This window comes from Oncorhynchus kisutch, linkage group LG10 (assembly GCF_002021735.2).
Source record: "Oncorhynchus kisutch isolate 150728-3 linkage group LG10, Okis_V2, whole genome shotgun sequence".
In the NCBI taxonomy this organism is placed as follows: domain Eukaryota; kingdom Metazoa; phylum Chordata; class Actinopteri; order Salmoniformes; family Salmonidae; genus Oncorhynchus; species Oncorhynchus kisutch.
Window position 1 is genome coordinate 13,632,922 of NC_034183.2, and position 72,089 is coordinate 13,705,010.

Sequence of the window (72,089 nt, forward strand, 5' to 3'; positions counted from 1 at the left end):
TGGGGTTGAGAACACCCAGACTCATTCAGATTCAGTGGGGTTGAGAACACCCAGACCCATCCAGATTCCGTGGTGTTGAGAACACCCAGACTCATCCAGATTCAGTGCGGTTGAGAACACCCAGACCCATCCAGTTTCCGTGGGGTTGAGAACACCCAGACTCATCCGGATTCAGTAGGGTTGAGAACACCCATACTCATCCAGATTCAGTGGGGTTGAGAACACCCATACTCATCCATATTCAGTGGGGTTAAGAACACCCAGACCCATAAAAATGTGGTGGGGTTGAGAACACCAAGACCCATCCAGATTCAGTGGGGTTGAGAACACCCAGACCCATCCAGATTCAGTGGGGTTGAGAACACCCAGACCCATCCAGATTCAAGAAGACATTTATCATCAATGCTGGATGAGGACCAATACCACAGAGGTTTGGTCAAATAAAAGACCAGAAGTAATCCACGTTTTCTCTTTTCTTTTTTTCACACCTGTTGTGAACATCTAATGATTATTTTAACAGCCTTTGTAAACGCATTAAGGTTATTGATACATTCTTAATGCTTTACAAACATGTGTTTTGTAGAAAGAGTTACCAAGACTCCTCTCTGACTGAAGGGAGAAACATGAGTTTCCTGGCCAACACAGCTTTTACAGTAAAGGATTGCAAAGTGTCACCTAAACCTGTTTTCTGTATGAATCAGTGAATTAGCAGTGTACTGATCAGTGATAGTAGCCTATTAAACACAAACCTATATTTCAAGTGAGAATTGGGCAGGTTATTTACTGTGCCTTTAGAACTTATTCATACCCCTTGACGTATTCCACGTTTTGTTGTGTGTGTTACAGCCTGAATTCAAAATGGATTAAGTATTTTTTTTGTCTCACCTATTCTACAAACAATATGACAAAGTAAAAACATGCTTTTAGAAATGTTAGCAAATTTATTGAAAATTATTTACATAACTATGTACACCCCTGAGTCAATACTTTGTAGAATTGGCAGAAATTAAAGCTGTGAGTCTTTCTGGGTAAGTCTTTCCACACCTGGATTGTACAACATTTGCACATTATTATTTTCAGAATTCTTCAAGCTCTGTCAAATTGGTTGTTGACCATTGGTAGAAAACCATTTTTAGGTCTTGCCATACATTTTCAAGTAGATTTAAATAAGTCAAAACTGTAACTCGGCCACTGTCTTCTTGGTAAGCAACTCCAGTGTAGATTTTGACTTGTAGTTTATTGTCCTGCTGGAAGGTGAATTCATTTCCCAGAGTCTGATGGAAGGCAGACAACCAGGTTTACCTCTGGGATTTTGCCTGTGCTTAGCTCCATTCGGTAGATTTTTTATCCCGAAAAACTCCCCAGTCCTTAACGATTACAAGCGTACCCATAACATGATGCAGCCACCACTATGCTTGAAAATATGGAGAGAGGTACTCAGTTATGTGTTGTTTTGGATTTGGCCCAAAATAATACTTTGTATTCAGGACAAAAAGTGAATTGCTTTGCCAGATTTTTTTGCAGTATTACTTTAGTGCCTTGTCGCAAATATTTGTATTATTCTGTACACCCTTCCTTCTTTTCAGTCTGTCATTTAGGTTAGTATTGTGGAGTAACTACAATGTTGTTGATCCATCCTCAGTTTTTTTCATATCACAGCGATTAAATTCTGCAACTGTTTTAAAGTCACCATTGGCCTTATGGTGAAATCCCTGAGCGGTTTCCTTCCTCTCCGGCAACTGAGTTATGAAGGATGCCTGTATCTTTGTTGTGACTGGGTGTATTGATACACCATCCAAAGTGTCATTAATAACTTCACCATGCTTAAAGGCATATTCAATGTCTGCCTTTTTATTTTTTGCCCATCTACTGTACCAATAGGTGCCCTTCTTTGTGAGGAATTGGGAAACCGCCCTGGTCTTTGTGGTTCAATCTTTGTTTGAAATTCACTGCTCGTCTGAGGGACCTTACAGATAATTGTATGTGTGGGGTACAGAGATGAGGTAGTCATTCAAAAATCATGTTAAACACTATTATTACACACAGACTTGAATCCATGCAACTTATTATGTGACTTGTCGAGCACATTTTTACTCCTGAACTTATTTTGACTTGCAATAGCAAAGGGGTTGAATACTTACTGACTCAAGACATTTCAGCATTTCATTTTTTATGAATTTGGAAAAATATAGAAAAACATAATTCCACTTTGACATTATAGGGTATTGTGTGTAGGTCAGTGACCAACAAATCTAAATGTAATCCATTTTAAATTTAGGTTGTAACAACAAACATTTTAAAAAGTCAAGGGGTGGGAACACTTTCTAAAGGCACTGTAACTTACTAGTTGAACTACATGTACTGTAAGTAGCCTAGTTGTTAAGAGTGTTCGGCTAGGAACTGAAAGGTTGCTGGTTTAAATCCCCGAGCCGACTATGTAAAAAAATCTGTTGATGTACCCTTATCCAGAGCAATTAGGGTTAAGTGCCTTGCTTAAGAGTGTCTGCTAAATGACAGAAATGTAAGATGTACTCCACAACACTGGTAATGAGGATGTGTCAGTCTTTAGCACTAAATGCTGGTCTTTAAGGGAGATAGTAAATTATAAAGTCTCTACCTGCTAAAGTCAACTATAGATCTGAGTAGGTGACAATTAGCAATGACGGATGTGTGGTGTGAGATGTGCCTCTTGTTTTTCTGAGAGAGTGCAAACATTTCCAGCGTGGCATAAGCCTATGTTACAGTTATGCTGTGTTGTGAATCTACAGTCAATGTATGCTGCAAGAGCTTGACATCCATTGAGTTTTGAAAAGTTTTATGTGAAACGATTAGTCATGAAACATTCCAACGGTCACTTGCGGACGAGTTGCAAACTGTTCTTATTGTGCCGAGTGGTGTCAGTTTTCCCCTTGTTATATTATTGTTGGTAGAGTCACTTGAATTTATATTTGTAAGTTACTCTGCAATTGCCCAAAACTGTCCTGTCCATCTCTTGTTTCTGAAAACCACCTAGGTTCAAATAAAATAAATAGAATTGGGTCGGGGAGGGGGTGCTGCGCTTTATTGAGCTTGCCTGGCACGATGGAACCAAAACATAGTCCCAAAGCGCAAACAAAGCCCATCTACCATTACAGGCAAGCTCAGTCAAAAACAAATTATATTTTAACCCCCATTACATGTGTAATGTTACTATGACTTTCTCATTGTGCTCTTGGACTGTGTTTGGGTGGGAAATGGGCATTGTTTACCTCTTCAATTACTTGAAATACTGCAGCATGGGTCCAGTGATTACAATAATACTCCATTTCCTTTGTTTCTGGCACACTATTATTCAACTCCAATACTTTACCGCCTCTGTTTTTCTTTTCTGAGCTATTTTTACCAACAAGTGTGAATGTAAGAGGCTATAATGGAAAATAAATGTTTCTCTTTCTATATGTTTAGAATTGAATTCTAAATGATTTTTTGCGCAACAGAGACTTATAGCATAACATCTGAACTGCTACTATTTGATCAGATTAAATACTTTGTTAATCCTCAACAATTAAATAGTGTATCTTTTACAATCAATTAATGTTAAGTAGTTAATTTATTACCTTACTGAGAGTCAAGTTGCGTGCTTTGTTTACGTCTGGACTTAAGTTAATGACGTGTTTTTCGGGAAAGGGGTCTTCAGACGTACAGGAAGAAAAAAGTCATTGCCTTTTCTCTGGCTCCAGGGGTTTAGGGAGCAGGAGCGACATCAGCTGCATGGAGACATCATGTTGCATCTGAAGTTGTTGGTGTTTAGGCCTTGTAAAGTCTTTGTGTAAGAAGGGGCCTAAGATGTTTACCTCTGCAGTCTCCTTCTCTCCTCTAATCATCTCAGATGAGCCTGATAGTCAGACCACAGAAATGAGAGACCAACAGATAAACAGACAGCTTACAGTAGAAAGTCCATGTCAGAAATGTCCATTTCCTCAACTAGTGCTGTGCAAGCGCACACACACACACACACAATAAATTGTCACCCAGTTTGCTTAGTCTTGAGACACCCTCCTCTTTAATAAAACAGGGTTTATGTGTTTTGTTGATCAATGAAAATATCAGGACTCATGTTGGCAATATTATGACCTTAAGTTAGTTCCCTAAGCTGCCAATAACCATAATCCTTTAACAGTGCTGAACACAAACACATGTCAAACTCATTCACAAACTCTTCTTATGGACATGGGACAATCATTTTGTATTTAAACCATGAACAATAACCAATATATTGCTAAAATTATTTGACAGACACAAGCTCAATTAAATTGAAATATTACCCTTTATGTTTTTGTAATTTCTCCTCATGGTGCATCACAAGTTTCAGGTTCTGGCGGTGGCGCAGGCGCAGGCAACGCAGATAGATGTTTTGATTGAATATTGCCCTGGATCTGTACAGTCCACTTCACCTTGATGTTTACGGGCAACAGCAAAACAATATCTGAGTAAAAACCAGTGTATGACATTTGACCCAGTCAGCTGGCTGAGACCTAGTGTTAATGGTGAATGGTAGTTTTGGAAAGGAGAGGTGGAGAGAAAAAATAGTTAGAGAGATCGCTTCATGCTTAGTTTGTTATAAGCAGACTATTACAGTGGCTAGGCTTCAGTTGTATCCCTCCGAATCCAGTTTGGTATGAGTATAGTGGTGAGGATGATGATGGTGATGATCAAAAGATACCCAAAAGTTATGGAAATGAATCACAAACTCATTGTATGACATGTTCCTGTAAAAACAAACTCACGCATGCACACACACACACACACACACACACACACATTATTCCTCTAAAGTATCCCAAATGTGTATGGGGTTATGGTCCTCATGCCCTTCATGTTGGGCGTTTCTTTCCTGTCTTTCCCCCTGTGGGCCTGTCTGCTTGTATTGGACATGATCATCACACTCCACCAAAAGTCAAGGAGGAAATCTATAGTCTACAGATGCTGTAGCCCATCCCTGTTACTGGATCTGTCTGCAGTCAAAAGCACAACTGCTGCTCTTGATAGTGGGTGTTCAGAATGCTCAGTACTGTTTTATGATTGTTTCAAGACTTATAAATCAACAGAGACTTAAAGGGGAATGGAAACACTTCAGGAAGTAAAGCTGAGCAAAGTGATGCACTCAATCCACCAATAGAGGCTGCTGAGGGGAGGACGGGTCAAAATAATGGCTGGAATGGAGTAAATGGAATGGCATCAGACACATGGTGTTCATGTGTTTGATAACATTCCATTCACTCCATTCCAGCCATTACACTCCATTCCAGACAAAATTATGAGCCGTTTTCAACTCAGCAGCCTCCACTGCAATCCACTAATACTTAACATGTGCTGGTAACTAAGGACAATCTGTACATATACAGTTGAAGTCAGAAGTTTACATACACTTAGGTTGGAGTCATTAAAACTCCTTTTAGAACCACGCCACACATTTCTTGTTAACAAACTATAGTTTTGGCAAGTTGGTTAGGACACCTACTTTGTGCATGACACAAGTATATTTTCCAACAATTGTTTACAAACAGATTATTTCACTGATAATTCACTGTGTCACAATTACAGTTAGTCAGAAGTTTACATACACTAAGTTGACTGTGCCTTTAAACAGCTTGGAATATTTCAGAAAATTATGTAATGTCTTTACAAGCTTCTGATAGGCTAATTGGCATAATTTGAGTCAATTGGAGGTGTACCTGTGGATGTATTTCAAGGCCTACCTTCAAACTCAGTGCCTCTTTGCTTGACATTATTGGAAAATCTAAAGAAACTTTCCTAGACCTCAGAAAAAAATTTGTATACCTCAACAAGTCTGGTTCATCTTTGGGAGCAATTTCCAAACACCTGAAGGTACCACGATCATCTGTACAAACAATAGTACGCAAGTATAAACAACACGGAACCACACAGCCGTCATACCGCTCAGGAAGAAGACGCGTTCTGTCTCCTAGAGATGAACGTACTTTGGTGGGAAAAGTGCAAATCAATCCCAGAACAACAGCAAAGGATCTTGTGAAGATGCTGGAGGAAACAGGTATAAAAGTATCTATATCCACAGTAAAACAAGTCCTATATCGACATAACCTGAAAGGCCGCTCAGCAAGGAAAAAGCCACTGCTCCAAAACCTCCATAAAAAAAGCCAGACTACGATTTGCAACTACACATGGGAACAAAGATCGGACTTTTTGGAGAAATGTCCTCTGGTCTGATGAATCAAAAATAGAACTGTTTGGCCATAATGATCATCGTTATGTTTGGAGGAAAAAGGGGGATCCTTGCAAGCCAAAGAACACCATCCCAACCGTGAAGCACGGAGGTCTGGTGCTGGTGCACTTCACAAAATAGATGGCATCATGAAGAGGGAAACATCTCAAGACATTAGTCAGGAAGTTAAAGCTTGGTCTCAAAAGCTTGGTCGCAAAAAAGTTGTGGCAAAATGGCTTAAGGACAACAAAGTCAATATATTGGAGTGGCCATCACAAAGCCCTGACCTCAACCCTATGGATAATGTGTGGGCAGAACTGAAAAAGCGTGTGTGAGCAAGGTTACATACAAACCTGAATCAGTTACACCAGCTCTGTGTCACGCCTTGACCTTAGTTCCTTTTTTGTGAGTTGGGGTGGGCATTCTATGTGGTTTTCTATGTTTACTTTTCTATGTGTTTGGCCTGGCATGGTTCCCAATCAGAGGCAGCTGTCTATCGTTGTCTCTGATTGACTACCATACTTAGGTAGCCTTTTCCCACCTGGTGTTTGTGGGTAGTTGTTTCCTGTTTTGTGTTTTCACCTTTCAGGACTTTTTCGAATTTCCTTTCTTACTTTCACTTTGTGAATAAGTATTTTTGTGTTCCGTTATAATAAATAATTATGGACACTTACGACGCTGCGTTTTGGTCCGATCCTTCCTACTCTTCATCCGATGACGACGAAGACCGTTACACTCTGTCAGGAGGAACGGGCCAAAATTCACCCAACTTATCGTGGGAAGCTTGTGGAAGGCTACCCGAAACGTTTGACCCAAGTTCAACAATTTAAAGGCAATGCTACCAAAAACTAATTGAGTGTATGTTAACTTCTGACCCATTGGGAATGTGATGAAAGAAATAACAGCTGAAATAGATCATTCTCTACTATTATTCTGACATTTCACATTCTTAAAATGAAGTGGTGATCCTAACTGACCTAAGACAGGGAATTGTTCCTAGGATTGAATGTCAGTAATTGTGAAAAGCTGAGTTTAAATGTATTTCGCTAAGGTGTATGTTAACTTCCGACTTCAACTGTATGTATTTTTGGTATGGGTAGCGCCATCTTAAAATGCCATAGTAATGACTGACAAGTATTCTTTCCTAACAACAGTAGTCAAGCACCCAAGCTAACTGGCTAACATTGGCTAGCTTGCTAGCTATTTCCAGACACTTTATCTCGCCCGAGCAGAACTGGTTGGCTGTTTTTATGTTATCCAGACCGTTAAGGACTGCAACTTTGTAGCTGGCAAAATGTATCCTTTTTTTGACAATGTTTACTGACACCGGCCATGTTCAGTGGGTGTTTAACATGAACATTTGTCAGTTATTCTGCACTCAAGCACACTCAGATGAGAGTGCTCTTAAATCGGAGTAGATAGCCAGAGTAAATTTACCAGCTACGTCTATCAACCGTTGTCGCAGCGACATTTTATTGAAAGGGTGAATTGCATAGTGTAGTCTTTTGTTAAGACATGTAGCTAGCTAGCTAAGTAAACAACAAACCATAATCCCAACTCATGACGTTACTAGCCTGAATGAATCTGCAGGTAGCTAACCAACCAGGTTCAATGTTACCTATCTGACATTAGGCTATAACTAGCAAAGCAAATTGCTCTGAGAACAGAATAATATGATTATATACGTCATGTTAGCGAGCTAGCCAGTTAACTTTGAAATGAAAACAACTTTTTCAAAATTAGAAACGTGCAATATCTGAAAATGTAGCTAGCTAGACTATTTTACCCCATATACATCATGGATGGACGCTTCTCGCGGTCACGGATGCCATCGTTGCCCTTAGTTTGAAGATGTAGTCCAGAGACAGGTGTTTTCTCCATCTCCTTAGCTATCATACTCTAATTCCACTGATTTAAAAACTCGGTCCTCCAGAAGCAACACTTATGCAGTTCTACTACGCAATATATTTGAAAGAAAGCCGCGTTCGACAGGATTACCTACTGACCAGGTCAAATAGACAGAAGCATGCTATTTGGCAGACCAATCTGAACTCATCTCTCGACATGCCCACTCATTATCTCAGCCAATAATGGCTAGTGAGAAGTTTGAGAAATCTTTGTATTTTGTAAGTCAATTTCCTGCAATTCTGCAAATTTCTCCATGGAGCTGAGATAAATATTTGGAGTTTTAAAGGCCCTTTCCTGCAATTCTATTTATTTTGCCATGCAGCATCAAGAAAATGTTGAAATGTTTAAGCACATTTCCTGTGATTCTACATATTCTGCTATGGCTATGTTCTATCTATACTGCTAAATTCATTGTTTTTAGATTTTTCTAATCCCCCTGACTGATTAGCTTTTATTTTGGTGATTGTTAGTTCTCAAATATTATATTATTTAAACATATATAGGGTGTCACGACTCCTACCGAAGGTGGCTCCCCTTCCTGTTCGGGTGGCGCTCGGCGGTCGTCGTCACCGGCCTACTAGCTGATCCTCCCCCCGCCCCCCCTTGCCTGTTTATTAGTTACACCTGTGTTTAGTTAGGTTAATTAGTTGGGCTTTATTATCCAGCCGGCCCGCCTGCTGGGTGTGCGGGATTGTTTTATGTGTACTCTTGTGCACGTCTGTAAGTCCCGGTTTTACGTGTACGTGTGTTGTTCGGGACTGTTTAGTTCCCCTGTGTTTTGGGGCATTTGTTTGAGTGGCGTCGTTTTCACCTGTGTAAAAGACTATCTACCAGCTCCCAGGAAGAACGCCTACATGGTGCCGCAGCGAATCACAAAATGAGACCAGTACTTGCCACACACAACAGCTTTGAATGATGACCCTGTTGCCATGTCCCACACATGTAGTCCACAAAATGTTACAGGAAACGAAGACCCAGAGTTACCTGCTGCAGAGGATAAGTTATTTTGAGTTACCAGCCCAAATGAATAAATAATTAATTGCAGCCCAAATAAATGCTTCACAGAGTTCAAGTAACAGACACATCTCAACATCAACTGTTCAGAGGAGACTGCGTGAATCAGGCCTTCATGGTCGAATGGCTGCAAAGAAACTACTACAAAAGGACACCAATAATAATAAGAGATGTCCTTGGGCCAAGAAATGGACATTAGACCAGTGGAAATCTGTCCTTTGGTCTGATGAGTCCAAATTTGAGATTTTTGCATCCAATCGCTGTGTCTTTGTGAGACGCAGAGTAGGTGAACGAATGATCTCCACATGTGTGGTTCCCACCGTGAAGCATGGAGGAGGAGGTGTGATGGTCTTGGGGTGCTTTGCTGGTGACACTCTGTGATTTATTTAGAATTCAAGACACACTTAACCAGCATGGCTACCCCAGCATTCTGCAGCGATACGCCATCTCATCTGGTTTGCGCTTAGTGGGACTATCAATTGTTTTTAACCAGGACAATGACCCAAAACACACTTCCAGGTTGTTTAAGGGCTATTTGACCATGGAGAGTGATGGAGTGCTGCATCAGATGACCTGGCCTCCACATCATCCGACCTCAACCCAATTGAGATGGTTTGGGATGAGTTGGACCGCAGAGTGAAGGAAAAGCAGCTAACAAGCGCTCAGCATATGCAGTGGAGATTTGAGCATGTACATTCAACAGAAACAACACTAAACAATACATTAATTGCACTATAATGGTGACAAACGGTGCCCACAAACTGTTAGGGCCTACATAAAGCTGTCCCAGCAGCAGAGTCCCAACACCTTACCACTGCTACACCTGGCTATCAGCAGAGCCTTGTCTGGCAGTGAAACAGTTTATTCAGGCTCATTTACTGCCTTTAAAAAAACATAGCTGATATGGCTGACGTGCTTAAACAAATGTGGTTTCTACGGACAATTGAGATGTGCAAACTATGGCATAAGGGGACGACAAGCAGATAAGAGGCAATCCATAATTTTGATTATGACCTTAATGAGCGAGCTAGGACAGACGTACTCAAAATAAACTGCTGCTACTCTCTGTTATTATCTATGCATATTCACTTTAATAACTCTACCTACATATTACCAGTGGTGTGGACTCGAGTAACATGACTTGGAAATATGATGACTTGCAACTCGACTTTGACACCAATGACTCATGGCTTAACTTGGACTTGAGCCTTTTGACTCGACCTGCCTTGATACCCTCTCCAAGCCCAAATATTAGTGGGCTTGGAGAGGTGTGCAGCGCATCAACTCTTCATTTAACAGATTACAGTTTGAATCGGACAGCAGCCAATTGTGCCAGCTGAGAAAAAGTTGCACGTGGCAGTGCAGAGGAACGTCGGCGAGTGAATTCAGATGGAGCCCTTGGAAAGATGATAACCCAAATTATTATTTTCGGATATAAAGACTACGCTGTATCAACAAAAAATGGATTGCATCTTGCAAAACATGCGGGAAGAAAATGACAGACAACTTCCAACTTTGTACTACATTTGAAGCTGCACAAAGAACGGTAAGTCGTGGCGAATATAGCTGACACCTCTATCATTCATAACTTTGCTAGTGTAGCATGTTGGCTAACATAACGTTAAATCAATGAGTCTCCACACAGTCAGTCAGTGCGGCAATGTGATCATTGCACCCAAGACTGAGCTACAACTGGCTAGGCAGTTGGTAGCCTAAATCCTGCCTGATGTTACTGCTGTTCCTAAAACATTGACATATGTTAATGTGTGTGTGTGTGTGTGTGTGTGTGTGTGTGTGTGTGTGTGTGTGTGTGTGTGTGTGTGTGTGTGTGTGTGTGTGTGTGTGTGTGTGTGTAAGGTTGGGCGATTGTGTACAAGCCTACATCGCCCGATTGTGCCCCATAGTTATCCTCGATAGTTGATCACTATTGGGGGGGGGATCTTTCTTATGGCTACCCATGTATTTCCATGGAAATATAAAGTTTATTTGGAAAGTAATAAATATATTTTTTAAAGCGTTCATGATTTGCGTAATTGTAATATACTAACTATTACTCTTGTTAAAAATATGAAATGGTATTACATTTGGTGAAGAGCACATTTTGAATTGTTTAGGACTCGAAACTCAAAGTTTAGGACTTGAGACTTGAGACTTGACTTGACACTCGTTGGTCTTGACTTGGGATTTGACTTGGGACTTGAGTGCTAAGACTTGAAACTTACTTGTGACTTGTAAAACAATGACTTGGTCCCACCTCTGCATATTTCCTCAATTACCTTGACTAACCGGTGCCCCCGCACAGTGACTCTGTACCGGTACCCCTGTAGCCTTGCTGTTGTTATTTTACTGCTTTAATTATTTTTTACTTTTATTTCTTATTCTTATTTATTTTCTTTTTTTTTTACTGCATTTTTGAGGAGGGCTTGTAAGTAAGCATTTTACTGTAAGGTGTGTAACCTGTTGTACTCGGCGCATGTGACAAATAAATTGTGATTTGATTTGATTTAATTATTTGTTCAGCACTTTTGTAATGTACAGCGACAGATTTCAGAACATGGGCCGTTCTTACAGTGTTCTCCCTGTACACAAAGTCAGAACCGTAGCATAAATAAAGGGGCATATGAGCAGACAATGAAAGCTCTTACAATATTAGATGATTACATTTCTCAAAAACAGGTTATAGACCACATGTGCACCACCATGTCAGAACAGTAGGTGAAACTAATACATGAAAATAGACCATTTTAGGACTCACCTTGTTGTGCTGCGTTCAGTTGAACAGGAAGGTGGAGCGGCAGTCCTTTGTGGGCAAATTTTGTCATTAAACTTTGTCATCAAAGTCTGGCATTTTCTGGATTCATGGTGCTTTCAAGACAACTGAGAACTCGAGAAAAAAAAAGTTGAATCATGATGACGTCAGTGATCTTCAGGTCGTAGCTCTAGAAAGAGGCCTGAGTTCCCGATTTACAATTCCGAGTTGGATGAAAGTTCAAAACGTATTTTCCCAGTCGTAGCTCATTTTTTCCTGAGTTTCCAGTTGTCTTGAACACACTAAAGTCAAATTTTCCAGTTCCGAGTTAGCAGTTGTTTTGAGTGCAGCGCAAATCATGCTTCTTTGACAACATGGCCAATAGGAAAAGAGACCATTAACCTTAGACTTGGGACCACACAGCCACTCCACTGAATAGCAGGCGAATGATTGTTTTGCAATTGTTGCAGTTAGCCAATGATTCCTTGTCCAATGGCCAATGAGAACTGATACGTTTCTTCATATGACAATGATTAAAAAGGATTTGCCAGTAGATTGTCGACTTTTTTCATGATGATGACTGCTAGTTAATATTTTGAAAGTATGATGTTGATGATATTGATCAGTCCAATCAATGCTACTGTAGATATAACATGATTTTACTTTTTTAAAAATCTGTGGCCAATGACCTTGAGCCTTCTTGGATGGGCACTTCTAATGTAACTCAATGGCAGCTCCCAAGGGGTTTGAATTTTTCGAGCTCTACCCTTAGACTTGGCAGTGATGTAGTGTCCCCATGAGTGACAGAACACTGAGCCAATCACAGCACAACAATCCGTGTTTTCTGCTGGCTTGCCCCACTACCACAGAAAGCACTGAGCTAGGCTGAAAAACGTGTATTTTGGAGCTCTCTTACTCAAGAAAACAAAAAAGAGAATATGTTTGTCAGCGGCTTTATTAACTCAATGATATATATATATATATATATTTTTTTTTTAACATTGTTTGCAAATTGATATGTGACACGTATTAATGCCAAAATAGCATGCAAATCAGGTGGGGCACTGCCCTGAACGATGGGTTGCCACTGAGCATATGTGGGAACTCCTTCAAGGCTGTTGGAAAAGCATTCTTCATGAAGTTGGTTAAGAGAATGCCAAGAGTGTGCAAAGCTGTCATCAAGGCAAAGGGTGGCTACTTTGAAGAATCTAAAATCTAAAATATATTTTTTAACACTTTTTTGGTTAGTACATGATTCCATATGTGTTATTCCATAGTTTTGATGTCTTCACTATTATTCTACAATGTAGAAAATAGTAAAAAATAAAGAAATACCCTTGAATGAGTAGGTGTGTCCAAACTTTTGACTGGTACTTTACATAGGATGTGGTGTTGTGTTGTAATCAGTGTAACATGTGTCATGCTAATGTACCCATCCTATTACTTGATGGCCCATAGTCCATCAATATGTCATGCAGATGAGCCATTGTCTACTTGACAGATTTAACTGGATATTCATTCAGTCGTCCTGATAGAAATCAATGCTATATATAGGCAGCCAATGTGCTGAATTGGTAAAAAGTAGCTAACTATTTTGGTCGATTACCAACAGTCATTGTTGAATCACAAAGCGTTACAAAAAATATCTTATCTCTCTCAATATTGGGGTCACAATCACAACTTGTGATTTCAGGTTCCCTTGAAATCAGACTGTCTCCACCAGTATCTCCCTGAGTAATACATGTTTTTGTTATGTTACTGCACCGAATTCTATAGCTAGATGCATTTTCTGGGGTGCAGTCAACCACTTAGTCAGCTAACATAATCATCTACAAACCAAACACACTAATGTCAACAATCTGCATATCAAGCTTCAACTAGCTATTTAACATTAGCTAGTTGAATTAATGGCATTGGGCATCTTGTGGGGTTTGTGCAATGTAGCTACATCAGGGATTGGGCATCTTGTGGGGTTTGTGCAGTGTAGCTACATCAGGGATTGGGCAATTTGTGGGGTTTGTGCAGTGTAGCTACATCAGGGATTGGGCAACTGACATCACCCTTTTTGAAGGCCCACGGATCACCTTCCCACTTTTTATTTACTCAGTTGGGATAGAATTAGAATAGTAGAATACACAAAGTGCAATTTTGAAATGTGGTTGTGTATGAGCCGTTTTTCTCTTGTAATGTCAGTCGCTGCAACCGCAAAAACATTTGCTAATTATGTGTACGTACATGACAAATAACATTTGATTTTATTTGAATTAGCCCAGCAGCTAACGCACCTAGCAGGCCCAAAACACAACCCTACACCTACCTACCAGTCCAGTAGAACGGTGGCCATTTTGGCATCACTCTTCCACCATTCAAAATTAATTCCAATGTTTATCCGGTTTCTGTATTGGCCATGAGCAGTCTTTTTCTCACGTATTTTTCTATTTTGCGGTCGAGATGATTCAGATTCAAGAACAGAAAATGATGCTTGTTTCTGTTGTCCCTGCTACAAGGACGATTTATCTGCAAACAAGTTGGTTAGATTATTGGCTTAGTCTGCACTGTGTTTGATTCTGGCGGATGTAATGTTAACCTGTGACTTTCACTTCCTCTCTAGCTCTGGGGCAGCAGGGTCATATGAGTAGGCGGGATTTAACGCAAAGACACTCCTTGCCCAGGCCAGCCCACGGAGGCTCTGGGTTCAACCTCCTTGTTTTTGTTCAAATCATAGAGAATAATAGAGGACACTAGTGGCCAAAAGGCCATTTTAGCAAAGGCAGCCATTGAGGGTTTCCACTATTTTAATATATTCAACTGGCTGGGTGCTCCAATTCCATCGAATGATCCCTCCTGGTGGCCCTGTTGGAGTCATATCATGAGCCAATCATAAGAAACTTGAGTACATTAACATTTCTGTAAAAATATGTAACTTCAATGGGCTGACATCAGAGTTGGGATGTCCCAAGAATCCTGTTTAGACTTTTCCCTGCATTTTGTTCAAAGCCTGTGTGATTCACTTGAGTTACAGTGCATTCGGAAAGTATTCAGACCCGTGACTTTTTCCACATTTTGTTACGTTACAGCCTAATTCTAAAATTGATTCAATTGTTTTTTTCCCTCATCAATCTACAGACAAAGCAAAAACTTTTTTGTTGTTGTGTGCAAACATATTAAAAATAAAAACAGAAATATCACATTTACATAAGTATTCAGACCCTTTACTCAGTACTTTGTTGAAACAAGCGCCTTTGGCAGCGATTACAAGTCTTCTTGGGTATGACGCTAAAAGCTTGGCACACCTGTATTTGGAGAGTTTCTTCCATTCTTCTCTGCAGATCCTCTCAAGCTCTGTCAGGTTGGATGGGGAGTGTCACTGCACAGCTATTTTCAGGTCTCTCCAGAGATGTGTCTTGGCTGTCTTGGCTGTGTGCTTAGTGTCGTTGTCTTGTTGGAAGGTGAACCTTCGCCCCTGTCTGAGGTCCTGAGTGCTCTAGAGCAGGTTTTTGGTCTGACATGCACTGTCAACTGTGGGACCTTATATAGACAAGTGTGTGCCTTTCCAAATCATGTCCAATCAATTGAATTTACGACAGGTCTACTCCAATCAAGTTGTAGAAACATCTCAAGGATGATCAATGGAAACAGGATGCACCTGAGCTCAATTATAAATCTCACAGCAAGGGTCTGAATACTTATGTAAATAAGCTATTTATTTTTTTATTTTCAATACATTTGCAAAAATTCTGAAAACCTGTTTTGGCTTTGTCATTATGGTGTATTGTGCGTAGATTGATGAGGAAAAAAGAGGGTTTGTCACCGGTTAGGCACCGGTTAAGTTGATTAACAAGGAGGAACCTATCTTCTCAAAGGGTCATCTCCACTTCTTTACTGTCATCCTAAAAATGACGTTGTCACGAGTTTGATGTCTAATTTAAACATCTCCATGTATCTGAACTAAAAATTGTATCAAATCAAATCAAATTGTATTAGTCACATGCGCCGAATACCACAGGTTTAGACCTTAAAGTGAAATGCTTAATTACGAGCCCCTAATGAACAATGCAGTTGTTAAAAAATAAAGAGCAGCAGTAAAATAACAATAGCGAGACTATATACAGGGGCATACCGATACAGAGTACATGTGCAGGAGCACCGATTAGTTGAGGTAGTATGTACATGTAGGTAGAGTTATTAAAGTGACTATGCATAGATGACAACAGAGAGCAGCAGTGGCGTAAAGAGGAGGGGGGACAATGTAAAAAGTCTGAGTAGCCATTTGACTAGATGTTCAGCAGTCTTATCGCTTGGGGGTAGAAGCTGTTTAGAAGCCTCTTGGACATATACTTGGCGCTCTGATACCACTTGCCGTGCTGTAGCAGAGAGAACAGTCTATGACTAGGGTGTCCTATAGGAATGAGGTCAGAGACCTGGCCGTGTGGTGCCAGGACAACAACCTCTCCCTCAACTTGATCAAGACAAAGGAGATAATTGTGGACAACAGGAAAAGGAGGACCGAGCATGTCCCCATTCTCATCGTCGGGGCTGCAGTGGAGCAGGTTGAGAGCGTCAAGTTCCTTGGTGTCTACATCACCAACAAACTAACATGGTCCAAGCACACCAAGACAGTTGTGAAGAGGGCTTGACAAAACCTATTCTCCCTCAGGAGACTGAAAAGATTTGGCATGGGTCCTCAGATCCTCAAAAGGTTCTAAAGCTACACCATCGAGAGCATCCTGACAGTTTGCATCACTGCCTGGTATGGCAACTGCTCTGCCTCCGACCGCAAGGCACTACAGAGGGTAGTGCAAATGGCCCAGTACATCACATGGGCCAAGCTTCCTGCCATCCAGGACCTCTATAACAGGCAGTGTCAGAGGAAGGCGTCCAGACACCCAAGTCATAGACTTTTCTCTCTGCTACAGCATGGCAAGTGGTACCAATGCACCAACTCTGGAACCAACAGGACCATGAACAGCTTCTACCCCCAAGCCATAAGACTGCTAAATATTTAGTTTAATATTTAACCAAATAGCTGAATCTGAATTTACACATAAGCTGCTGCTACTGTTTATTATATATCACTTTATTCCTAGTTATATGCACATACGGTATCTACAATCTTAGAATAAAGGGTTCCAAAAGGTTTATTGGCTGTCCCCATAGGAGAAACTTTTTTGGTTCCAGGAAGAACCCTTTTTGGTTCCAGGTAGAACCCTTTTGGAAAAGGGTTCTATATGAAACTGAAAAGGGTTTCCACCTGGAACCAAAAATTGATATTCAAAGGGTTATGCTATGGGAACAACCGAAGAACCCTTTTAGGATCTAGATAGCATATTTTTTTCTAAGAGTGTACCTCAATTACCTCATACCCCTGCACATCAACTCGGTACTGGTACCCTGTGTATATAGCCAAGTTATCTTTACTCTTTTATTATTGCTTGTTTTACTTTGATTTGATTTAATTTTATTTGCGGCGAAGTGAAGTGACAGGATGACCAGTATGTCCCCTAGCAGACAACAGTCCCTGGTCCAGGGTGACCAGTATGTCCCCTAGCAAGGGTGTCATCTGGGGCATCTCACAGTAGACCCCCGTCCAGCCCTGGTAGCATTGGCAGGTGAACTTGTGCTTCATGGCCAGGATGTTGTGGTTGTTAAGTTGGCCACTCACGTGGAAGCTGCGGGCCCGGGTTTCTGCTAATGTAGAAGAAGCGGGATCGGAGGTAGGCCCCCGAGTCGAAGCTCTTCCTCACACACTTGCCATTCTTCTTGTACAGGTCTTGGCTGCACAGCTTGGCTGCTGATGTGACTTTGATGTCATTGTAGCCTAAAGGGCAGTCAATGTACTTCTTCACGGCCAGGCAGTTTTCTGGAGGTACACGTAGACAGGCAGATACACAAACATATAATGCTTCACAGCATAAGTATAGGTGTCACTGTAAGCATAGCTAAAAATAGGTCTGCAGTTAAATGGAAATAGTAGTTATGTTGAATGAACCTTCCTTCTGTCACCCACAGTATGTTCATTACTTCATGTACAGATCTAGGATCTTAATTTGATCCAGTTTGCTACAGCAGAAAAATAATCCTGCATCTACAAGAAATGTCGAATGTTATGTGGATTATAATTCATTTACATTTTTGTAGGGGTTGATATATTTTTAGTTAGGGCAAATCAAGTCTGACATTTAAAGTAGACATTATAAACTTTAGAAGCCTTTTTAAACCTTGAATACACTACAAGTTTGGAATTCCTCTGGGCAGGAAAATTCTCGGCAACAAAAAAGTAATCAAATTAAGATCCTACATCTGTACTAACTATCCTTTGATGCGCTTCTCTTTTCTTCTCTAATTCATTGCCTCTTAAAATGGTAATAGAGGGAATCCAGGCTTAATTATGAAATGTCCCATCTGATACACAGAATGAGTTCGGTAAAAACATATCATCATTTGAATATCATGATTTGAATATTAAATAAATATTAAATAAAATTCCTCCCTTAAGTCCTTCACCCTGTACAGGTGTGGGATCTTAAATGGATCACTCTTTCGTTTCTGAAAATTTGCAGATGAGCTTCATGATTTACATAAATTCACTGATAACTTGCACTAACACACAGTTCTAATAACAGTATTTCACTTTTTATGTAGCCTAATTTTGGCTAGCTAATAGCTTAACCACCGACTAAATGTTCAAATCCTGTTGCTGCAGGATAATTTTTCTGCCACAATACTGGTCAAATTAAGATTCAACATCTGTATATAATGCAAATGAATCCACATCCACACTTCATGTATTACTGATGCGCCTCTTGTAAACAGAATGCAAAAGGACCCACAAAATCCTTTTCGAAAAGAACACCACAGCACTGTCTGTCTGATATAAATCAGGCCATTTCCAAGGCTCCTAATCTCATAAACCACAATGACTGTGCTGAAACATACTATTTTAAGAGACACTGAGAACTGGCTAGGAAGGGAATCCCACGTTGAAAGTGCTTGATGTCCTGTCATGGAACCCTGTAGACACAGGCTGCTCTTGCTTACTGCAGGCAACAAGACATTATTATGTAATTGTAATGATATTTTCTATACTTTAACGTTGAAGCATGGGTCACATGTTTCATGACTCTCAATTTCATGGTTTCTCCCTGGAGTACAGAAAGAGGCACACTTTTTTCTTAACCAGCACTTTCACATCTGGGTTTGATGATTAGTTGAAATCACGTGTTGCCAGAAAGTAACAAAACTGTGCCCCGCTGTGGATCCAAGGGATTCGGGATTAAGAAACCCTACTCTATGGAACATTTTGAGTTCGAGCATCTTCGGAGGAGCCCCAAATACCATTCCCAACGCCCCAAGAGCTGCACTCTCTCCAATAGTGTGGACCAGGTCACTCTAGGAGAGATATAAGAGAAGATGTAACACTCCAAACACATAGAATAGAATAGAAATCCGAAATGGATAATGTTGAGAGGCAGATGGGAGTTGTTGAATGGAGCTGAAGGGTGGGACTAATAACAAGATAAACAATGTAAAACATTGTATATAGGTTCAGAACTTCTGTGAAATAGCACAGTTACAAATAGAAATCAAACTGGATGGACATCAGAAATAGAGGAAGGACTAAGAACAAACAAGAGAGAACTATTGTAAAGTAGACTGTGTCTGTAAAATGTGTATAAGATGTATAAATTGAAGGTAAAAGCAGAAGTGTTTATTAGTTTACTCCAATTGGGGGATCGGCGGAAGGGTTTGCGGGGAATAATAATAAAGGTATATTCTTTAAAAAAGTATGTATGTCTATATAGGTATGTGTATGTATATTTGTGTATATGTATGTCTATATAGGTATGTGTATGTATATATGTATGTCTATATAGGTATGTGTATGTATATATGTATGTCTATATAGGTATGTGTATGTATATATGTATGTCTATATAGGTATGTGTATGTACATATGTATGTCTATATAGGTATGTGTATGTATATATGTATGTCTATATAGGTATGTGTATGTATATATGTATGTCTATATAGGTATGTGTATGTATATATGTATGTCTATATAGGTATGTGTATGTATATATGTATGTCTATATAGGTATGTGTATGTATATATGTATATATGTATTTCTTCTTTTTTTTCACCTTTATTTAACCAGGTAGGCTAGTTGAGAACACCTTTATTTAACCAGGTAGGCTAGTTGAGAACAAGTTCTCATTTGCAACTGCGACCTGGCCAAGATAAAGCATAGCAGTGTGAACAGACAACAACACAGAGTTGCACATGGAGTAAACAATAAACAATGAACAAGTCAATAACATCGTAGAAAAAAATTATCTATATACATTGTGTGCAAAAGGCATGAGGAGGTAGGCAATAAATAGGCCATAGGAGTGAATAATTACAATTTAGTAGATTAACACTGGAGTGATAACTGATCAGATGAACATGTGCAGGTAGAGATACTGGTGTGCAAAAGAGCAGAAAAGTAAATAAAATAAAAACAGTATGGCGATGAGGTAGGAAAATTGGGTGGGCTATATACCGATGGACTATGTACAGCTGCAGCAATCGGTTAGCTGCTCAGATAGCAGATGTTTAAAGTTGGTGAGGGAGATAAACGTCTCCAACTTCAGAGATTTTTGCAATTCGTTCCAGTCGCAGGCAGTAGAGAACTGGAAGGAAAGGCGGCCAAATGAGGTGTTGGCTTTAGGGATGATCAGTGAGATACACCTGCTGGAGCGCGTGCTACGGGTGGGTGTTGCCATCGTGACCAGTGAACTGAGATAAAGCGGAGCTTTACCTAGCATAGACTTGTAGATGACCTGGAGCCAGTGGGTCTGGCGACGAATATGTAGCGAGGGCCAGCCGTCTAGACCTTACAGGTCGCAGTGGTGGGTGGTATAAGGTGCTTTAGTAACAAAACAGATGGCACTGTGATAAACTGCATCCAGTTTGCTGAGTAGAGTATTGGAAGCTATTTTGTAGATGACATCGCCGAAGTCGAGGATCGGTAGGATAGTCAGTTTTACTAGGGTAAGTTTTGCGGCGTGAGTGAAGGAGGCTTTGTTGCGAAATAGAAAGCCAACTCTAGATTTGATTTTGGATTGGAGATGTTTGATATGAGTCTGGAAGGAGAGTTTGCAGTCTAGCCAGACAACTAGGTACTTATAGATGTCCACATATTCTAGGTCGGAACCATCCAGGGTGGTGATGCTAGTCGGGAATGCGGGTGCAGGCAGCGAACGGTTGAAAAGCATGCATTTGGTTTTACTAGCGTTTAAGAGCAGTTGGAGGCCACGGAAGGAGTGTTGTATGGCATTGAAGCTTGTTTGGAGGTTAGATAGCACAGTGTCCAAGGAAGGGCCAGAAGTATACAGAATGGTGTCGTCTGCGTAGAGGTGGATCAGGGAATCGCCCACAGCAAGAGCAACATCATTGATATATACAGAGAAAAGAGTCGGCCCGAGAATTGAACCCTGTGGTACCCCCATAGAGACTGCCAGAGGACCGGACAACATACCCTCTGATTTGACACACTGAACTCTGTCTGCAAAGTAGTTGGTGAACCAGGCAAGGCAGTCATTAGAAAAACCGAGGCTACTGGGTCTGCCGATAAGAATATGGTGATTGACAGAGTCGAAAGCCTTGACCAGGTCGATGAAGACGGCTGCACAGTACTGTATTTTATCGATGGCGGTTATGATATCGTTTAGTACCTTGAGCGTGGCTGAGGTGCACCCGTGACCTGCTCGGAAACCGGATTGCACAGCGGAGAAGGTACGGTGGGATTTGAGATGGTCAGTGATCTGTTTGTTGACTTGGCTTTCGTAGAGATCTTAGAAAGGCAGGGCAGGATGGATATAGGTCTGTAACAGTTTGGGTCCAGGGTGTCTCCCCCTTTGAAGAGGGGGATGACAGCGGCAGCTTTCCAATCCTTGGGGATCTCAGATGATACGAAGGAGAGGTTGAATAGGCTGGTAATAGGGGTTGCGACAATGGTGGCGGACAGTTTCAGAAATAGAGGGTCCAGATTGTCAAGCCCAGCTGATTTGCATTGGTCCAGGTTTTGCAGCTCTTTCAGAACATCTGCTATCTGGATTTGGGTAAAGGAGAAGCTGGGGAGGCGTGGGCGAGTAGCTGCGCTGTATGCATGCGTGTATGGATATATATATTTACCCAAAAAATATGGGGGATTGGAAATTATGCAGACAATTACATTGGAAGCAACATTCTTTCCGCAATATTAAGCTGATCCTCCCTCTAAAATTTATTTTACAAATAAAATTAAAATTAAAATTAAAAACACTCCAAACCCAGTCTTCCCCTCAAGTCAGAGTATGTTGAGGTCAATGCTTGCTCCCGCTCCAGTGTCCAGTATTCGTTGATATAACATTTTTATGTTTTACCTCTTGACCCCTGAATGTCAGAATAGACATCATGGCCCAGTCTAGAACCAGCCCCTAGCAGCTACTCTCAATAGGCACTTTTATACACCTTAAAGGTTTAGATAGGTAAGCAATATCCCACCCAGGCAATCAGAGGGAAAGGTGAAATGTTATATTGCTTATAAGTAACTATCCAGTACTTTCAGATTTACTTAAGTACTTAGGGGTTAGGGACTAGGTTTTTTCCCTGGACAACACCCAGGTGTTGTAAATCAATTAAAGGTCATCTGAGGTCTCGTAGCTGAGACTGTGCATTCCATTCATAGACCTGTGACAGTTCTAGAAGCTTCAGTTGATTAATAGCTTTTTATCCACCACACTGACTAGGGGGCAAAACATGGGGGGAGACGAGACAAGTTTCTTGACAGAGAAATGCAGAGGTTAGGTAGTTTATCACAATGACTGACAGGCAATAAAACACTTGCCACAATGAGAAAAATAGCTAACTTAAGAAAATGTGTTGGAATATTTATCCTTGTCCTAACCACTATTTTTGCTCTTGAACCAACAGCAACCGAAGATATGTTTCCCAATATCACCAGTGTTTAGTAATCCTTCTCACCTCTGAGAGGACTGTGAAGGTGTAAGCATAGAAGAGTCTGTAGTAGACAAACACAGGCAGAGTGAAGTCAGCGTGTGTGATGGACGCCTCTGACTGGGTAGTGAACGAACTTGATGGTGTTGGCCGTGGACTTGAGTTCGTAGTAGGGACACGGAAGGGTAGAGGGCTGTGCTCTCACTTCAAAGCCACACCAGGTGGTCATTATGGATGTGCTCCACGTTAGACATTCACTCTTGCAGCGATGCAAGTGTGTCTTGACGCCTTAGTTTTTGAGGTAAGGGAACAGTTTGAAGCCCCAGAGGCCGTCAGGTCGTCAGCTTTCATCTAACAGTAGAGTGTTGTTCATCAAATAAAATCAAACCAAATCTAATTTTATTGGTCACATACACATGGTTAGCAGATGTTATTGCAAGTGTAGTGAAATGCTTGTGCTTCTAGTTCCGACAGTGCAGCAATATCTAACAAGTAATCTAACAATTCCACTACAACTAGCTAATACACACAAATCTAAGTAAAGGAATGGAATGAAGGCCTGTCCAGCCTCCTTGACCTCCTTTACCACCTTGATCCACACCATGATGAAGGGCCAGGGGGCGTTCCACACACTATGAAGGGACGGTGAGGCCAGAGGAGCCTGGGCATGCGTCATCTGCTCACCACCGGCTCTTTCCCTGACCCCAACCCACAACCCCACCACCAGCTGACAGCAGCCAATCAGCGGCATCGCCCACATGGATCAATATGTCATCCTATCCCACATCAAAAGGGAAAAGGACAGGAGAGAAATCACATCTTTTTGCGGGGAAAAGTAAACACATATTGGGCTTAAGTGGGGTTGGTGAATGGACATGTGAGTGAGGGTCACTGAGCTGCACTGCTCAAGATTCCATACACTGTTCTTCTCAGAGAAAGGTGTCATTTCACTTGTCAAGCTCTGTGAAGTCTGCCGGGCTTGGTTTGTCATGTACATGTATGCCTACATTTCCCTAACACAGACATATTGAGTTGGCCTTCATTAATCAAATAAAATAAAATAAAATTGTATTTGTCACATTCACGTGTTTAGATGTTATTGCGGGTGTAGCAAAATGCTTGTGTTCCTAGCTACAACAGTGCAGTAATATCTAACAAGTAATATCTAACAATACACACAATCTAAAGTAAAGAAATGGAATTAGAATATCTAAATATTTGGACGAGCAAAGTCATAGCGGCATAGACTAAGCTACAGTTGAATAGGATAGAATATAGTATATACATGTGAGATGAGTAATGCAAAATATCTGAGCATTATTAAAGTGACTAGTGTTCCATTATTAAAGTGGCCAGTGATTTCAGGTCTTTGTATATAGTTATGGCTATTTAACAGTCTGATGATCTTTTTGGCCTTCCTGTGACATCGGGTGCTGTAGGTGTCCTAGAGGACAGGTAGTTTGCCCCCGGTGATGTGTTGGGCAGACCGTACAACCCTCTGGAGAGCCCTGCGGTTGCGGGCGGTGCAGTTGCTGTGCCAGGCGGTGATACAGCACGACAGGATGCTTTCAATTGTGCATCTGTAAAAGTTTGTGAGGGTTTTAGGTGCCAAGCCAAATTTCTTCAGCCTCCTGAGGTTGAAGAGGTGCTGTTATTGTGACCACAGTAAAGATATTTACATATCAAAGTGGGCCTTAATAAGAACTATTGTGTCTGTTGTATTTTGACAATGATTCCGCACACATGCATACCAACACACACACACTCCCTATCTCACACACACACACTCATTCTCACTCTCACACACACACACGTTGGTTTTACTATCCAATTTATTCCCATTCAAAATTATATTTTCCCTAACCCTAAACATAACCCTTAACCAAACCCTTAAGCCTAACATTAACCCTAAGCCCAAATCTCTAACCCTAAAACTAAACCTAACCCTAATCCCAACCCCTAACCTTAATTCTAACCCTAACCCTAAACCTAACCCCTAAGCCTAAAATAGCATTTTTTTGTCTTGGGGACCTGCGAAATGTCCACACCTGTCAAATTGTCCATGTTTTACTATCCTTCTGAGGACTTTTGGAACCCAAAAAGATAGTAAAGTGGACCACACACACACATGGGCACGCACATTATTTTCTAGAAAACTCTTTCCAGTTTCTTATGTAAGATCCCCCCACATCTAATTGCAATTGGCGCCCTCTCCCTTTGCAGTTCCCTTTTTCCGAGTGCAGAGAGAAAAACCATGACCCCACTCTCGGGATACATGGCTACTGAGGTTGTCTCCAAGAGAGACATGGAAAGTCAGCAGTCATTTTCGCCCACCGCTAACACGGAGCAGGAGAAAGGGAAACCACTGATGGGAATGTGATTGCTCCATTAATTTAAGAATTCACTCACTCCTAGGAAAGCAGCTTTGTATGTACAGGCAACGGGCTCATTGTATGTTGTCAAATCAAATCAAATCCTATTGGTCACATACACATATCTAGCAGATGTTTTTGCGGGTGTAGCGAAATGCTTGTGTTCCTAGCTCCAACAGTGCAGTAGTATCTAACAGTGCAGTAGTCTAAAAAAGAATTCACAACAATACACACAAATCTAAAAGTAAAAGAATGGAATTAAGAAATATATAAATATGAGATAGACAATAATCAAGATAGATTTCGGTATAATTTTGACCAGTAACTGATTCTGGGGGATTTTCAAACTTATTTTGTTATTCATAAATGTTTCAAACCAGAAAGAACCATATGGTTGTTGATGTTTTGGGTAATTAACTACTGTGCCACTCCACAGAATTCCTGAAAATGAATATGTAGTTATAACTGAAGAGGAAAAGGCTTTAGGCAGGGCGTCCTGTACCATGCTTTGACGGTCAAACTGTATAGTAATCACTGCCCAAGACAAACAGTCTGTGGTGAAGTCTCTCAGGCCGTCCTCAAACCACAAAGAGTCATAGTGCCTCCAGAAACACCACTCGTCCTGGCCACTAAAAAGACCCCCCCCCCCCCAAAAAAAAAACGGACAAAAACGGTCAAAACGGACAAAAGACTCCACATTTGATGTCATGTCTTTCCTCAAAGAGACACAATTGCACTCAAATGGGAGCCAAGTTTCCTGACTGTGCTGATTGATTCCAGATGAATGTAGCAGTGGTGAACTTTGAGAATGGAAGCTAACCTTTCTCTTAAAACTTCAATGAGCAGACGAAGCAACTATCCTAAACACTTGCTATAGGATAGCATGATCTGTCCGTGTACATAGGGACTATGTTCAATCAGTCATTATAAAAATGTTATACATTATTCTCTATTAGTGTCATTACTTAGCAATACTGACAGTTATGTATTGTATCATCACAAGCTTTCAGTTCATATATCTTTCATACTTTGACATATGAACTGCAATTTTGCACGGAAAATAATCAGCAAACTATTTGAATTTGTTCCCATAAAATACTGGGAGCAGCTAAAATGAAATGAGTACCTCATCAATAGTTTGTGGTAAGAAAAGAATATATATACTGTGTGTGTATATATGTGGCATATCGTCACCATGTGTGTTCAATTGTCATATACAGTGCCTTGCGAAAGTATTCGGCCCCCTTGAACTTTGCGACCTTTTGCCACATTTCAGGCTTCAAACATAAAGATATACAACTGTATTTTTTTGTGAAGAATCAACAACAAGTGGGACACAATCATGAAGTGGAACGACATTTATTGGATATTTCAAACTTTTTTAACAAATCAAAAACTGAAAAATTGGGCGTGCAAAATTATTCAGCCCCTTTACTTTCAGTGCAGCAAACTCTCTCCAGAAGTTCAGTGAGGATCTCTGAATGATCCAATGTTGACCTAAATGACTAATGATGATAAATACAATCCACCTGTGTGTAATCAAGTCTCCGTATAAATGCACCTGCACTGTGATAGTCTCAGAGGTCCGTTAAAAGCGCAGAGAGCATCATGAAGAACAAGGAATACATCAGGCAGGTCCGAGATATTGTTGTGAAGAAGTTTAAAGCCGGATTTGGATACAAAAAGATTTCCCAAGCTTTAAACATCCCAAGGAGCACTGTGCAAGCGATAATATTGAAATGGAAGGAGTATCAGACCACTGCAAATCTACCAAGACCTGGCTGTCCCTCTAAACTTTCAGCTCATACAAGGAGAAGACTGATCAGAGATGCAGCCAAGAGGCCCACACCATCCCCACTGTCAAACATGGTGGTGGCAGCATCATGGTTTGGGCCTGCTTTTCTTCAGCAGGGACAGGGAAGAGTTATTATAGTTATAGTTATTATATCGCAATTACATTAATTGTACAGTGTTTACAGTAACATTTGTGCAACAAAACTGTGTATCCTAAAGTGTGTGTGTGTGTTTGTGTGTCCGGATGTGTGCATGTTTGGGAGGGTGCGCAGGTGTGAGTGCATGCATGTGTCCTGGCCAGCACTGCACTGTCTGTGGATCTTTAGTCAATGTGTTAATGTACTTCTGGGGGAGCTGGGATGGCGTGAGGTTGAATGTTGAAAAGAACGAGTGTGGAAATAAAAGTAAACATGTGGAGACACTAATCTGCACCACAGTGCTGGGCAGAACAGATGAGTCAGACTCTCTCTCTGCTTATTTTGGATCCAACGCTAGTCTAGTCAGCATCCAGGGAGATGTTTATTGATGCTATCCCTGTGATCTGCATATCATGTGTAAGGTCTTTCCACCGTGTGTGTCTGTGTTCCTATCTGTGTAATCATGGCTCTGAAACCGGTTGGCCTTGATGAAAGCAGGCTATTGTCGGCCTGTCATGAACTTGATGCACTTGTCACTATTCCAGTTCTCATTAACATTATAACAAACTGTGCTCTAATAACACCCTCCCTACATAATTCACACATGAAATTGTGCACGCACGGTATGCATGTACACCACCACCCATGAACTCATTTGTGGGCTGTTCAAAAGCTTTGATCCAGTCTTCAAATCTTGTGGTCTTTCTACCCCCCTCTTCAGTTTGGTGAATATAATTCCCATATGTGATGGTGGTTGTATTCATATTCCCTACCAGTTCATCTACTGTGGCACCATACTTTTGTCTCAATACGTCATCTCTGAGTTTCAATCTTAATGATCCTGCAAGTCTTAAATATTATCATTATCAGATGCTGCAAATTTGACCCCCTGAATGATATGTACTGTAAGGCCTGTGAAACGAAAAGCTGTAGAAGTGAATATGTCTTATGATAGAAATAAGCTTGATCTGAGCTGTGCTTACTACTTCGTTATTTTTTTAATTATTATTTTGATCTTTATTTAACCAGGAAGGGCTCTTTGAAATTTGAAATCTCTTTTTGAAGAGCGTCCTGGCCAAGATAGGCAGCACCAAGTCATTACACAATTATAGACAGACAACATGAAAAACAACAAGTAATCTATTAAAAAAAGCATAGAAATCAAAGGACTATAAGGAAATCATAAAACAACAAATTAAAACATTGACAGGTCTATCATGACACAAGGCGAGACCCAGATGCAGACACAGGAGGCAGATGGTTGGAGTCATACAATGTTTATTAATCCAAAAGGTGTAGGCAAGAGAATGGTCATGGACAGGCAAAAGGTCAAAACCAGATCAGAGTCCCGGAGGTACAGAGTGGCAGACAGGCTCGTGGTCAGGCAGGCAGGAACAGAGTCCAGAAACAGGCAAGAGTCAAAACCGGGAGGACTAGAAAAAGGAGAATATCAAAAAGCAGGAGAACGGGAAAACCGCTGGTTGACTAAGAAACATACAAGACGAACTGGCACAGAGAGACAGGAAACACAGGGATAAATACACCAGGGAAAATGAGCGACACCTGGAGGGGGTGGAGACAATCACAAGGACAGGTGAAACTGATCAGGGTGTGACAAGGTCAAGGAATCAGCTTCAAAATCCTTCATCAATTATTTAAAAACACCAATCGGGATATAATACCACGAGTAAGACTTAGCTATGATCTAAAGCAGGGGTACTCAACTCTTATCCTATGAAGTCCAGAGCCTGGTGGTTTTCCGTTCTACCTGATAATTAAATCAGTCCCTGATTCGACGGGAACAATGAAAACAAGCACTGGAACTGGCTTCGAGGTCCAGAGTTGAGTTTGAGGGATCTAAAGTCTCACATACCTCTTTCCAAGCTTCTACTGATCTAGTCTTGTCCTGTGGATCCTGAGGCACATGTCCAGGTCCTCTTGAAACGATAAGTGTCAAACGATGATCTCCTCTCTCCTAGATGCCTCTTTATATGTGTTTTTGGGGTGCAGCAGTGCCCTTCACTTTGGAGCCCCCCTGGGTCCCTTGGTATCTATGTGGCCAGAGATGCCCCTGTTTTGTTGGCTTGGCACCTCCTCATTGACCTGGCTAAGTCAGGCAGTGGAGATGGCACAAAGGCCAGGCACAGGGGTGCCGAGTGCAGAGAGAAAAATAGAGGGGACCCATCTCTAGCAGTCGCTCTCACTCTGCTAACTATCTCTTCTCAACTGGAGGATTTTAACCAAAGAGTGTTATGTTTCAAACATGAAAACAGATGGCATGTATCATAATGAACTTCATCAAATGGTCAATGGCTTCAGTTCAAAAGAGACCTGTTACAATGTAACAAAGCTTTTTAATATTTTTTTACACAGAATTTGTGTACTGTTAAAACCCACGACTACATCTACAAGGTAGACTCCGCACACAGGTACAGTAGATGCTTTCAGTTTTCAGGAAAGGAAATGTGTGGCTAAGGTGCATATGGATAAGGTGCAACGTGGGTAAGGTGTAGAATATTACCATGGACGACCATTGTAATAAGGTGTAGAATATTACCATGGACGACCATTGTAATAAGGTGTAAAATATTACCATGGACGACCATTGTAATAAAGTGTAGAATATTACCATGGACGACCATTGTAATAAGGTGTGGAATATTACCATGGACGACCATTGTAATAAAGTGTAGAATATTACCATGGACGACCATTGTAATAAAGTGTAGAATATTACCATGGACGACCATTGTAATAAGGTGCAGAATATTACCATGGACGACCATTGTAATAAAGTGTAGAATATTACCATGGACGACCATTGTAATAAGGTGCAGAATATTACCATGGACGACCATTGTAATAAAGTGTAGAATATTCTAACAGACCATATGGCAGAAATCATGGTACAGTCAGAGTTCATCTTTATTTCAACAGTTCTGAAAATAGCTCTCACAGCAGTTGCATGTGCTTTTCATAATGTAAAGCACCCAAGAAGTCTACTAAATCTACAATCTATTTACAAAAGTTATGGGCATGTCACACAAACATATGGACTACATGAGAAAGTAGGAATAACATTCTTTGGTAGTTACGGAATACTAACTAAAACTAACTGTATGCTGTTTGGTGCATATACATGTGCCATCAAAGCACATTCCTCCAACCTAAATATTTCCTGTGGAAACAGCAGAAACACCCGCTAACAGGGGGAACATTTTATTGCATTCCAAGACAACATAAAAATGGCTGACTGGGCATTCCTGTCCTCCCTCTATCTGATTGTGATGGGGAGTTATGAGGTGGTGAGCAAGGTCCTTCCCCTCAGCTGCAGAAACACTGAAAAGGCTTACAACTTTTGACTATGGCTGCATCTATGAATGATTACACTCAGCTTTCTGTTCAAGCAGTCATTCTGAATTGTGAATTATTGACCTGCACTGATAAGGGAAGGAAGGGGCTCCTACCCTCAATAGTTCTCATGTACTTATTTCCTAAAACATTTCATTAACAAACTAAGGAAAATTGTGCTCAAGGTATCTAGAGATCAAATAAATATTGGTGTCTGCCCAACTTCTTTGTCACACAGGGGACATACAAGGAACAGATTGTGCCTATAGACCTTTTCATGATGGTGGTTCATTCAGAATTAGGGTAAAACAAATTAAACAGACATCATATTTAGGACCTCTTTAACTTGTAGTTGTCTGGGTCTAGACACCAATTCTATAATAGGAAACATCATAGGCAAGGTAATTACATCAAGACCTTCTGTGGCAGACAACATTAAATGCAATGTTGTTGTGTGAGTCCTTCTCTTCATAACCCAGGGGTGGAGTCAATTCATTATTTCATGAAATGGAAATGGCCTGCTATTGATACATTTCTTCCCATCTTCATTAATGAAAATTCAAGCCAAATCCTCCATTGACTGTTTGAATAAATAAACCCCAGTGTAACGGCGTTCTTCGTTTGTTGAAAGAGAGTCGGACCGAAATGCAGCGTGGTGGTTACTCATGTTCTTTAATGAAGAAAAAGTGACGATACATGAAATAACTTAATAAATACAAAACAACAAACGGAACGTGAAACCTAATACAGCCTATCTGGTGAAACTACACAGAGACAGGAACAATCACCCACGAAAGACAAAGCGAAACTCAAGCTACCTAAATACGGTTCCCAATCAGAGGCAACGAGAAACACCTGACTGCTGATTGAGAACCGCCTCAGGCAGCCAAGCCTATACAACACCCCTAATCAGCCGCGATCCCAAATACTACAAACCCCAATACGAAACACAACACACAAACCCATGTCACACCCTGGCCTGAACAAATAATTAAAGAAAACACAAAATACTAAGACCAAGGCGTGACACCCAGACATTGAATAAACCCCAGCCATTGAATAAACCCCATTCCTTGAATAGACCCCAGCCATTGAATAAACCCCATTCCTTGAATAGACCCCAGCCCTTGAAAAGACCCCATGCCTTCAATAAATCCCAGCCATTGAATAGACCCCAGCCCTTGAATAGACCCCAGCCCTTGAATAGACCCCAGCCATTGAATAGACCCCAGCCATTGAATAGACCCCAGCCATTGAATAAACCCCAGCCATTGAATAGACCCCATTCCTTGAATAAATCCCAGCCATTGAATAGACCCCAGCCATTGAATAGACCCCAGCCATTGAATAGACCCCCAGCCATTGAATAAACCCCAGCCATTGAATAGACCCCATTCCTTGAATAAACCCCAGCCATTGAATAGACCCCAGCCATTGAATAGACCCCAGCCATTGAATAGACCCCATTCCTTGAATAAACCCCAGCCATTGAATAGACCCCATTCCTTGAATAAACCCCAGCCATTGAATAGACCCCAGCCATTGAATAGACCCCAGCCCTTGAATAGATCCCAGCCCTAACACAGTGTCTACCTCCATCTAGTGGTGAATAATGAGTTGTCCTACCGTAAGTGAGAGAAAGGTTCAATATTAGAAGACATACAAGTAATTGAAAAATTGACCATACCATCTGAAACAGAATACCTCATTATAATCAGCCTATGGTTTGTCTATATGTTGACATGTGGCAGGTCTATGGTTGTTAATGTCAGTGATTTAACAGAGTAGGAGTCAAGATATAGACTCTTAATATAAAAGGCGTAACTCCTACTCCGAGAAGATGTATAAACACTGGCCCTGACCGTATAGGTCCAAATAAGATACAGTTCAATCTTTTTGCGCTGACAGTCCCTTAACCAAATGTTGCAGTTGTAACTATTGATCATAGAATGGTCCCGCTGGAAACAGATCCAGCCATCTTTCCACACAAAAAGGGTCAACTGCTGATCTCCCACGCTTTTCTACAACTACATTCCTCACAGGAAGTGAAAATATGGACTATTTTGGGGGTATTACGATCAAGTAATTACGTAAAGGAAACCCCTGCAATTGTATTGTTCAGAACAATAAATGTTGTCTATTTGCATTGAAATACAAATGCTAAATTGTATATTGTTCTGACAAGAAACAAAACAAATGTCTGTTGTTCAGTTCTTCTTCATAAAACCTTTATAAGGTATGCATGAATGCAGCATACATACAGTGCCTTGCGAAAGTATTCGGCCCCCTTGAACTTTGCGACCTTTTTGCCACATTTCAGGCTTCAAACATAAAGATATAAAACTGTATTTTTTTGTGAAGAATCAACAACAAGTGGGACACAATCATGAAGTGGAACGACATTTATTGGATATTTCAAACTTTTTTAACAAATCAAAAACTCAAAAATTGGGCGTGCCAAATTATTCAGCCCCCTTAAGTTAATACTTTGTAGCGCCACCTTTTGCTGCGATTACAGCTGTAAGTCGCTTGGGGTATGTCTCTATCAGTTTTGCACATCGAGAGACTGAATTTTTCCCCCATTCCTCCTTGCAAAACAGCTCGAGCTCAGTGAGGTTGAATGGAGAGCATTTGTGAACAGCAGTTTTCAGTTCTTTCCACAGATTCTCGATTGGATTCAGGTCTGGACTTTGACTTGGCCATTCTAACACCTGGATATGTTTATTTTTGAACCATTCCATTGTAGATTTTGCTTTATGTTTTGGATCATTGTCTTGTTGGAAGACAAATCTCCGTCCTAGTCTCAGGTCTTTTGCAGACTCCATCAGGTTTTCTTCCAGAATGGTCCTGTATTTGGCTCCATCCATCTTCCCATCAATTTTAACCATCTTCCCTGTCCCTGCTGAAGAAAGGCAGGCCCAAACCATGATGCTGCCACCACCATGTTTGACAGTGGGGATAGTGTGTTCAGGCTGATGAGCTGTGTTGCTTTTACGCCAAACATAACGTTTTGCATTGTTGCCAAAAAGTTCAATTTTGGTTTCATCTGACCAGAGCACCTTCTTCCACATGTTTGGTGTGTCTCCCAGGTGGCTTGTGGCAAACTTTAAACAACACTTTTTATGGATATCTTTAAGAAATGGCTTTCTTCATGCCACTCTTCCATAAAGGCCAGATTTGTGCAATATACGACTGATTGTTGTCCTATGGACAGAGTCTCCCACCTCAGCTGTAGATCTCTGCAGTTCATCCAGAGTGATCATGGGCCTCTTGGCTGCATCTCTGATCAGTCTTCTCCTTGTATGAGCTGAAAGTTTAGAGGGACGGCCAGGTCTTGGTAGATTTGCAGTGGTCTGATACTCCTTCCATTTCAATATTATCGCTTGCACAGTGCTCCTTGGGATGTTTAAAGCTTGGGAAATCTTTTTGTATCCAAATCCGGCTTAAAACTTCTTCACAACAGTATCTCGGACCTGCCTGGTGTGTTCCTTGTTCTTCATGATGCTCTCTGCGCTTTTAACGGACCTCTGAGACTATCACAGTGCAGGTGCATTTATACGGAGGCTTGATTACACACAGGTGGATTGTATTTATCATCATTTGTCATTTAGGTCAACATTGGATCATTCAGAGATCCTCACTGAACTTCTGGAGAGAGTTTTCTGCACTGAAAGTAAAGGGGCTGAATAATTTTGCACGACCAATTTTTCAGTTTTTGATTTGTTAAAAAAGTTTGAAATATCCAATAAATGTTGTTCCACTTCATGATTGTGTCCCACTTGTTGTTGATTCTTCACAAAAAAAATACAGTTTTATATCTTTATGTTTGAAGCCTGAAATGTGGCAAAAGGTCGCAAAGTTCAAGGGGGCCGAATACTTTCGCAAGGCACTGTAATGTATACTCGTAAGCAAATGTGATGCAATAAAATTGGTGACAATATAAAAAAAAGGTTTGTAAAGAGTTCGAGGCTTTATTAAACCTTTGAATGTAATGTTACATATACATTGTTATGTCCAAAGTCTACTCTAGATGTTGATGATTTGGCTAAAACCACTGATTGAAGTGGTTCAGGCTTTGTCTAGCCTAGGAACACCGGCCTATGATGAGCCCATGACACAGAAAGGCCTAATTGTGCCCACCATATTGATCTGACGTCTGCTTCATGAATGTAGCACAGAATCTACTTGGGATGTGAATGGATGAATATTCACCAGCCCACATGTTACCGTCACCACCTGAAATGACGTGACCCATCTGAAGGAGAAAAACATACAGTGAATAATTGATTTTGGTACTTCGTTTAGTTTATTAATTCAACCATTTAAAAAAACAAGTACACATACATTTTGAAAAACCATGCATGCACATTAGTAAAACCATTGAGGATAACACACAATAAAGTCTAGGAATGCACAGAAGAGGCCTAGGGAAAGGGAGGGGGGAGTGGTAGATGTCTCAACTGGGTTTTTTTCCTTTCTTCATTTCCTCTGTTCAGCCCATTCTCTTGTCTTAATGACATTCTCTGTCTCTCTTTGTTGCACAATCCACTGGCAGTAGTCTGTGAGTGTCGAACCACAGACAAAACAGCACTAGTGGAAATTGTGTGCCCTACGCCGCTATTTCTGTCACCTTTGTGTGTGTGTGGAGATCATGAAATGTGTAAGTGTATGAGAGATGACGAGAGGTGGCGAAGAGGTCAAAAGGTGTGTGTGTGTGTGTGTGTGTGTGTGCGTGTGCGTGTGTTTGTGTGTGTCTGTGTGTGTGTGTCTGTGTGTGTCTGTGTGTGTGTGTGTGTGTGTGTGTGTGTGTGTGTGTGTGTGTGTGTGTGTGTGTGTGTGTGTGTGTGTGTGTGTGTGTGTGTGTGTGTGTGTGTGTGTGTGTGTGTGTGTGTGTCTGTGTTTGCGTGTGCGTGTGCGTGTGTGCGTGTGTGTCTGTGTTTGCGTGTGCGTGTGTGCGTGTGTGTGTGTGTGTGTGTGTGTGTGTGTGTGTGTGTGTGTAATGTAATGGGATTACTTTCCCCTTAAGAGGCATTAGAAGAAGACAAAAAGGATCCATCAAACGCATTTGGTGTGTCATCATAGTGGTCTCTGATCTGTGGTCAGACTTGCTCAGGTGGAATAATCTTAAACGTGCACCTTTTTTCAATGCTGATTTTAATGTTATTGAGAAAATAGAAAGGTGTCAAAATGAATTTTTGTTTCGCAAACATCCTTTATGAATGTAAAAGTAATCCAAGAAGTTATCATCTACAGTAGTTTATAAAACCTATCTGTAATCTGATGGTAACATAACTGAATACGTTTTTTGCATGCATTCGTACGTGTGTGAGTGAGAAAAAGAAAGAGAGAGAATCTTGTGGCCACCACATAAAATCAATGTTTATTGGTCGTGTAAACAGATTTGCTGATGTTAGTGCAGGCACAGTGAAAAGCTTTCAATTCAAAACAATACACACATCATCCATAAAGTGATTTTTGTTTATTAAGAAGTATCAGAAAGAGCAATATCAGAACGAGCAATGTCAGAGTCAAATGGTAAGACTTATGATGCAGCATGCAGCTCTCCCTGCTAATGTTAGCCTGGTGTCGAATCCAATAACCTTTTAACATCATACACCCAAACACACAAGAAGTGTTGCTAGCCTAATAGATTAGCGCTCTGCTAATACCTCTCTGACAGGGTTTAAGGGAGGACCAGGTGGCACCTGGTAGGACACCCCCCTCAGATAAAGTCTGTCCATCTGTCTACCTCTCTTCCTCCATTCTTTGTATGTTAGATGAAAGACATAGAGGAGCACTTAGAGGCAAATCTCCACCCCAGGGAGTATTGATTAAAGCTCAGTGTTTGGGGTGAGATAATGAAGCACAGGGCAGTGTGGTAGCATAATACCTGAGGACATTAAACCTGAAAACACCAAGTGCAGTTGGAAAGGTTTCCTAAAAGCACTTTCATGCTCCGTTTTACACCTAGAGCCAACCCCAAGGCCCCATGGCCCCAAGGCCCCATGGCCCAACATATTTAATTTATATCAGCCATAGTTGTTCATGTTGAAATTCCAGTGTCACTAAATGCTTTTTGCACTACAGATGAAAACTCATAGTCTTGTTTGGAGCAATTTTACTGAATGAATGATTATATAATCAAATCCTGAATAAGATGAACATTCGAGTTTTAAAAACACAGATGCCAGCTTGAGGCTATCAAGTAAAAAAGTGGTCGACTATTTTACATTATTTTATTAAACAAGAGAATCTGAGAAATTACAGTCATATAGTATTCAATGTTAGTCATACTCAACTAATCATGTTCAAATTATGATATAGGTTTTGGACTTGTTTTAAAACTACAACGACATATCCATATCGATAGCCATTGAACTCACTGAACTTTGTGTTTGAGAGAGAGAACTAGAGAAGAAGAGAGAGAAGCAAAATATTACTTATTTTGTTTTTATATAGCAGGTTCATGTGCTCAAAATGCTTCTAGATGTAATAAGTAGGTTATATGCTGTACATATGTAACATTGTATCGCTCTCATTGAAAATATGACAACAGCAGTAGCTCCACCCTAATAAATAGCAAACATGTTCAGTTGCCAATCGTTCTACAACGTTGCAGATAGAAACCATGAATAGAGCCGATGTGATTCCTTATTCTACATGTCAGAGAAGCATGTTTGCGCTACATATGATTTCTATCTGAACGTTCCAAAACGTTGCGTCCTGCTGAACGCGCCCCAGTCACGGTCCAGCTCTGCACGCACCCCCTTACAACGTAACGCATTCCTTTTGCAAAATCCACTGGGAAATAGGGCTAGACCATTCCATCTTTCGTGATATTTTTGGCATCCTCATTATATTGTAACACCAGAACATTTACAGACGACATTAAAAATATATATTTTTTAATGCAAATGAATTTATTTCGGAAGAGGGGGCCTTACTCTTACATTTTTATATGATGTTTTGGTTTCTCCTCCCCCTCTCTCCATTGGAATGGTTGTTCCTTCACACTACCTACTGTGCCATGTTGGATGGATGTAACGTTATCGATGTTGCAGCTGGAGTTACGAATGAAAGTTTAGATTTTGCCCTCTGCAGAGATTGGGGTTCCCACGGATTCTTCGAGGACCCTGGGGCATGGTGACGTTATTCAACAACCGGGATCCAAAAATATTTCATTTTGCAGGCCTCTAGCTACCTTAGAAACAACGTAATAAGACGATGCAGTTGCAGGCCATGGCGACCAAAGGCTGCATGAATTGTTTGTAATATTCAAGAGTAAAACAGTTAACTTTGTTTATCTGGAAATTATTTGGGAACATGAATAGCCATCCTCCGCAACGCCGGGTTGGAAATATTGGCTCCATACTCCTCACCCCGCAAGAGAACGAATGCCTCTTCAACTACCTGGGAAGGAAATGCATTGTAAGTTGTCTTGTTTACGACCACACTAAGCTCTCAAGTGCAATTTATCTACCTGTAACTTTGCGAAAATAATGTGTTAGGCTATTTGCAAAATGTTAGTGTACTGTTATGTAGGCTAATGTTAGGCAATAGCCTGGCTGCAGGCGGATAAGACGCATAACAGCTCAGCAGCTTTTTCCATGGCTTTGCTGGAACGATGCAGGGAAGAGTATGGGAAAGCAGAGATGTTTGCCTGTCAAGTGAATTTGTTGTCAAGAAATTGGCTTGGAAATGTGAACATTTGCCCATGGTGTATTAGTTTACCTCGGCCTGTAAACAAATGCAAACGCCACTATTATAATTCAGTGCATACCCCATTATTAATAAACAGATCAACATTGTATCGGCTAATGTTGCACGCGACTGTGTGTTTATAAATTGACTGCACTGCTGCTAATGTATTAAGTGCTGCCTACTGACGCACTGCAGTCTGGCATTTTTGCACTTCAATATTTTGTTTTAGTTTGACAGCCATTGCAACTTCCCGAGGGAAGACATTAGCCTGTGTGTTTGCACAATAGGGAATATGGTCAGAACTATCCCAATAATGGACTAAAAGAGCCTAACGTTAATCCTTATAGTCCACGGACCCTGTTCCGTTTAGAGGTGAATTGGCTCTGGCAGCCAAAACAACCAACTCCATCTAAACGAATCTATTCTCAATTGCGGTACAGTTCTAGAAAAAAAATATATACTCTGTTTTAACAGTTGCAGCTGACAGTATTTTTCAGTGAAAACACGTTTGTGTGTAAACGAGAAATAACAGCTCTGTAACATGGAAATATGTCCGGCTGGGAAACCCTAACCTTATAACGTTGTGTAGTCATTTGACATTTAAAAAAATATTCAAACATTTAAAAAATATATACTGAACAAAAATATAAACGCAACCATTTCAGATATTTTACTGAGATACAGTTCATATAAGGAAATCAGTTAATTGAAATAAATTAATTGGCCCTAATCTATGGATTTCAAATGACTTGGCAGTGGTGCAGCCATGGGTGGGCCTGGGAGGGCCCGCAGTGGTGCAGCCATGGGTGGGCCTGGGAGGGCCCGCAGTGGTGCAGCCATGGGTGGGCCTGGGAGGGCCCGCAGTGGTGCAGCCATGGGTGGGCCTGGGAGGGCCCGCAGTGGTGCAGCCAGACACAGCCAATCAGAATTTGTTTTTCTCCATAAAAGGCTTTATTACAAACAGAAATACTCCTCAGCACCTCCCCGCAGACGATCCCAAAAGGGAAACGGCAGCTTAATGCTCTGGCAACAGCTCTGGTGGACATTTCTGCCGTCAGCATGCCAATTGCAAGCGCCCTCAATACCTGTGGCATTGTGTTGTGTGACACAATTGCACATTTTATAATGGCCTTTTATTGTCCCCAGCACGGTGCACCTGTGTAATGATCATGTTATTTGATCAGCTTCTTGATATGTCACATCTGTCAGGTGGATGGATTATCTTAGCATAGGATAAATTCTCACTGACAGAGATATAAACAAATTTATGCACAACATTTGAGAGAAATAAGCTTTTTGCATGGAACGTTTCTGGGATTCTTTTATTTCAACACTTCACATGTTGCATTTATGTTTTTGTTCAGTGTATATTCCTTATCTTAAGGAAGCGTAGCCTAGTGGTTAGAGCGTTGGACTAATAACCGGAAGGTTGCAAGTTCAAACCCCCGAGCTGACAAGGTACAAATCTGTCGTTCTGCCCCTGAACAGGCAGTTAACCCACTGTTCCCAGGCCGTCATTGAAAATAAGAATATGTTCTTAACTGACTTGCCTAGTTAAATAAAGGTAAAAAAAATAAAATAAAAAAATAAAATGCACTGAAGCGTTTTAACTTTCAGAAAGATCGTCAGGGCTCTTAACAAAATTCCTCTGGCCAAAAGATACTATCATCAATAGGCGCTAAAGGAAGTTAACTTCTGTGAAATGGTTAGGTCATAACATACATCATTTCCCAATACTGAAGGCTAATAAGGTATTTGTGAAAGTCAAATCAGTCTATTCACAAAAGTGTCAAATGACAAGCCAGTGGAAAGACTACAGTAGTCTACAGTACCCTGTCCAGATAAATATTATAATAGGAGCAACACCATATGCCAAAGTCAAAGCCCTAGCTTGATGTGTGTTCTTTCTATCCCCTTAATTTTTTTCCTACCATGGGATTTGGGAACATTTAGACTTAGCCTATGGTCTGGCCAGTGACCTTTCCTGTGTTAGGATGAGGTGTGAGTATGGGGCGAGAAGGGCTTACTCGTTTTCTCTCGCTCATACCTGCGATAATAAATCGTAGACAAGGAAGAGGAAGCAAGCCGGAGTGATATTTCCTCTTCCTTGGTCTCCTTGGTGATTGGCATAGGTTGCTCTCTGTGTCCATGGTGACAGAAAACCAAGCTTTGGTTTGTGTGGCTCCTGGCTATGTCTATCATTCTCTATCAGGTCTGCTCAGGCTGTCTGATTAGCAAACCTTGTACTATATGCTCCCGGAGCATCTAATCAGTGTTTCTTGTTCGTGGATGTGTTCCTCTTCCTCTATACTGTCATAACTTACTTATTGGCCCCTAGAGGCATTCCACTAGTTAGGCTTGTTAACAACGGGGCCCATGTTGTAGAATGTAGTCAGTCAGTTTCATGTAGAAAAAAGTGACTTGCAATCCAACACTGCACTTTTGAATCACATTGAATTAACATTGAATTAACATTGAATTAACATTGTGTCACTATAGTGAGTTTTACTTTGCTGTACGTACCACACTCCCATTGTGATGATGTCCTCAGACCCTGTGCACAGCGGTGGTCCAGGTGTATGGGGCAGACAGGAGCTCGTCCTGGGTGAAGAGGTGCTGCGGAGTGGCCTGTCTGATCAAGGATAACCCTCTGAGGTCCTACTTCATCAGGGTCTTTGACATCAAGGTGAGTGAGTGCATTATAAGGAGGATGGTTGAAGTTAGCCTAGCCTCACTAGCTTAATACCTTTCCTGAGGAAATCCCTCTGTGCTGCCAATATAGGAATTTCAGTGACTGTTATTTCTCTCTTGTCAGGAAGGGAAAACCATGTTTGAACAGGAGCTCTACAATAACTTCTCAATCAACAGCTCGAGGTCCTATTTCATTTCGTTTTCAGGAGATGTAAGTATACTACCTCCGCTTGAAAGCTTGTGGACCCAACATAGACAGTGTCTTTAAAAAATTACAGATCTCTCTTTCCTCACTCTATCTTCAGAACTGCCAGGTAGGCCTGAACTTCGCTAGCGAGGAAGAGGCCAAGCGATTTAGAGCCGCACTGAAAGACCTACTCAGCAGACGGCAACGTAAAACGGGTAACTACAGTGGCCCCGCGGGCTCAGTCTACACGCCTTCTGCTTTCTCATCACCTCAGCCTTTGACCCTCTGGACAGGGAAAGCGAAGAAAGCTCAAATTTATCTCACTGCTCTACTACTAACAACCCCACAGGGGCCCAATCCCAAATCGTCCCATCATTTGCCTTAGATGTATCTTGTAACTGCTCGAGGGGTTCATTTGGGGTCAACAAGGTTCTAGGAATGGGTTTGGAATTGAGCCCTGCATCAATTTTTTTGCTGGTTGCTGTTGGAAAGTCAGTGGTATGTCTGTCTAGTCAAAACAGCAGAGGGTCTCTGTGTTAAAAGCTGTGATTGTGTTCCTTTCTGGCTTCCCTCCATCTCTCTCTGTTCCTCTCTGCTTGCCAGCCTTTGACGTGTACTGCTCTTGCTGTGAGAAGTGAGTTTCCAAAGACGTGGGGCTGGGAAAGGGGCTACTGTAATGGTATGTTAGGGACAGCTAGTTTAATTCTCTGTTTTTCCACGACAATTTTTTTTCTTGCGTTTGCATCTGTTCTGGAATTTATCCGCCGTCCAGGATCTGACTGGTCAGAGAACTGTCATTCTCTCCAGCCTGCAGTGGCTACCTTTCCATCCTATTTGGAGTGGCTACCTTTCCATCCTCATGAACTAACTCTGAATGCTTTCCAAACACTTTGCTTTTCCTTTCACACTTCCACATACACTCTCTATCGCTCTGATAGCTGTGGCTTTTGCCATCTGAATTGGCTGAGAAATTATAATTGTGCCCGTTTTGTTTTGCAGAGAAAAGACGTGACCCTGCAAATGGTATGTTGTCCATTCTTTGAATTGTACCGATTTTTATAGTCCAAATGTTGATTTTCAACATGTAATGGGACGCAATCCTTTGTTATTTTACGTTACAAAAGCATAAATCTCCTATAATCCGTCACACAAAATCAAGTGTACAGTAGTATGCATGTACACACACACACACCCCTTTACGATATGGCATGATCAGACGGGTCAGTTATTGTAGAGAAATAGGCTAAATCAAATTCGTATTAGTACACATGCACTCACTCCGAGTATGACATTGTTGACATTGTCATTTTTAGCCCTAACATTGGGCTTTAGGGTTAATCTGTGTAGCATGAGGCCTCTGTGTGCCATTTGTAAACCATATGGGTCTCTCAGTGCGTGTCCAACTGCCAACTCTTTCTCTTTAAATCAGCCTTCTCACAGATACTTGTATACCTTAAATGTCATGTACTAATCACAGTCTATTGCATAGAATTTGGTATTTGAATGCAAATGGACCCAAATGTAGGGATCCTGTAGAAGGACTATTCTCCATGGTGGAAGGATATTGTTTGGGATATGTCAGTCCCATTATTGAGTGTGAAACTAACAAGGTGACATATTTGCCCTAGATTCGCTCTTTGCTTTGGGAGTTATTTCCTTTTTTGCTTCCCTCTCCTCCTTCAATATGTTCATTTTGTTTTCCTTGTCATAATTCACTGTCATGTTGGCAGTGTGTGCTTTGGGAAAGGAAGCACGTTAATATTTATTGGTATTGAATGATTACATTTGAGATTTCTGAAGCCTAAAATGGACAGGAGGACAACCGTTAGCTTGGTCTGTCAATCATTGACTTACGTACAGCCAAACAGCTACATCTGAATGGTACCACTGCATGGATTCTTTGCAAGTTCTCCATTGAAAGCTCCCAATGAAGTGGAAAGATGAGGGTAAACGTGTCTCAAGGCAAGGGAGCTTTCAAAGTCATGCTTGCATGTCCTCGTCGATAGCTGAGACTTCTAACATTTCCAGGGATTTGGTTGGGATTAGCTGTGGATTACTGATTATGTCAGATCCAACTGCATTTTGTGGAGATTAACATGGACTCAAGGAGAGCGCTCAAATGCCTGGACTGGGGAGGTTTGACCACAGCCATGTACTGAGGGCTTCTGCATTCCAGAAGACTGTTGGCCCACTGATCTGAAGCCTAACCTAGGTATCAGCCAAGGTTCTTCATCATGCAAAAGTAAGTAACAGACCTAGCTCCGTTACAGTTGGCCGTTGCAGTTTCAATCAGAAGGCGTTATTATCAAGTTCCTAGACATAATCCATAGCAGCCATGTTAGTGCCTCCTGGGTAATATTGACCAATAACAGTCCAAGGAATTAGCTGAATTTTAAACCAAGCGCTAGATGTTCATCATGGATGGATGGATGAATTGAATTGTCCAAGGCAGCAGCATGGCTCCCGGCTCAAAAGCTGACCAAAACTGTCTTTGTGTGACTCTGGGTTTGACCTAACTGATGTCACATAAGTTCCAACAAACACACACACACACACACACACCAGGAGGACAAACACTGGTTTTCAACCAGATTGATTCTGTCTATGTTTCTTTAGTCTTTCAGTTCTTTAGTCTGTGAAAGACTGCTGTGCTATTCACTGGTGCAGCCACAGGTAGTTTGAGAACCTCGAGAGCCTCGCCGGTCAGTTAAATAAAAAATCCATCAAATGAGTCCATTGGTCTCCCCAACGCTGTATCATCTGAATGGAACAAGGATGTATTGCACCAACTTCTTTATCAAGTCTGTCTTTATCAGAGTCATGGGACAGTGAGTTGAAGTTGGAAGAGTGGTTGGGTGTCCAGTGCAGCTTGTGGATGGGTTTTATATGCCGTTGTCCTGCCCTTGTCCTTTTGAGAAAGAGTGTGGTGCTAAGAGACCTGAGGACTAAGAGCTGGCTGAGAGAGGTGTTTAACGGTAGGGTTGTTGTCATGCAGATTCAATTTCAATTCTAGTCAATTAAGAAATGAATGCACATGATTGACATAATGATGTAATTATTTTTTGGCATAAATGTAAAATCTTTTGCTAATCTGAATTAGAATTGAAATGGAATGTGACACGCTGGTGTTGGGGTTCTAGATATTCACAAAGGCCTGTGTGTAGAGGCCTGTGTGTAGAGGCCTGTGTGTAGAGGCCTGTGTGTAGAGGCCTGTGTGTAGAGGCCTGTGTGTAGAGGCCTGTGTGTAGAGGCCTGTGTGTAGAGGCCTGTGTGTAGAGGCCTGTGTGTAGAGGCCTGTGTGTAGAGGCCTGTGTGTAGAGGACAGTTAGTGCCCTCTGTTAGTTGTCTTTACACTAACTTGAAATAGTTCTAAATACATCAAAAGACTGCTATTTAATTGTGTGTGGTCCTGCATTGTCAGCTGTGAGATTGACCTGGCCTGAACTGTTGATGGGTTTTAGAGACTACCATAGTCACAACACAGACCAAGTTATACAGTAAGCTTTTTACGGCCAGTCAAGTATGCAAATTATTGTTACCCTCGGGTCTCTTATGAATAATTCAAAAGGGCTGTATAATCGGACCTGTCTGTATTACAACTTGTTGGGTATGCTAAGAAACGAATGACCTTTTGGATTGGCTCCCACTCATTTTGTGAGAGCTTCCCAGCACTGGTTCTGAGCTTCCAAGCACTGGTTCTGAGCTTCCCATCACTGGTTCTGAGCTTCTAGTTCTAACAGTTTCTCCCTTTCCTCCTTCTCTCCCTCCTCTCCCTCCTACTAAAGGCCCAGCTCTCCCTATGGCCACTGTGGACATCAAGAACCCGGAGATCAACAATGTGCGCTTCCACAACTCCCACCATCATCAACACCACCAGCAGCAGCATCAGCCACACCACGTCAACAACATGCTGCACAGCAGCTTCAGCAAGAAGGAGAAGAAAGTCAAGGGCAAGAGAAAGAAGCTCACCAAGGCTGACATAGGCACCCCCAGCAACTTCCAGTGAGTGGACCACCCTTCTGTCTATAGAGTACACTTCAGACGGGTCTTTGTGGAGAGATGTAGCGCAGCAGGAGTTTCCCTGTATGTATGTTATGTTCTGTGAAGTTGTTGTGTAACGTATTGAGCTCGTCACTTACGTTTGAGGGCGTGCTTCATTGTGTCTTGTGAACCTCTTCAATGGCTCAATTGTGTTTGTGTACATTCAGAACTGCGCCCGTGCATGTGTGTGTGCACAAGCCAGTGGGTTTACATGAGGGTTTGTGCTTGGACATGTTTGTTGCTGCATGTGTAATGCGCAGCTGCACGCGTGTTTGTGAACCGGCTTGCGTGTAGGTACACGTGTATGTATGTGCTCATCCCTGTCTGTCCTGTGTGTCTGTCTCTCTTCAGGCACATCGGCCATGTGGGCTGGGACCCAAACACAGGCTTCGATGTGAGTACCACACACACACACCCTTCATGGGCACACAATGGTGACCTGTGTGGCCGACCCCTGATTGACCCACACAATGGCCTCTGTTGGATACAGTGCATACTTATCATACATTCAATGCTGTCATACAAGCCCCACTTGCAACCCCAAATATTCCAGAAAATATTTTGTCACTGTTTAGGGAAGCTATGCTTCAAAAACATTAAGTGGTTTTGCTAATATAGGCCAGATGAGTTATTGTTAGGTCTATCATTGTCATGCTATTCAAACAAATGTCAGAGAAGTTGGCTTAAGCACATACAGGACAGGTCTAGGACCAACTAGACCGGACAACTGACACAAAACCCAGCTTACATTACAAGGGACAACTGACACAGAGAACCCAGCTTACATTACAAGGGACAACTGACACAGAACCCAGCTTACATTACAAGGGACAACTGACACAGAGAACCCAGCTTACATTACAAGGGACAACTGACACAGAACCCAGCTTACATTACAAGGGACAACTGACACAGAGAACCCAGCTGACATTACAAGGGACAACTGACACAGAACCCAGCTGACATTACAAGGGACAACTGACACAGAGAACCCAGCTGGCATTACAAGGGACAACTGACACAGAGAACCCAGCTGACATTACAAGGGACAACTGACACAGAACCCAGCTTACATTACAAGGGACAACTGACACAGAGAACCCAGCTGACATTACAAGGGACAACTGACACAGAACCCGGCTGACATTACAAGGGACAACTGACACAGAGAACCCAGCTGACATTACAAGGGACAACTGACACGGAGAACCCCGCTGACATTACAAGGGACAACTGACACGGAGAACCCAGCTGACATTACAAGGGACAACTGACACGGAGAACCCAGCTGACATTACAAGGGACAACTGACACGGAGAACCCAGCTGACATTACAAGGGACAACTGACACGGAGAACCCAGATGACATTACAAGGGACAACTGACACTGAGAACCCAGCTTACATTACAAGGGACAACTGACACGGAGAACCCAACTGACATTACAAGGGACAACTGACACGGAGAACCCAGCTGACATTACAAGGGACAACTGACACGGAGAACCCAGCTGACATTACAAGGGACAACTGACCCAGAACCCAACTGACATTACAAGGGACAACTGACCCAGAACCCAGCTGACATTACAAGGGACAACTGACACAGAACCCAGCTGACATTACAAGGGACAACTGACACAGAACCCAGCTGACATTACAAGGGACAACTGACACAGAGCCCAGCTGACATTACAAGGGACAACTGACACACAGAACCCAGCTGACATTACAAGGGACAACTGACACACAGAACCCAGCTGACATTACAAGGGACAACTGACACACAGAACCCAGCTGACATTACAATGGAAAACTGACACACAGAACCCAGCTGACACTACAATGGAAAACTGACACACAGAACCCAGCTGACACTACAATGGACAACTGACACACAGAACCCAGCTGACACTACAACTGACACACAGAACCCAGCTGACACTACAATGGACAACTGACACCAAAGAACCCAGCTGACACTACAAGGGACAACTGACACCAAAGAACCCAGCTGACACTACAATGGACAACTGACACACAGAACCCAGCTGACACTACAACTGACACACAGAACCCAGCTGACACTACAAGGGACAACTGACACCAAGGAACACATCTATGAACAGAAAGCCTTCCTAAAGAGAATGGTCTTTAGGCCCGTTTTTCAAAGGAGCCCCGAGTCTGTGGTGACTTCAGGTGGTCTGGGAGGGCATTCCAGAGTCTGTGGTGACTTCAGGTAGTCTGGGAGGGCATGCTGGAGGCGGTCAAGCTAAAAGCCCGATTACCCCAAGGAGCGGAGCTTAGTCCTGGGGACGTGGAGGAGCAGGCTATCACTTGACCTGAGGGTGTGGGTGGGGTTATGGAGGGTGAGCAGTTGTTTGAGATAAGGAGGGGCAGTTCCATGAATACACTGGAAAGTCAGCAGAAGGGTTTTGAATTCAATCTGGAGTGAGACAGAGGAACACATCTAAAACACAGTCTGAATCTGCAGTCAGTGATGCATGTCACTAAGAACAAAGTGGACCAGAGAGCTTGTTAATGGACAGAATACAGTCTGTTTTAATGACCCTAATGAGCATGACTGATTGAACCCCTTTCCCTTGGGCTTAATTGCATGTCTATTTACTTGACTAGTCATGCATACAGAAGTATCACGCACACTCTTTCATGCCGAAGCAAAGAAGACTAGCTGCAGAGATCACTATTACCCAATTATGATTGAACAAACAAAAAGTAGTCAGTTAAAGGCTATGTGTTGTTGTGCACACAATCTGGTGCAATACCCATGTTCATCCAGAAGATGGCAGAATCCCACTTAGATTTTCAAAATAATTAGATTCTTGTCGTGCTATATTACGTTTTATTAGTTAAATAGAATTGGCATTGCATTTTTATATTTGGCAGGCCATGGTTGTATGTAGAGCATAATGTAAGCCATTTTCAAAACATTACAGATTCCATCCGCTCAGGATAAAATGCAGAGAGAAACAAATATGTTTTGTTTTTGAATTGTCCTGACCCGGTCTCTATCTCTATTTCTCTGCCCCAGTTGAATAACCTGGACCCGGAGCTAAAGAACCTGTTTGACATGTGTGGCATCTCAGAGGCCCAGCTGAAGGACAAGGAGACCTCCAAGGTCATCTATGACTTCATTGAAAAGAAAGGAGGGGTGGAGGCCGTCAAGAACGAGCTCCGTAGGCAAGGTGAGTTCACTGGAATCATCCTCAGTTCCTTGTATCTCAAGCAATGATGTATATAAAACCTGGAGATCTGATGCTATGTATTGGCCTCCAACTGCTCTTAAATACAAGTAAAACTAAATGCATGCTCTTCAACCGATCACTGCCTGCACCTGCCTGTCCGTCCAGCATCACTACTCTGGATGGTTCTGACTTAGAATATGTGGACAACTACAAATACCTAGGTGTCTGTTTAGACTGTAAACTTTCCTTCCAGACTCACATCAAACATCTCCAATCCAAAGTTAAATCTAGAATTGGCTTCCTATTTCGTAACAAAGCATCCTTCACTCATGCTGCCAAACATACCCTCGTAAAACTGACCATCCTACCGATCCTCGATTTCGGCGATGTCATTTACAAAATAGCCTCCAATACCCTACTCAATAAATTGGATGCAGTCTAAAACTGATGGCACAGTGATGTCATCAAAGCCCCATATACTACCCACCACTGCGACCTGACGCTCTCGTTGGCTGGCCCTCGCTTCATTCTCGTTGATAAACCCACTGGCTCCAGGTCATCTACAAGACCATGCTAGGTAAAGCCCCGCCTTATCTCAGCTCGCTGGTCACGATAGCAGCACCCACCTGTAGCACGCGCTCCAGCAGGTATATCTCCCTGGCCACCCCCAAAACCATTGATTGGAACGAGCTACAAAAATCTCTGAAACTGGAAACACATCTCCCTCACTAGCTTTAAGCACCAGCTGTCAGAGCAGCTCACAGATTACTGCACCTGTACATAGCCCATCTATAATTTAGCCGAAACAACTACCTCTTCCCCTACTGTATTTACTTATTTTGCTCCTTTGCACCCCTTTATTTCTATCTCTACTTTGCACATTCTTCCACTGCAAATCTGCCATTCCAGTGTTTTACTTGCTATATTGTATTTACTTTGCCACCATGGCCTTTTTTGCCTTTACCTCTCTTATCTCACCTCATTTGCTCACATTGTATATAGACTTATTTTTCTACTGTATTATTGATTGTATGTTTGTTTTACTCCATGTGTAACTCTGTTGTATTTTTTAAAATTTATGTTACCTTTATTTAACCAGGTAGGCAAGTTGAGAACAAATTCTCATTTACAATTGCGACCTGGCCAAGATGAAGCAAAGCAGTTCGACACATACAATTACATACATACACACACTCTGTGTTGTTGTATGTGTCGAACTGCTTTGCTTCATCTTGGCCAGGTCGCAATTGTAAATGAGAATTTGTTCTCAACTTGCCTACCTGGTTAAATAAAGGTAAAATAATAAAAAATATTTTAAAAATTGACCATTGAAAAGCCAGTCCACCATATTGGCACTCCGCAGTAGGAGCAGTACTCTATTTGAATGAATAATTCTACAGTATTTCAATTAAATGTTTCAAGGATAAAATGTGTGGACAGTAACATTAGTAATCTTACAAATGTTTTCCTTAAAGTATATATATTTTTTTTATGTTTGCCACATATAATTTAAAAGTATGCATTATGGTGTCTGAACTAGAATAAATGTGGCAAAAAGTAATGTAGGCATTAATAAATGCAATGCTATCCACCTGAGTTAAAGCAGTTCTGCATGCGACAATGTGCCAAAATCCCTCTACAGTGATGTGAGAGACTGATCAACAACTACAGGAAGCATTTGGTTGCAGTCATTGCATATGAAGTTGGCACAACCAGTTATTGTGTGTAAGGGGGAAATTACTTTTTCACACAGGGGAATTGGGTGTTACATAACGTTTGTTCATTAGCAATGAGGCAATGACATGCTGTATGTTTAAGAGATGCGCAGGCTACATTTAAATATGCATTACTATATTATTTTTCATTAGGCCTACATGTACTTTGAAGTATTATTTTCAGTTGTCACTATGACAATGAACACACCCTAAAATCACTAAATGGTCTGAACCAGTATCTGTGGGTTGGAGACCTCATGAATAGTCTTGTTACCACCCTGTTAATAGCAGCGTACAGTAGGATGCGTTGAACAGTTGATTGACAGGTGTAGGCCTGTAGAACGATACACTTTCCTCTAGTGTGGATGCTCACCAACGTTTTATAGTTTTTGGCTTTGTTGAATGGTCCGGGCCTCAACTCCGACACAGCACAACTAACGTTATTATCACAACAGAATTAGCCTACTAGTAGGTCTAGATAATGTTAGTGAACTTGAATTAAATAAGTATAAAATTACACTTATACATTTTATACTTGTTTACTTTTATTTTCTATAAATTGACTCAATGAATTTACTCTGGCAAGTTTGCCACCGGTGCTCTGCAGTAAAGCGGAAGCAGCAACGTAAAAAAAATGCAGTAGGTAGCTTTTTTTAGGGGTGTGTGAAGATGGTGGCTTCAAAACAGTGCCCCTATCAGTCATCTAGTATATATCAATTATTGATCTCAAGTATCAAGAATTCCACCCACTGTGTGATGAACTTCCTTGTAACTCTGAGGTTAATGAAGTCAATGGTGAGAATGTACTCCACTGGGAATGAGATGGTGAATGCCAGACGGGGCTTATTCATGTGGTCTTTTCCCAGGGCCGCCCAGGTGGTGTGGTGGGTAACTATCGGTTTGTTTCCATAGAGTGGTGGTTCGTGTGTTTCTGCCTCAGGTATTGACTGTGTGAACTTTGACCTGCATAACTGGATAAAGCTGACTGCTGTTTGGTTTGTCTGCATTTAAAATTAACAGAATCGAAAGGCTATAATGTAAAATGTTGCCAGAAGTGAATTTCTGAGCTCAATGCTACAGGGTTTGAATTAGGCGTTAACTCTTGGTGGATAACCTATAATTGGGAACAACATTTTTGGGGATGCATGCACAAGTTATTTTCAGTACTTATAAGTGAGAGAGCCCTGATTTTGTAATGGGATCATTCAGAACTCTCGTTCTCCCCAGTAATTCAAACCCCTGCTGAATGGGATATTGTGACTGTCAAACTGACGTCTCTCTCTGTCTCTGTCTCTCTCCCTCTCCTTTTCCATCTTTCTCCTTTTCCATCTTTTTTTGTTCTACCAAGCCCCACCACCTCCTCCCTCTCGGGGTGGCCCACCCCCTCCTCCCCCACCCCACAGCTCGGGCCCAGCTCCTCCCCCACCACCACCACCCCCATCGCGAGGTGGCCGGGGTGCCCCGCCACCACCTCCACCCTCTCGGGCCCCCACCTCTGCCCCTCCCCCCCCTCCCCCCTCCAGGCCTGGTGCCCTAGGAGCCCCCCCTCCTCCCCCGCCGCCCAACAGAGGGGGCCACGGCCACCACCACTACCAGCCACCGCCTCCACCCTCACATGCCCCCCAGGCCCCACCGCCACCTCCCCCACCAGCAACACCACCCTCCGGTGGCGGGGGAGCCCCTCCTCCACCTCCTCCACCACCACCCCCACCTGGACCCCCGCCCCCTCCAGAGCTGGACGGTTGTGTGGAGTCGCCCCACTCACCCCCAGGCTCGGGGGGTAAGTCGGCCCTGCTAGAGCAGATCCGTGGGGGCACCCAGCTGAAGAAGGTGGAGCCACCAGCCTCCAAGCCACCGGCCACCACCGTAGGGCGCGACGCCCTGCTCGACCAGATACGGCAGGGCATCCAGCTAAAAACCGTAAGTGCCACTTTCTGCCTGTCTGTGTTTGAGTGTATTTCCATGTTTGTTTGTGTGATTAACTGTGTGTGTGCGTGTCTCAGGTACCAGACGGCCCTGAATCGGGCTCCCCTACACCGGCCCCCTCGGCAGGCATCGTGGGGGCACTTATGGAAGTCATGCAGAAGAGGAGCAAAGCCATCCACTCCTCAGGTAGGTTCCAACTGGCAGGTTTATTTATTTCACCTTTATTTATCCAGGTGAGTCAATTGAGAACCAGTTCTCATTTACATTAACAACCTGGCCTAGAGGCATTGCAACAGTGAACAGGACAACGCACAATACCACTAAAAGTAAAACACTATACAGAGGAGTACAAATTCATGAATTATAAACCGAGTGGTTCGAACCCTGAATGCTGATTTGGCTGAAAGCTGTGGTATATCAGACCGTATACCACGAGTATGACACAATTATTTTTACTGTCCTAATTAGCAATAAGGCACCTCAGGGGTTTATGGTGTATGGCCAATATACCATGGCTAAGGGCTGTACCCAGGCACTCCACGTTGTGATGTGCATAAGAACAGTGTCAAGCCGTGGTATATTGGCGAAATACCACACCCCCTCAGGTATTATTGCTTAAATATACAGCAATGCCGAATATTTACAGTGAGTTGGAGCAGAAAATTCCAAGGCAACACAGCCGACTGTGTGATGGAAGTGATTCGGTTAACAGCACTTGCTTGATGAATAACCTTGCCTGAGACCTAAAGACTTACGTTGACTCCCTGAGCTAATGCCTCGACTTTAGCTCAACGGATGAATACAGTCTTGTGCCATGCAGCCATTGGTGAGCAGCTGCAAGTCAAGATGCTGAATTGAACTACTTGTGTTCCTTGAGAGTTAATCCGGATTGTGTTATTACTAGTTACCCTTAATATAAAGATGTAGATCTCTTTATATTTTGTTAACAAGTCTGCTTTGACATTTCCTAGATGAAGATGAGGATGATGATGACGAAGAGGATTTTGAAGATGACGACGAATGGGATGACTAGTAAAGTTTCTCGTCCTCCTCCCCAACACAACTGACACTAAACTGATCCTAAAATCTTCCAAAAACAGACTAAAATTGAGAATGTTCTATGATTTTGCTCTATTTATTGTTGCCTTTTTTTGCTTTTATTAACCTGTGCAATACCTTGTTCATTTAATCTGTAAAGTGTTGTCACATACCCTCTGTAGAGTATCTCTGGTAACACTTTCCTGCGACTCTGTCATAGAATGCTCACATCACCGTTAAAAGCATGATATTCAAATCTTATAAGCTGTCATAACTGTTCATGGTAATACGCTGACTTGCTCAGGCTGACCACCACTGCATGTGACGCTGCGAGATTGCTTGTCGTACGCTAATACAAGGTGTTATAAATCACCAATGACACCTGGCGTCTGTTTAGGAGGGTGCAATGTCACGGAACGTCCAGAGATAGAAACGTATTGTGTAGAATAGATATGATTCTCGGTCCTCAAGAGTAGTTCTTATTCACTTACGGTATCAGTTAACATTATATTTCCATCTGCAACGTTCTGAACACTTAGCCCTATGGAATAACACACTGCTGCTATGTCATGGTTATGACAGCCTAAAGACAGCAGGTTCAAGTAGTACGGTATCTGATGGATTAACAGTGTGCAATTCTAGTTAGGATATATTTGTTTGGTGTGATACTTTAAATGTTCTGTTCCCCTGTCTGTAAAGAAAGGGAGAAAGATATATATACACACACACACGTAACAAACGAAAGAGGTTATTGTTGTTAATGCAAGATAACACTATTTTCTTACCCAACTTTTCTGTACCTTCGATTTTCTTAATGAGATCCTAGTTTAGCACAGTTATTTTTTCATATGGAGACCATTAGAATTGTAAGCCCAAATTGACTGGTGTAAATGTGTTCAATGCTTTGTTCAAAGCTGTTATATCTTGGCACAATTTCAAAATTGAATTTACTATAAGAGTAACAGTGCAATGTCATAGTTGTGTTCCAACAATCTGCTAAAGTGATGGGGAAAACAAAGCTTACGATGGGCTGGATCAGTATACATATGTAGGATCTTAATTTGAGCCTGTTTGCTACAGCAGGAAAATAATCCTGCGGCAACAGGAAATGTATTTTTTTTTGTATTGTTCATGCCTTTTTTCGCCCCAATTTCGTCGTATCCAATTGGTAGTAGTTAGTCTTGTCTCATCGCTGCAACTCCTGTACGGACTCGGGAGAGGTGAAGGTCGAGAGCCATGCGTCCTCCGAAACACAACCCAACCAAGCCGCACTGCTTCTTGACACAATGCCCATCCAACCAGGAAACCAGCCGCACCAATGTGTCATAGGAAACACCGTACACCTGGCAACCGTGTCAGTGTGCACTGTGCCCGGCCCGCCACAGGAGTCGCTAGTGCGCGATAAGACAAGGATATCTCTGCCGGCCGAACCCTCCCTAACCCAGATGATGCTGGGTCAATTGTGCGCCGCCCCATGGGCCTTCCGGTCGTGGCTGCATCAGTGCCTGGCCTCGAACCCAGAATCTCTAGTGGTACAGCCTTAGACCAATGTGCCACTCGGAAGGCCGGAACTGTGAATTTTTATGTCGATTATAATGAATGGACATTTTTCATGAGGGAAAATCAAGTCTGGAAATTAGAAACTTCAGAAGCCTTTTTAAACCTCAAATATACTACAAGTTAAATGTCCTACATTGTGGAAAAGTTCTCCAGCAACAGGATTTTCAAATTGAAGATCTACATCTGTATACTGCCTGCCAGTCATTGACAAATGGAATATATAATATATGCTATTTAGCAGACGCTTTTATCCGTAGTGATTTAGTCACAAGTGCGTACATTTTTAACATATGGCTGTCCTGGGAACCAAACCCACTATCCTGGCGTTGCAAGAGCCTTGTCTACCAAATGAGCTACAGAGGACCAGAGAGGATCATGGAAGCTCTTAAATCAGCTTTTATTAGAATCCATTTATGATTGACACTATGGAAATGTCCTGCTCATTATGGGTTTACAGTGGTGTCCTGTGTTAACTTTCAGAGGGGAAATTATCACTACAGAAATGTATAACTTATACAAAAATAGGATTCATTTAAGGTTTTGTTTTGTCTCTTTTCTCATACTTACTGTATCTGTTACAATAAATATTATTCTCTCCTCCCTGCTGGAATTAGAATAATATTTATGTTACTAGCTATTAGGTCAGTGTTCATATTCAGCAGATCTAGAAACATCCATCTTCCAGTTTTTCTTGAACTTTTATGGGATGAATCTGTAAATGCCTCCATACAAAAGCTAATAAGGAACCAAAATTGTCATTTGCACGAAGCGTCTACAAGGCTTTGGTTTCACTATCCTAAATGCTTTCATGGTGATAATGCTGATAATGATGCCTGTGAAACTCAATTTTACAGTATATACAGAAGTAGCCAAATGGATGATGTTTGAACCGTATTGCCTGTCTCAATTTCTACCATCCTCCACCGAGGTGATTGCTGCATTAAGAAACCGTAATACTGACATCAAACCTTCAAAAGAGGTTGGAAAAAGCAATGGAAATACTAAATTGTATACTTAAATAAATGTTAATATTTACAGAGACCTTGTCAAGTGTTTATTTTTTTTTATTTTTTACATATTACATGCTGTCCTATTGCAACTGGTATTTACCTAGTATGTGTTTTAAAGATTTAAGGGGATAACAATGGATCATTTCAGGTACTTAACTTGTGGGTAACTTTATGTAACCACAACTTTAGCCTGCAACATACAAGGTCAATATAGGACTGAAGTCAATGTTTTGATTGAGAGGATGGCAATAGTTGTTGTTCCTATTGTAGATGACTCCATTACGGACCATATCCAGTCTGGAAGGCTAAAGCGTTACAGATTTTGCAATAGAAATTGAAAGGTAACTTCCGATTGAGCCAACATATGCAACGTTTACCGTGAATGCAGTCTCCGCAAAAGCGGGAACATTGCCTTTAAATTTAAATCACGCTGTAAAGCTGAACTTCCACGATGCGGATTGAGCAGATCTCAATGATTAACAGGATGACAATAGTTGTTCCTTTTGTAGATGACTTCACTCAACTGCATTACTTTGTATGAGTGAAGTTGTACAGTGAAAATATTATATTCTATGCATTAGTTCCATTCACCCTGTGATGCACCTTAGTGATTGGGTAAAAAAATCGATAGTTACATATTGGGTTATTATTTTTGACAATCGTGATATTATTGTTGTGCTAGTTGTTGTACCTGCACCAAAACTACAGTATTTTTCCTTCATAGCTTGTTCTCCATCTTCTTTTTAAATGGGGAGACTTTGTTTTCAGGTCTTTTATTTCCACGACTGAAAAAAAAAAGTTTTCTCCTGTCTCTTCTTTCTGCAGCAGACATATATATTTTTTTAACCTTTATTTAACTAGGCAAGTCCGTTAAGAACAAATTCTTATTTTCAATGATGGCCTAGGAACAGTGGGTTAACTGCCTGTTCAGGGGCAGAATGACAGATTTGTACCTTGTCAACTCGGGGGTTTGAACTTGCAACCTTCCGTTTACTAGTCCAACGCTCTAACCACTAGGCTACCCTGCCGCCCCGTGTGCAATATGTTTGGAACTTCGAATAACAATAAATTCACAGTATTGGATCGCAATACATATATAGTATAGTGATAATATCGTATTATGAGGTCCCTGGCAATGCCCAGCCCTAGTGCATCTGATATGTCACTTTCATAACATAGTAACACTACTCCTTGGTTTGACTCCATTCCCAGTCCTAGTGCATCTGATATGTCACTTTCATAACATAGTAACACTACTCCTTGGTTTGACTCCATTCCCAGCCCTAGTGCATCTGATATGTCACTTTCATAACATAGTAACACTACTCCTTGGTTTGACTCCATTCCCAGTCCTAGTGCATCTGATATGTCACTTTCATAACATAGTAACACTACTCCTTGGTTTGACTCCATTCCCAGCCCTAGTGCATCTGATATGTCACTTTCATAACATAGTAACACTGTAACGCTACTCCTTGGTTTGACTCCATTCCCAGTCCTAGTGCATCTGATATGTCACTTTCATAACATAGTAACACTACTCCTTGGTTTGACTCCATTCCCAGCCCTATAAATCTTGTCTAAATGACCATTTCCACAGTTAAAATCTCCATGTATGACTTTTACTGTAATTTTGAAGATATGAGACGACAATAATAAGGGTTCTCTCTGAGACTAGAGGGAAAACGTGTTAGCTTTGAACAGCTGCAAAATGAACTGGAATGAATTGGGAACAGTTCCAGGATACACACGAAGCAGCCAGGTGGGATTAGAGCTGATTCAGTTACAGATACCACTGTGTTCTATTTTTGTTGCAAGTCATTTCAATCCTGGTGAAGATGGGACAAGGCTTATCTTTAGGATATTCCATAAGCCTAGATTCAGCCAGTTTGTAGTTAAGATTTCTGTGATGTATGTAGCACATTTTTGCTGTGCCTTTGTAGTGACCCCCCAGGCACTTCATTAATTTCAACGTCTAGTTTTGAATTACACTTGGTTGAGTTGTCAACTAACGGGGATTCAATGTTAAATCAACAAACCATTTCACCGTGTCATTAGATTTAGGAAATTGCCTTATGTTGATGAATTTTTGCAAATCCAATCCATTTTCCACCTTCATTCAACGTCATCACCTTGATTTTGTGTTGAAATGATGAGGAAACAACATTGATTAAACTGGTTTTTGCCCAGTGGGGATTGACACTGAGCGGCAGGTGTTACAGAAGAAGTGGTAACACTGCACATGAACTCTGAGTCAAAGACCATTACATTTCTCTCAGGAATGACATAACACATTTATAACAACCGATGACTGGTTGTGTATTTTCAAATGATGAATATTATAAAGTGGGATGATATATAAACCATTTAACAGAACAATTCACTTGCTCTTTTCTCCGTCCTCCCCCCAACCCACTGCCCATCAATCATTCATTGAAATGACCATTGAACAGGAGGAAATCTTACTGATTGTGCCTTTAATCTATATGAAATCAACTCCAGTATAGTATTTTAAACTAAATTACAGATTTGTTTTTACATATCTACCCAAATGTATCCTCAATGCAGGGGTCCCACAAGGGTGCGTGCTCAGCCCCCTCCTGTACTCCCTGTTCACCCATGACTGAGTGGCAAATCAAGTTTGGCGACGGCACAACAGTAGTAGGCCTGATTACCAACAATGACGAGACAGCCTACAGGGAGGAAGTGAGGGCACTGGGAGAGTGGTGCCAGAAAAATAACCTCACACTTACTGTAAGAAAAACAAAGGAGCTGATAGTGGACTTCAGGAAACAGCAGAGGGAGCACGCCCCTATCCACATTGACAGGACCACAGTGGAGAAGGTGGAAAGCTTCATGTTCCTCGGCGTACACATCACTGATGATCTGAAATGGTACACCCACCACAGACAGTGTGGGGAAGAAGGCGCCTCTTCAACCTCAGGAGACTGAAGACATTTGGCTTGGCCCCTAAAACTTTTACAGATGCACAATTGAGAGAATCCTTTCGGGCTGTATCATCGCCTGGTAAAGCAACTGCACCGCCCGCAACCGCAGGGCTCTCCAGAGGGTGGTGTGGTCTGCCCAACGCATCACCGGGGACAAACTACCTGCCCTCCAGGACACCTACAGCACCCGATGTCACAGGAAGGCCAAAAAGATAATCAAGGACACCAACCACCCGAGCCATGGCCTGTTCACCCCTCTGTCATCCAGAAGGTAAGGCCATCAGACTGTTAAATTGTCCTCACTAGCCGGCTTCCACCCAGTTACGCAACCCCACACCTTAGAGGCTGCTGCCCTATATACATAGACTTGAAATCACTGGCCACTTTAATAATGGAACACTAGTCACTTTAATAATATTTAAATAATGTTTACATACTGCTTTACTCATCTCATATGCATATAATTCTATTCTATTGCATTTTAGTCAATGCCACTGTGAAATTGCTCAATCTAATATTTATTTATTTATTAAGTCCATTCTTTTACTTTTAGATTTGTGTGAATTGTTAGATACTACTGCACTGTTGGAGCAAGGAACATTTCGCTATTTCACCTGCAATAACATTTGCTAAATACGTGTATGTGACCAATCAAATTTGATTTGATTTGATGTGATTTGATTTGAAGTGGGTGCAATATGTAATAGGTGTAGACCTTACCGCGTAATGCTAACTATCAAACCCTTAACCAATAATGCAGTTAAGAAAATATTGACTAAATAAACTAAAGTTTAAAAAAAGAAAGAATAAAGCAACACAATAAAATAACAATAATGAGCTTATATACAGGGGGTACTGGTATATGTAGGTAGGGGTAAAGTGATTATCTATAGATAATAAACAGAGAGTAGCAGGAGTGTAAAAACAAAGGAGGGGGGGGGTGTAAATGCAAATAGTCCGGGTGGCCATTTGATTAATTGTTCAGCAGTCTTGTGGCTTGGATGTAGAAGCTGTTAATGAGCCTTTTGGACCTAGACTTGGCGCTCTGGTGCTGCTTGCTGTGCAGTAGCAGAGAGAACAGTCAATGACTTGGGTGACTGGAGTCTTTGACAATTTTTTGGGGCCTTCCTCTGACACTCCCTAGTATATAGGTCCTGGATAGCAGGAAGCTTGGCCCCAGTGATGTACTGGGCTGTACGCACTACCCTCACCTTACGGTCAGATGCCGAGCAGTTACCATACCAGGCGGTGATGCAACCGGTCAGGATGCTCTCGATGGTGCAGCTGTAGAACATTTTGAGGATCGTTGACCCATGCCAAATCCTATGGGGGGAAAGATGTTGTTGTGCCCCTTTCATGACTTTATTGGTGTGTTTGGACCATGATAGTTTGTTGGTGATGTGGAAACCAAGGGACTTGAAACTCTCGACCCGCTTCAGTATAGCCCTGTCGATGTGAATGGGGTCGTATATTCGGCCTTCCTTTTCCTGTCGTCCACAATCTTCTCCTTTGTCTTGATCACGTTGAGGGAGAGGTTGTTGTCCTGGCACCACACTGCCAGGTCTCTGACATCCTCCCTATAGGCTGTCTCATGATTGTCGGTAATCAGGCCTACTACCGTTGTGTCATCAGCAAACTTAATGATGGTGTTGGAGTCGTACTTGGCCACGCAGTCCTGGGTGAACAGGGAGTACAGGAAGGGACTAAGCACGCACCGCTGAGCGGCCCCCGTGTTGAGGATCAGTGTGGCAGATGTGTTGTTGCCTACCCCTACCTCCTGGGGATGGCTCGTCAGGAAGTTTAGGATCCATTGCAGAGGGAGGTGTTTAGTCCCATGGTCCTTAGTTTAGTGATGAGCTTCGTGGGTACTATGGTGTTGAACGCTGAGCTGTAGTCAATGAACAGCATTCTCACATAGGTGTTCCTTTTGTCCAGTTGGGAAAGTGCAGTGTGGCGTGCGATTGAGAGTGCATCATCTGTGGATCTGTTGGGGTGGTATGCGAATTGGAGTGGGTCTAGGGTTTCAAGGATGATGGAGTTGATGTGAGCCATGACCAGCCTTTCAAAGGACTTCATGGCTACCGACGTGAGTGCCACAGGGCAGTAGTCATTTAGACAGGTTACGTTCACTTTCTTGGGCACAGAGACTATGGTGGTCTGCTTGAAACATGTAGGTATTACAGACTCGGTCAGGGATAGGTTGAAAATGTCAGTGAAGACACTTGCCAGTTGGTCCATGCATGCTCTGAGTACACGTCCTGGTAATCTGTCTGTGAATGTTGACCTGCTTAAAGGTCTTCCTCACATCGAAGAGCGTGATCACACAGTTGTCCGGAACAGCTGGTGCTCTCATGCATGCCTCAGTGTTGCTTTTCTCGAAGTGAGCATAAAAGGCGTTTAGCCCATCTGGTAGGCGCGCGTCACTGGGCAGCTCACGGTTGGGTTTCCCTTTGTAGTTCGTAATAGTTTGCAAGCCGTGCCACAACCGACGCGCATAAGAGCCGATGTAGTAGGATTCAATCTTAGACCTGTATTGACGCTTTGCCTGTTTGATGGTTTGTCTGAGGGCATAGCGCAAGTTCTTATAAGCGTCAGGATTAGTGTTCCGCTCCTTAAAAGTGACACCTCTAGCCTTTAGCTCGGTGCAGATGATGCCTGTAATCTATGGCTTCTGTTTGGCATATGAACTTGCGGTGACTGTAGGGACAACGTCATCAATGCACTTATTGATGATGCCGGTGACTGATGTGGTGTACTCCTCAATGCCGTTGGATGAATCCCAGAACATATTTCAGTCTGTGCCAGCAAAACAGTCCTATAGCGTAGCATCCGCGTTAGCTGACCACTTCCGTATTGAGCGAGTCACTGGTACTTACTTTTTTGAGAGAGAGAGAGAGAGAGAGAGAGAGAGAGAGAGAGAGAGAAAATTAAAAAATAGCTTGGCTGGTGTAGTTGTTTGTGATGGGGGTCACATTGAGTGTGTAGGAAGATCCTCACACCTTACCAGTTATTCATAACAGTTCACAACCCTCTTATCTCACTGCAAATTGTAGTCTATTTGAATTAGAATCAGTACCTTTCTTTACTCTTTGGGGTCATGGACTTTTTTATTATTTGATTCTGTCCTAATAATTTTACCATTTTCAACTGACAGCCTCATGGTGATCCATGCTGTAGTTTGTTTGGTCTCTCAGCACACTGTCAAGCTGTGTGCATCAGTGCTCCAAGGCATTAGTCTTATTGAGTCGGGTGAAAATGTCCAGCTATTTATAACTGCATTAAGTGCGAGGAATTCACAGGTTTACAAAGGCTGTCATCTGTTGATAGCACTGTTTACACTAAGGCTGTTTAATGACTTTTGGAAGAGTGTTTCAAGAATGTTTCACTCATTTAGAATTCCCTTCAGTTAAGAGTTTATTTGCAATTTAATTTTCACCATAAAAATGTACCTTTTATAATAAAAGGATTACATGCATAATCTCTGTCAAAGGTGTGTACGGGTGGCGAAGTCAGGTGCAGGAGAGCAGAGTGTAGTGAACAGGCGCACTTTAATTCCGCTCCAAAATACACAGCACATAAAAACAATAACGTGCCAAAAACACGGAAAATGACAAAAGTAAAGCGCCCGACAAATAATCCACAAACAAACAATTACACACAAAGACATGATGGGAAACAGAGGGCTAAATACATGTTGAATGTCTAGAGAATGAAAACCAGGTGTGTATGGGACAAGACAAAACAAATGGATATATGAAAAATGGAGCGGTGATGGCTAGAAAGCCGGTGACGTCGATCGGCGAACGCCGCCCGAACAAGGAGAGGAGCCGACTTCGGCGGAAGTCGTGACAATCGCATTTGTGGTCACTTTTGATAATGGTGTTTTCCAGCTAATTGAACATTTTCAATTATAGAGCACTTATAATGTGAAGAAATAGCCTAATAGTTTATCAACATTTTAAGCTAAAAGTTCTGATCTGTTGGGTCAGCCAAATTGTGTAAAAAAAGTGTTTTGATGCTTGGTTGTATTCATTTGAGATCTATTGCATACCACAACTGTCCCAGAATATGTTTGGAATATTTATTTCTCCCACAGAATAGAAATGGTCAACTTTTGTACCATGGGGATAGTAAATTGACATAGGCTAGTGCTTTTTCTGTTCGTTAGGCCTACTCATCTTGTTGGCTGACAAAAACTAAATGTGGACAGTTCTTCCAATATCTTCAATATGCATTGGATAAGGACTCCGCAGTTGCGTAAGACCCGATCACATGATGGAGAGCCATGTGAATGAGAGGTGCTTCGGAGCGCAAAGCACTTAGGGAGAAGGGTACAACGCAGCACTTAGGGAGAAGGGTACAACGCAGCACTTAGGGAGAAGGGTACAACGCAGCACTCCAGGCGAAGGGCACAAAGGCAACCGGCAGCAAAGGGCATGGATTTCTTTAGGGTGCATTATGGCCACACAAAGGGAATGGATTTCTTTAGGGTGCATTATGGCCACACAAGGGGCATGGATTTCTTTAGGGTGCATTATGGCCACACAAAGGGCATGGATTTCTTTAGGGTGCATTATGGCCACACAAAGGGCATGGATTTCTTTAGGGTGCATTATGGCCACACAAAGGGCATGGATTTCTTTAGGGTGCATTATGGCCACACAAAGGGAATGCCGGCGGGAAATTCGAGGCATTATCAAGTGCTTGTTAAATTGTGAATGAGAGACTGATGAAGTTAGTATAGCCTGAGCAAAACCAAGCAGAGCTCATGCCTTTCAAGCGATTCTTTTCAAATCATCATTAGAGTCGCATCATGCAGCCTTACAATGTATTAAAAATCAAAACATATAGCCCAATGTTTGTAGAACAACTGAAGTTACATTCATAACTCTAACCCTAAGCATATAGGAGGACCTATTTCTTTGTTAACCTCTCAACACAGAATAGCTGCATGTGCGCACTCCCTCAAATCATTGGAGAAAATATCCTTTCTATTTTATTCAGCTTTGTTCAATTGTATTCTTCATACTATAAAATAATATAAAATAATGCCACGGAATTCTAAGCAAATCTTGTCTGCTAAATTAACAACTGTAGTCCACAGCCATATGGCATAGCCAGATCAGGACTTAAGGACAACTCAGAGTATGCTATTCTAAATTTTCTTCATACGCTTCTTTAGACCTGTCTAAAATAAATAATTGATTTATTGTGAAGGTGTAGGCTACATTACACGGATTTATTAGACTTTTTTAAATGTAGATGTTCACTTGCAGGCTATGTGTGGAAGCCAGGAGATGATACATGTGTTTATGTTAGTCTCACGGTAATTGCCCGTTAATTGAGTTATTTGCTTGACAATCATCACCGGCTGACGAAATTTCGTGACCGCCACAGCTGTAGCCACAACCGTAGCAGCAACCCTTACAACATGCCTGAACTGAATTCCCTTTCCATCAACGCACACACACACACACATTAGGTGTCACCTGTTCTTGTTGATGTCGTGTGTTTAGCATGCAGGCCATACCACAACATCCAAATGTTGTGTCTTATATACACTTATAGTTCATAATGTCAACAGTAATAATGGCAGAGTTTTTAATGAATAGAGACAGTTTTCATAACAGATGGCAAATATTAGACTTGTCAGAAAGATAATTGTTCACATAAGATCCGGTTTCTCTGGCAGACCATGAAATGGGCTTGAAGAGCTCCCTGATGGGTAGGGTTAACATTTGATTAACATTTAGAAAGAAATCCAGTAGTTTGTTTTCTCGAGACACAAAGATGGCTCAAACTATTGTGCTGAAATGGAATAGGATCTCTCAGAAGCTTCATCAGAACTGCAATAGCTGCAGCATAAATTCACTTTTCAAGGATAATTATCAAACATCCATACTTTACTTATTGCTTTATGGCTGATATTTTACAGAAAAAATTACAGGACAAGTCTTTATCCAATCTCTAATGTAAAACATCCCCTAGCTCTTATTTTTATTTATTTATTTATTTACCTTTATTTAACCAGGTAGGCAAGTTGAGAACAAGTTCTCATTTACAATTGCGACCTGGCCAAGATAAAGCAAAGCAGTTCGACAGATAAAACGACACAGAGTTACACATGGAGTAAAAACAAACATACAGTCAATAATGCAGTATAAACAAGTCTATATACAATGTGAGCAAATGAGGTGAGAAGGGAGGTAAAGGCAAAAAAGGCCATGATGGCAAAGTAAATACAATATAGCAAGTAAAATACTGGAATGGTAGTTTTGCAATGGAAGAATGTGCAAAGTAGAAATAAAAAAATAATGGGGTGCAAAGGAGCAAAATAAATAAATAAATAAAAATTAAATACAGTTGGGAAAGAGGTAGTTGTTTGGGCTAAATTATAGGTGGGCTATGTACAGGTGCAGTAATCTGTGAGCTGCTCTGACAGTTGGTGCTTAAAGCTAGTGAGGGAGATAAGTGTTTCCAGTTTCAGAGATTTTTGTAGTTCGTTCCAGTCATTGGCAGCAGAGAACTGGAAGGAGAGGCGGCCAAAGAAAGAATTGGTTTTGGGGGTGACTAGAGAGATATACCTGCTGGAGCGTGTGCTACAGGTGAGAGATGCTATGGTGACCAGCGAGCTGAGATAAGGGGGGACTTTACCTAGCAGTGTCTTGTAGATGACATGGAGCCAGTGGGTTTGGCGACGAGTATGAAGCGAGGGCCAGCCAACGAGAGCGTACAGGTCGCAATGGTGGGTAGTATATGGGGCTTTGGTGATAAAACGGATTGCACTGTGATAGACTGCATCCAATTTGTTGAGTAGGGTATTGGAGGCTATTTTGTAAATGACATCGCCAAAGTCGAGGATTGGTAGGATGGTCAGTTTTACAAGGGTATGTTTGGCAGCATGAGTGAAGGATGCTTTGTTGCGAAATAGGAAGCCAATTCTAGATTTAACTTTGGATTGGAGATGTTTGATATGGGTCTGGAAGGAGAGTTTACAGTCTAACCAGACACCTAAGTATTTGTAGTTGTCCACGTATTCTAAGTCAGAGCCGTCCAGAGTAGTGATGTTGGACAGGCGGGTAGGTGCAGGTAGCGATCGGTTGAAGAGCATGCATTTAGTTTTACTTGTATTTAAGAGCAATTGGAGGCCACGGAAGGAGAGTTGTATGGCATTGAAGCTTGCCTGGAGGGTTGTTAACACAGTGTCCAAAGAAGGGCCGGAAGTATACAGAATGGTGTCGTCTGCGTAGAGGTGGATCAGGGACTCACCAGCAGCAAGAGCGACCTCATTGATGTATACAGAGAAGAGAGTCGGTCCAAGAATTGAACCCTGTGGCACCCCCATAGAGACTGCCAGAGGTCCGGACAGCAGACCCTCCGATTTGACACACTGAACTCTATCAGAGAAGTAGTTGGTGAACCAGGCGAGGCAATCATTTGAGAAACCAAGGCTGTCGAGTCTGCCGATGAGGATATGGTGATTGACAGAGTCGAAAGCCTTGGCCAGATCAATGAATACGGCTGCACAGTAATGTTTCTTATCGATGGCGGTTAAGATATCGTTTAGGACCTTGAGCGTGGCTGAGGTGCACCCATGACCAGCTCTGAAACCGGATTGCATAGCAGAGAAGGTATGGTGAGATTCGAAATGGTCGGTAATCTGTTTGTTGACTTGGCTTTCGAAGACCTTAGAAAGGCACGGTAGGATAGATATAGGTCTGTAGCAGTTTGGGTCAAGAGTGTCCCCCCCCTTTGAAGAGGGGGATGACCGCAGCTGCTTTCCAATCTTTGGGAATCTCAGACGACACGAAAGAGAGGTTGAACAGGCTAGTAATAGGGGTGGCAACAATTTCGGCAGATAATTTTAGAAAGAAAGGGTCCAGATTGTCTAGCCCGGCTGATTTGTAGGGGTCCAGATTTTGCAGCTCTTTCAGAACATCAGCTGAATGGATTTGGGAGAAGGAGAAATGGGGAAGACTTGGGCGAGTTGCTGTTGGGGGTGCAGTGCTGTTGTCCGGGGTAGGAGTAGCCAGGTGGAAAGCATGGCCAGCCGTAGAAAAATGCTTATTGAAATTCTCAATTATGGTGGATTTATCAGTGGTGACAGTGTTTCCTATCTTCAGTGCAGTGGGCAGCTGGGAGGAGGTGTTCTTATTCTCCATGGACTTTACAGTGTCCCAGAACTTTTTTGAGTTAGTGTTGCAGGAAGCAAATTTCTGCTTGAAAAAGCTAGCCTTGGCTTTTCTAACTGCCTGTGTATAATGATTTCTAGCTTCCCTGAACAGCTGCATATCACGGGGGCTGTTCGATGCTAATGCAGAACGCCATAGGATGTTTTTGTGTTGGTTAAGGGCAGTCAGGTCTGGGGAGAACCAAGGGCTATATCTGTTCCTGGTTCTAAATTTCTTAAATGGGGCATGTTTATTTAAGATGGTTAGGAAGGCATTTAAAAAAAATATCCAGGCATCCTCTACTGACGGGATGAGATCAATATCCTTCCAGGATACCCCGGCCAGGTCGATTAGAAAGGCCTGCTCGCAGAAGTGTTTCAGGGAGCGTTTTACAGTGATGAGTGGAGGTCGGTTGACCGCTGACCCATTACGGATGCAGGCAATGAGGCAGTGATCGCTGAGATCTTGGTTGAAGACAGCAGAGGTGTATTTAGAGGGGAAGTTGGTTAGGATGATATCTATGAGGGTGCCCGTGTTTAAGGTTTTGGGGAGGTACCTGGTAGGTTCATTGATTATTTGTGTGAGATTGAGGGCATCAAGTTTAGATTGTAGGATGGCTGGGGTGTTAAGCATGTTCCAGTTTAGGTCGCCTAGCAGCACGAACTCTGAAGATAGATGGGGGGCAATCAGTTCACATATGGTGTCCAGAGCACAGCTGGGGGCAGAGGGTGGTCTATAGCAGGCGGCAACGGTGAGAGACTTGTTTTTAGAGAGGTGGATTTTTAAAAGTAGAAGTTCAAATTGTTTGGGTACAGACCTGGATAGTAGGACAGAACTCTGCAGGCTATCTTTGCAGTAGATTGCAACACCGCCCCCTTTGGCAGTTCTATCTTGTCTGAAAATGTTGTAGTTTGGAATTAAAATGTCAGAGTTTTTGGTGGTCTTCCTAAGCCAGGATTCAGACACAGCTAGAACATCCGGGTTGGCAGAGTGTGCTAAAGCAGTGAATAGAACAAACTTAGGGAGGAGGCTTCTAATGTTAACATGCATGAAACCAAGGCTATTACGGTTACAGAAGTCGTCAAAAGAGAGCGCCTGGGGAATAGGAGTGGAGCGAGGCACTGCAGGGCCTGGATTCACCTCTACATCGCCAGAGGAACATAGGAGGAGTAGAATAAGGGTACGGCTAAAAGCTATGAGAATTGGTTGTCTAGAACGTCTGGAACATAGAGTAAAAGGAGGTTTCTGGGGGCGATAAAATAGCATCAAGGTGTAATGTACAGACAATTTGATTTAGACAGCTAGCCAGGGCATTGTTAGCAAGCTAGCATAGGATGGAGGTCTGTTGTTAGCCACCTCCTGCGCTCCGTCAGTAGATTAGTGGGGTTCCGTGTGGTAGAGGGGATCAATCCAAATCACACAACAACAACAAAAATAAAAACAATAGATATAGTTATAGAGGCCCAAGAAGAAAACATAATAATAATAATTTTTAAAAAATAATTTAAAAAAAAAATATTTAAAAAAATTGTCCGATTGTCTATTCAGATAGCAGCCGGTAAGACAGCTAACGGTTAGCAGGCCGCAGATGGGCGTTCAGGTAACGTCGCGACGGAGGAGCCAGCCGAATAACTCCTTCGGGTAGATAACGTCGGCAGTCCAGTTGTGAAGGCCCGGTGGGGCTCCGCGAAGGCAGCAAAACGGGTCCGGATAGGCGACTGCAGCCCAGGTGCGATTGATGGAACTCAGGAGTGATTGACGGAGTTTGCTAGCTCCGGAACAATTGATGTTTGCTCCGGAATCGACGAAGGCCGATAGTCACACGGATAGCAGCTAGCTAGCTGTGAGATCCGGGCATGAATGTCCAGAGAGCAGTCGAAATCCAGGGACATGGAGAGAAAAATTGGTCCGGTATGCTCCGCTCCGAGCCGCGCTGCGCCGTACAGAACTGGCGATAGACTTTCGAGCCAAAGGATAGCCGATGACCACAAACCGTGGTTAGCTGAACACCAACGACTTGCCAGTAAAGGAGCCAACTAGCTTCTGAACTAGCTTCTGGATTAGCTACTGGCTAGTTTCAGGCCAGCCTCCTGGAGTTTCTGGCTAGCTTCTTGGAGGATTACAGATCTAAGGTAAATAATACTTTTTTATAAATATACATTGGTGAGGCGGGTTGCAGGAGAGTGTTTTGAAGATGAGTTGATGGAAAATAAAAATAAAATGTATGTGAAAAAGTTGTAAATATATATATATACAGGACACGACAAGACGAGGACAAAAGACGTCTGAACTGCTATGCCACCTTGGAGAAGACGTCATCTCTTAAACATTGCAGATGTAAATTAGCTGTTAGCTAAATCTGGTGCAACGCATCTCACTTCTGAGACATATTTTTGGTGTGCAATGTCCCTGTCCAAACAAATTTAATTCATAAATAAATAAAAACTTGAGTCAGCCAATCAAAGGTAAGATGAGTTGGTTGGTGGGGACCGGGTGTGTTGGAGAGGGGTGTGCGCCTCTTTGTGCCCCCGGGGCCAGGATTGGGAGACACTGTATTGGACACATGCAATCATTATATGTAATCTGATATTCCAACATGGTTATTTTAGATGTGAGCAGATACATTATTCCTTATTATATATATTTTTCTGGGTGCATCTCTTGATGGCCTGTACAGGTCTGAAACGATGCACCCATTTAATTTAATTTTCCTAGCCCAAGCTCACAACCTGGCTAGCACCGTAAAGGAGCTAACTGTATCATTATTGTCACAATTGTTTCTTAGTGTTGTTTTGTCCTTTATTGTATGAATTTGTTGCTTATGAATGTTGTGTGGTTGGTTTGCCACCAGGTGGCATGTTTTGTTTTATCCTGCACTAAAAAATTTAAAAAACGAAAGTAAAATATATGAAATGTAATGTAAAACATTTAATAAGCTTAAAAACATATGTAAAACCATGTGAAACAGAAATGCACAATATGCTCAACAATTGAAACAAATACAAGCTCCATAGTCAGTAAGGTGGCATGGCGGGAAATTCACTGGTGTCTCCCAACATTTCGGCCATACAGATCATTCTCCCTGTACATCAACTCGCTCTTCAGTCTGAGAGAGAAGATCAGAGCTCAAGATCATGGAGTCATTCATTATTAACAGCACATTTTTTTTATGTGATATATTCCATTTAAATGGTGAATGTAGAATAGTAAAATCATTGTATTTGAAAATACACAGAACATCACATACAGCACTTTCAGAAAGTATTCAAACTCCTTGAACTTTTCCACATTTTGTTGATTAAATTTCCTGTCACTGGCCTACACACAATACCCCATAATGTCAAAGTGGAATTGTGTTTTTTACAAATTAACAAAAGAGGAACAGCTGAAATGTCTTGAGTCAATAACTATTCAACCCCTTTGTTATGGCAAGCCTAAATCAGTTCAGGAGTAAACATGTGCTTAACAAGTCACATAATAAGTCCCTTTTGCAATAAGGCACTACAGTTAAACTGCAAAAGATTTGGCAAAGCAATTCACTTTTTGTCCTGAATACAAAGCGTTATGTTTGGGGCAAATCCAACACAACACATCACTGGGTACCGCTGCATCATGTTATGGGTATGCTTGTCATCGGCAAGGACAAGGGAGTTTTTGATGATAAAAAAACAACAGAATAGAGCTAAGTACAGGCAAAATCCTAAAGGACAACTTGGTTGTCTGCTTTCTACCAGACACTGGGAGACAAATTCACCTTTCAGCAGAACAATAACCTGAAACACAAGGCCAAATATGCATTGGCATTGCTTAGCAAGACGACATTGAATGTTCCTGAGTGGCCTAGTTACAGTTTTGACTTAAATGGGCTTGGAAATCAATGGTAAGACTTGAACATGGCTGTCTAGCAATGATCAACAACCAACTTCACGGAGCTTTAAGAATTTTTTAAAGAATAATTTGCAAATATTGTACAATCCAGGTGTGCAAAGCTCTTAGATACTTACCCAGAGAGACTCACAGCTGTCATCACTGCTGAAGGTGATTCTAACATGTATTGACTCAGGGGTGTGAATATTTATTTAAATTTGATATTTCTGTATTTAATTTCCAAGAAATTAGCAAAAATGTCTAAAAACATGTTTTCATTTTGTCATTATGGGATATTGTGTGTAGATGGGTGAGAAGAAAAATCGATTTAATCCATTTTGAATTCAGGTTGTAACGCAACAAAATGTAGAATAAGTCAAGGGGTATGAATACTTTCTGAAGGCACTATATGTAAGAACATTCTTTCTGCTTCTCCAGAGTGAGTTTGAATTGTGAACAGATAGGCACATGACTAACATAATCCAGAGGAATGCGCACCACACTCCCAGTCAGCTGCATGAGGCAGGAGAGACTCATGAATTCACTAAACTGCACAAGGGAAAGACAAGATTGGAAACTATTTTGTTTGTCACTCAGTCTAGAGAAGCTTAGAAAAACTTTCCACAATATAAATAATGCAAAAAAGGTTGACAACTTACTGGGATTCCCTCCGCACATTTCATACTCAAGCTGTCGTCATGGTTACAAGTGAAGCACCTCTCAGTGTCATAGCCGTTGTTAGGCAGCAGACGCACCATCATCTCGTCCTGTCTCTCAACGCCACCAGGACGCAGTGTAGGGGGTCCAGGTCAGGTTTGTCTCCTGCGTTCAGCAGCATTTCGATGCATAAGATGTCCTCGTTGGACACAGTGAAGTTTAATGCGCTTTTTCACTTGTCTGAGAGACGTGGGGTCAGGAGGGCATTAACTTCAAAGCCGTTTTCTGAGTAGACAATCAAAATGGTTGCCATCAGCTGCAGAGTGAATCAGGCTTTGGCCAGAGAGTGTGCTAGCCTTTCTGGTGGTAACAGGTATCAACATCTTCAAGGCACTCAAGGTATCCTACAGAACACTCTCCCTACTTAAAGCCTGGGAATTTACCCTGCTTCCTTATGGGAAACTTAGAAAACAAAGTCACCCCAGCTGACAGCATACAACAGTGCATGAGGCAAGTTTACAAGACAAGACCTCTGGATACTTACATTAACGTTCTATCTAGTCAATTTTACCTCACTGGTTACCTACCATGGCGAAGAAGAATGTCTAGGATGTGGACATGGGCGCATTCAGCAGCAACACCCAATGGGGTCACCCCCTGGTTATCTTTCTGGTTGACCCAACCTCTGTGTCTTAGTAACAACATCATGACCTCAGAGCAGCCCATCTTGGCTGCTTCGTGCGTGGAGGTTCACTTCTTCTCTTCCAGGCTCTTCTAGTGATCAAAGTGTAGGTCATTTCATATGACCGAACAGCTTCAACAAGGAGATATACAGTATCT

The 72,089-nt window shown here is 42.0% G+C and overlaps 1 protein-coding gene and 1 pseudogene across 2 annotated transcripts; one reads left to right on the forward strand and one right to left on the reverse strand.

The window, feature by feature from the left end:
* Positions 1 to 3,695: 3,695 nt before the first annotated feature.
* Positions 3,696 to 23,251, reverse strand: LOC109898574 (hyaluronidase-like; annotated as a pseudogene).
* A 14,252-nt stretch (positions 23,252 to 37,503) lies between these two features.
* On the forward strand, positions 37,504 to 55,635 carry LOC109897775 (neural Wiskott-Aldrich syndrome protein). 2 transcript variants are annotated; one of them, XM_031833157.1, is made up of 11 exons: positions 37,505 to 37,960; positions 40,785 to 40,919; positions 41,049 to 41,135; positions 41,230 to 41,326; positions 42,111 to 42,134; positions 44,897 to 45,113; positions 45,504 to 45,546; positions 48,204 to 48,357; positions 51,421 to 51,992; positions 52,076 to 52,184; positions 52,970 to 55,635. In XM_031833157.1, the coding sequence occupies exons 1-11, from the start codon at positions 37,856 to 37,858 to the stop codon at positions 53,029 to 53,031; spliced, it is 1,605 nt and encodes a 534-aa protein (XP_031689017.1). In that variant the 5' UTR covers positions 37,505 to 37,855; the 3' UTR covers positions 53,032 to 55,635. The 2 variants fall into 2 exon arrangements, with proteins under 2 accessions (XP_031689018.1, XP_031689017.1); XM_031833158.1 differs by lacking the exon at positions 42,111 to 42,134 and having other exon boundaries at positions 37,504 to 37,960.
* Positions 55,636 to 72,089: the final 16,454 nt, after the last annotated feature.

Excerpts from the sequence above, each read along its gene's own strand:
- LOC109897775 (XM_031833157.1), top strand. The coding sequence starts at position 37,856 with ATGAATAGCCATCCTCCGCAACGCCGGGTTGGAAATATTGGCTCCATA. Across the intron at positions 41,327-42,110 it reads CAGACGGCAACGTAAAACGG|AGAAAAGACGTGACCCTGCA; the intron begins GTAACTACAGTG and ends TTTGTTTTGCAG. Across the intron at positions 45,114-45,503 it reads GGCACCCCCAGCAACTTCCA|GCACATCGGCCATGTGGGCT; the intron begins GTGAGTGGACCA and ends GTCTCTCTTCAG.